At 38.4% G+C, this 52,101-nt stretch overlaps 4 protein-coding genes and 1 pseudogene across 5 annotated transcripts; 2 read left to right on the top strand and 3 right to left on the bottom strand.

The window, feature by feature from the left end:
• Positions 1–1,505: 1,505 nt before the first annotated feature.
• Positions 1,506–8,260, bottom strand: LOC103402216 (uncharacterized). Its single transcript, XM_029098710.2, has 8 exons — positions 6,292–8,260; positions 4,197–5,334; positions 3,333–3,643; positions 3,038–3,241; positions 2,481–2,635; positions 2,219–2,310; positions 2,016–2,111; positions 1,506–1,844 (listed from the first exon to the last, which is right to left on the bottom strand). The coding sequence occupies exons 2-7, from the start codon at positions 4,903–4,905 to the stop codon at positions 2,065–2,067; spliced, it is 1,518 nt and encodes a 505-aa protein (XP_028954543.2). The 5' UTR covers positions 4,906–5,334; positions 6,292–8,260; the 3' UTR covers positions 1,506–1,844; positions 2,016–2,064.
• Positions 8,261–12,219: 3,959 nt separating this feature from the next.
• LOC114823244 (putative disease resistance RPP13-like protein 1) lies at positions 12,220–18,114 on the bottom strand (annotated as a pseudogene).
• Positions 18,115–21,980: 3,866 nt separating this feature from the next.
• LOC103447156 (uncharacterized) lies at positions 21,981–30,705 on the bottom strand. 2 transcript variants are annotated; one of them, XM_029087914.2, is made up of 10 exons: positions 30,290–30,705; positions 26,912–29,556; positions 26,082–26,729; positions 24,573–25,887; positions 23,810–24,156; positions 23,515–23,718; positions 22,960–23,114; positions 22,694–22,785; positions 22,491–22,586; positions 21,981–22,319 (listed from the first exon to the last, which is right to left on the bottom strand). In XM_029087914.2, exons 1-9 carry the CDS (start codon positions 30,447–30,449, stop codon positions 22,540–22,542), a joined length of 5,613 nt encoding a protein of 1,870 aa, XP_028943747.2. In that variant the 5' UTR covers positions 30,450–30,705; the 3' UTR covers positions 21,981–22,319; positions 22,491–22,539. The 2 variants fall into 2 exon arrangements, with proteins under 2 accessions (XP_028943747.2, XP_028943751.2); XM_029087918.2 differs by having other exon boundaries at positions 23,810–24,120.
• LOC103447157 (outer envelope protein 80, chloroplastic) lies at positions 30,657–36,631 on the top strand. The gene is made up of 16 exons (XM_008386337.4): positions 30,657–31,419; positions 31,863–31,956; positions 32,112–32,194; positions 32,374–32,471; positions 32,585–32,654; positions 32,735–32,825; positions 33,395–33,476; positions 33,573–33,608; positions 34,548–34,701; positions 34,802–34,939; positions 35,113–35,183; positions 35,338–35,416; positions 35,514–35,629; positions 35,789–35,936; positions 36,131–36,200; positions 36,372–36,631. Exons 1-16 carry the CDS (start codon positions 30,817–30,819, stop codon positions 36,524–36,526), a joined length of 2,088 nt encoding a protein of 695 aa, XP_008384559.2. The 5' UTR covers positions 30,657–30,816; the 3' UTR covers positions 36,527–36,631.
• A 3,757-nt stretch (positions 36,632–40,388) lies between these two features.
• Positions 40,389–43,439, top strand: LOC103447139 (zinc finger protein WIP2-like). Its single transcript, XM_008386319.4, has 2 exons — positions 40,389–41,253; positions 42,758–43,439. The coding sequence occupies exons 1-2, from the start codon at positions 40,618–40,620 to the stop codon at positions 43,190–43,192; spliced, it is 1,071 nt and encodes a 356-aa protein (XP_008384541.2). The 5' UTR covers positions 40,389–40,617; the 3' UTR covers positions 43,193–43,439.
• Positions 43,440–52,101: the final 8,662 nt, after the last annotated feature.

Raw genomic sequence — 52,101 nt, 5'->3', positions numbered from 1 at the left:
ATAAGAAGCTACAAACAAAGTTTAAAAGAATTAGGTTTGCGATTGTGACATAAACTTTACTCATCTTGATAAAGAAAATACACAACAAAAAGGACATAAGACCAAACGCCTCTAAAACAAAACCTAAAAGATAAGAAGCTACCAAACGAAAGTTTAAAAGAATTAGGTTTGCGATTGTGTCAGTATTCCACCAACAACACATGCAAGAAAAGTTGCAATTCCGGTATCCCCACGACAATCCACGAACAAGAAAAGTTAGAAAGTTGTATTCTTTCTACAAGAATCACTTATCTAGTTCACTATTGAGTTAATATTTCAAATAAATAACAGAGAAACTTAACATCAAAGAAAAAAAAAATTAGAAAAACTTTATGTTTTGAATGATTCATTCATTTGTCTTGTCTAAAATATAACGGTCATGAAGAATTTCCATAAAACGAGTACACCATTGATGTGATATCACATTGCTCGAATAAGACAAGGGCGATTAGTCACAAACTCACAGTGGACAACTTCTGACAAATTGTGGCACTTTTGATTTCACTTTTTAAAACTGCTGTTTAATCAATTTTATATGCGAAGGTTCATGCCCTTCATATATTAATCAGAAAAAGGGGGCAAAATTGCAGGAACTACTTAACAAAACACAAAGGACAAGAAAACAAACTTGATCATTTGGCAGACCAGGAAAACGCATGGCAACTGTTATTATGTTTTGAACGACTTTCATGTGTACAGTCTAAAATGTAACCGATGCGAAGAATTTTCATAGAGCTAGTACATTGTCGTTCTGATATGACATTGGTTGAATAATACAAGGATAATTAATCACAATAGGCACATTTTGACAAATCATTACACTTGATCACACATTTTAAAAATTGCTATGTTAAGTGAATATTGTAATATGAACTTACTCAATTGACAATTTGTGAACTTTGAGCTTACCCAATTGGGAATTTGTCAACTTTTGAGCTTACCCAGTTGGTGATTTGTATCAGAAAGTTTTCAGACTATGCATCAGGGCTGTGATATGTGCTGTTTTTTTTCAGAAAGCGTCCTCTTGGACATCTTCCATCCGATACGGATACAAGGCCCTATACTAGTTGGTGTAGCAAATTTGTGGTGGGGATTGAAACTATCATTCCGCTAATGTCTCGCTCAAGTTTTGCGTTTAAACATCGCGTTACATCGAATTATTCATGAATTTTTTTGTTTTTTTGTTTTTTTTAACAAACCATAGAATAATTTATACTAAATTCAACTTGGGTGCAAAAAAGTGAGCACACCGCTCTAATCAACTTAACTCAAATCAAGTATGCGGCTTTATAGGTGCAATTTTGTATTCTAACCTCATATGGACTTCTCTATACTAGTTCGTGTAGCAAATTTATATATGCTTTCAAGAGTTGCAAAGTTTTATTTTTGGAAAACAAGTATATGATACAATGTTCAACCTTTTGGTGTATGATCGTGAATAAGCAAATTGACCAAAAGAGGAAGAATAAAGGCAATAAAGATTGCTTTATATATACATAATCTTACAACACCCCCATACCAAAACACATACATTTCTAGCATTCACTTATCATCCTTGAGGAGAATGAGGTTAAAAGTTAAACTAAAACCAGTGCATACCAAAGTGAGTGCGCCAAAGAAGCAAGAAAGCAGCAGGAGGTGATGACCAAATTACTCAATAGCTCAGGAAATTGGCCTTCTGCCAATGGAACTTGTTACTCTTCTCAACTACAATCAGTCGGGAAATTATTTGAGATAACAATTACATTTCAGCTTGGAAGGGTGTCGCCTGCTCAAGAAACTGTTCACAAATAGACTTTGAAAATCTGCAACGAGAAACGAAAACCAATTATTACAAGTATTTTGGTTTTGATAGGCAGTAACTCAAGGCATTTTACATTTTGCAGAAGGAAAATTGCTCCTTTAACAACCAAACTGCCAGCACAAATGTAGTTTAGAGCACGGAAAGGAAAATGGAGAATAAAGGTAAGCATTACCTCTTCTTGACCAAAAGCTCTTATTACTGAAGAATATACTGAGTAGAGTTTAACGCATTCTGCTGTTGTTTAATTGATGGTTTCGAGGCAAGAGGACTGCAAATGAGCATATTGGAACTTAGTCCAGCGGTATCTAAAAATTAACTAGCCAAAAATGCCAAAGCAATAGCTACTAAGACCATGGCTTTACACCATAAAAGTACCTTCAGAGATGCAGCAAAAGCTTTCTGGGGGGAAGATCGTCCCTGGGTCTGCTCTATTCTGGCAAGAAACAGCAAAAGCCAGGCAGTTTTTACTGTACAAAACGAGAACCAAACAACAGATTATTTTAGAGCCCGGCTGAGTTGACAGTTTCAAAGGGTACACAATCTATGCCTTCTAAAATACATATCACCGAGATGACTGTGATGCTCTATAATTTGAAGATCTAAACCATATTTCATATATAACAATTGAAAAACATACCTTGACCATGAAGGAATAAATTTACTATTCGGTATGATATTGTCATCATCGTCATTTTCATCATCTGATTCTTTGTATGGAGAGATGTCATAAGACTGCTCTTGACTTGTAATGCCAATTGAATTCTCCATTTCTTTGTCTAAATCGCTCGGTACCTTAAATATCACAGGAAGTATCAGCACAAGGCTTTACAGAGAAGGTAAAAGAGCACAAAAGTATGCAGCTATTCATGCATAAGAAAGCTTTCTACCAGTGGTTCAGATTTGAGTTTACAATAAGCTATTAGGAGTTTTAACATAAGAGAACTCTTGCACTTAGTCGATTGTAGCCTTCTTTCCTATATTGTGGTAACGATAGCAAAAGGAAGGCCTCAAAAGAGTTAAAACCCAACAAGTTTAAAGGTCCCATGCAAACTACATCAACAGAGGATTATAATTCATGCTACGCTCACAGTTTATCACTGTGCTCCAGACTATGCAAGTAAAAGCACTCAACATGCAAGTAGATCCTAACATATGGTGTGTATCGATTGTTAAAAAAAAGTCACCAGCATTTACCTCTGCTTTATACCCATAATTACTCCAGGCCTCATGGAACTCTTCATGGACAATACTTTCTCTTCCAGCGTTGCTTATTGAAATCCTGGAAGTACTAGGCTCAGTCTCCGAAATATTTCTGGAATTGTCAAATCCCCTTTCTGCCTCCATTTTCTTATGTGGCGTTTCATCCTTAGATTTCTTACCGCCAGGGCCTCTTCCATCCTGCACAAGAAAGCACAATGTAGAATGTGATACCTAACATTGCAAAAAGAAAAAGATATAATGAAATGAGGCAGAGCATAAAGAATCATACAATGGCCTGGCTTTTCATTTCATTCTCTACTTTTTCAGCAGGTAACTTGTATTCATGTTCTCTCTGCTGTCTACGGGCTTCAACACGCATTCTTTTTCTTTCCTTCTCCTTCCTTTCTTCCTCTTCCCTTTGTCTCTTCTTTGATGCCATATCAGCTTCTTTTTTCTTCCTCTCTTCTTCTTTCTTTTTTTTCTGCAGCTCCAACTGCTTCATATTCTCCTGCTCCATTCTTGACCGGTGAAGTTTCAAGGCTTCCTTCTTCATCTTGCGTTCATTCTCTTTCTTTTCTGCAAGACGCTTTGTAGCTTCAGCTGCAAGAGAGCACAAATAGGTCAAAATACTAATTCATTCGAGAAAAAGAAAAAACAAAGAAAAGAAAAATATCCCAGAATGCTTATAAGACATTCACAATGATACAATTAAAAAACAAATGAATCACTATCAAGATCCTTACGACAAGTTGAAGTCACCTATAATTTTTTCTTTTGAAGGATAATAAGGCAACTCAATTTTCATGGGACTTTCAAACATGCACTCTAATTTTTACTCGATGATCCCAAGATATGCATTACCAATTTAAAGCTCCAAACAAAACATTCCCTACAACAACAACATCAACAACAACAAAGCCTTTTCCCACTAAGTGGGGTCGGCTATATGAATCCTAGAACGCCATTGCGCTCGGTTTTGTGTCATGTCCTCCGAAACAAAACATTCCCTAATTCAGTAAAAACAAAACCATCATCCATACTGTAACCCAGTTTAGACATACGATTATTATCCACACTCGAAAAACAATCATATGGAAATGTACATGTAAGCAACATCCAAAGTTCAAGATTAAGATTACTAGTAAGAAATTACCTGTTATAACTGCAGCTGCTTGTTTCTGTTGAACAAGTGGAATGAAAGAAGTCATGCTGGACACGATATTGTTACGTTTCGGCTCCTGCTCTGACAAACTTGGACCACCTTTTCTCAAACTGGTTTTTCCAGATAATTTTGGTTTACTGAACATGTTATGAAGTGATCCAGTGGTCCTCTTAATATCGTTTGTCTCCTTATTGTTATATCTTCTCTTGCTGCTGTTTTGGATTCCAAGCCTCTGTTTGAAGCTCTTATGAGTGCCTGTAAAGCTGATTTCAGTGTTCACGGAATCTAGACTAAGTCTATCTGCATATGGTTCAGCTTTAGAAACTGATGCAGGAGGGTTTGGAATCTCAGGAATGTCAGCAAGGGGTACTCTTTGTATTGAGCTATTTAATGCATCTGAAACAATGCCATCTTGGAAAATATCAGCTACCTCATCTGCATTCTCATTTTCTTCACTGATGCAGGGAAGCTCCGGATTTAAGCTTCCTCGCTTCCTTGAACTGCTAGTCCTTGAACCAGTTATATCCCAAAGTTTCCCTACCGGAGACAGATAAGGTTTCTTAGTATCCCAACTAGATTGACAACTATGATTTAATAGGCAATCAGAATAGGACCTTGCATAAAACGCCTGGCCAACTTCCTCACTCGAGCAACTATGATCATCCCTTAATTGCTTGGCAGCATCATTCATGGTCCTCATATCCACACCCTCTAGAAGCCCAGTTGGAACAGACTGGTAGAGATTTGGATTATTATGCAACTTATATGAAGCAGAAGAGCATGCAGTAGCTGCTCCAGAATGCTGGCATGTTCAATTGTAGTGCTTGGAAGGTTCCACTCGTCAAAGCCAACTCCCTTTCCAGCAATGCTTGTTGGTTCATCATCTGTTTGCATAACGAACCCCTCAAGCTCAGGCTTTGTATCATCAGAACCAGTCAAATCCAAGGATTGGCCATGTGGAGATCCAAATGGTCCCTTCAAGATCAAATCATTTCCTGCATTTCTTTTCACCACACCAGATTCCCAGTTTTCCGAATCCTCTGCCTCCAAGGCCAGGAAATCATATTCAAATTCAACAAAACTATCCTGCTCACCCAACTAGATCGAGATCCCACGGGCTCCAAATACACTAGTGTTGCGAGGAACGCAAGAAAAGAAACACATGAAAATATTGGAAAAATATTTAGATTCCGATAAATATTAAAAAATTACTAAACTGACAACATGAAACTTGTGAAACATTATGAAAGAATATGAAACACATGAAAAGATTTTTCTAATTATTTTAGCCGTTGAATTTAAATTTGAACTATTAAATCTTTTAATTTTCTCCTTCTGTACATATAATCTTTTTATCTATCGAATTTAACAAAATAAAGTGAAACTAACCAATAGATATAGTAGAAGAAATGCAAAAAGGAGAAAACAAAAAGGAAGGGAATGTTTTCATTCTTTACAGTTAGATTATTAGATCTTTTCCGTTGGATTTAATGAATTTATAAATATAAAATTAAAAGAAAAATACACATATATGGTGGGCCAACCCACTAACCCGGAAGGAATTATGGGCTAAATTTGCTATAAAACTCATATTTGCCTCAAGGTTGAAACAACTTGGAATAGGTTTGGAATCTAAAATTTAAGTTTTACTCTAATAGTTAAAGTAGATCTTACATGAATAAAGATGATAATCTCTACTAATTAATGAAATCCTCTTTGTCAACCAAAAGATGATGAAAAGACAAATTAGTCTTCTATCACACAAAAAAAAAATGATGGGCAATAATGTAATTTCACAGGTCCAAATTTTACTGTTTTTTATTGAAGCCTCACCTACAGATGATGTTAAAATACCTCCAATATTAAAAAAAAGAAAAAACCAAAAAATAAACCTCTCACTCCCCTCACGTTCTCTCTCTCTGTCTCTCTCCCTCTCTCCTTCTCATTTTCTAAAAAAATGTGTTGATACACACAAAGTGTGTAGGCAAATGCTAGTAGTAATAATAATAATAATAATAATAATAATAATAATAATACTCTACTTTACATGAAAATAATAATAAAACATTTCTTCAGAAGATGATACCTGGACGTAGAGAATGGGATCAAATCGACCATTAGCTTCAAATATCTTAAAATCTATATCTGTATGGAAGGGATGTGGGATATTTTGTGCCAGTAGTGTCCTTTTCCTGGTTGGCATCTCTCTTTTAGCACTGGACACCCAGAGATCCAAAGTTGCGTAAGTGAAGGAGGCAGACCCTCATCTGGAATGGATGCTAGCTTTGGACAATTCCAGAGTCTAAGAGATTGAAGGGAGGTGAGGAATTGAAAGCCTTTGCCGCTCAATTTCTTCAGATTCGGGAAGCTATGTATTGAGAGATGAGCGAGAGATTTAGGGAGGAGCGTCTCCATGCGGACCATGTCGGGTGGAAACGACATCGTACCCGGGTCATCACCATAGATCCCCAACTTGCTAAGAAAGGTGAGTCTGTGCAACCCCCACTCCAACTCCCACAATGACTTACAACTCTTGACCTTCCAAATATGAAGTAATGTTAGGTTGGGAGGAAAAGTCAAACCTTCATGGTAGTCGATTCTCAATTCCTCAACAGAGTTGAGATTGTGCATGTCTTCGGGCAACGCCTCCAATTTCTCGCAATAGATGATACAGATATTTCTCAGGTTGGAGGGTCTTCTCCCCCCACTCAGTCTCGGGATGGAAACAAGACTTCCACATCTTTCAATATGTAGCTTTTGAAGATTGTTGAGGTGGCATAATCCATCCGGTAAGGATTTCAGATTTTGGCAATTCCAGATCTCAATATATTCAAGGCAGTGATTGGTGTTGTCGTTGAAGGACCCGTCCTCTGCGATTAGCTCCAGTTGTTTACATCTGTATGTCTGAAGGTGTTTAAGTGTCCTGAGAAGCTGGCCACTCAATGATAACGACGTCAGAGATTCACATCCATCGATAAACAAGTACTCAAGACAACTATGAGAATAAGACGACCAAGAAGAACCAACAGCCTCCTCATCTACTAGTGATTTCAAATTTTTGCACTCTCTTATCTCTATTCTTCTGAGATTTTGGGGAATCTGGAATTTTGTAAAATATATCAACGAATCGCACGATGTCATCTCGATGTCTTTAAGAGAAGGTGGCAGACCAACATTTGGGAAAGAAACTAGATGTGAACATTCATGTATGCCAAGCTTTTGAAGAGATGACAACTGATTTAACCCTTTTGGTTGCTTTGGTGTATTTAACACAATACGTTGAAATGAAGGAAAGCTTATTTATTGATATCCCCGATAAGCTACAAATATGTACATATACATGAGTCAAAATAAACACACAAGAGGGAGCCTTCACAAAGGTTGCTTAGGAGAAGTCTCAGCAGTCGGTAGAGCCCCAGAAAGAGAAGGCACCGGAGGGGGATCATTTGGAGCCTCAGTACTGGACAAAACCCTAGAAGGAGGAGGCATCAGAGGTTGATCATTTGGAGCTTCATTACGCGGTACAGCCCCAGAAGACGAAGGCAATAAATGCCTTTGGAACAAACCCACAAATCTCTGATGATCAAGTAAAACCTGACCATCAGTTTCCTTCATCTGGTCAAGCTTCCTCTTCATGTTTGTAGCATAGTCATGTGCGAGCCGGTGCAACTGTTTATTCTCATGCTTGAGCCCTCTAATCTCCTGTTTGAGACTCATTACTTCAGCCGCCAATGATTCAACTTGGCGGGTTCGAGCAAATAGGCGTTGGGCCATATTAGACACAGAACCTGCACACTGAACACTGAGAGCCAGCGAATCCTTAACAGCTAACTCATCAGACCGTTTGGAAAGTAGTCTGTTATCTTTGGGAGTGAGAAGGTTCCTGGCCACCACCGCAGCGGTCATATCATTCTTCATCACGGAATCCCCAACGGTAAGAGGACCAGTTGGGGAGACAAAGGATGGGCGCCATATGTTGTCTGGAGAAGGCGGGGCTGCCTCTTCAACAAGGTTCAAGTCAAAACGACGGTCGGAGGGGCCAGACATTTTCAAAGGTGTTGAAGAGAGAAGAGGTCGGACAAATCAAGATCTTAGAAGTGCAAGAATGAAGCTTCTACTGGTGGAGATTCAAGTGTGCTTTGGAACTTAATGCCAGCCTCTATAAAAATCTGCACTCGACGGAGCTTCAGAAATCAAAGAGGCGCCTGCTCAGAAATCGAAGAGGCGTTTGCTTTCTCAAAAGTTGGGCTGCTTAGAGATCACGAGGGTTGATCTCAGAAATCGAAGAGCCGTTTGCTTTCTCAAAAGTTGGGCTGCTCAAAGACCACGAAGGCCGATCTCAGAAATCGAAAAGGCGCTCGCTTTCTCAAAAGCTGGGCTCCCTAGAGACCACGAGGGCCGATCTCAGAAATCGAAGAGGCACCTACTTTTCCAGCCTTGTCAGCACCTGTCACACGCACACTCAGCTTTGCGGAAATTATGGGCATTCTGTCAAAGACTTCTGGGGAAGTAGAAAACACATGAATCTTACTGTTCAATCACCCACTTCCCACACGCAACAATAAGCTCATGGGTACCACAGATAACTTTGCCAAAGTTCTCTGCCAAAGTTGAGCACGTGAAGCTTGCAGCTCCCACTACATCGCTCTGACCAAGAAGGGTAAAAGAATAGCAAAGAAACAGCACTAACAAAGTTTAGACCCATAAATTTTGAAGGTCTAGCTACCATATTATTACCCACAAGGGTAAAGGAACAGTACCACTGCTGGATAATTGGAAAGTCCATGTATGTCAACCTCTGTGCTTCGTGGCAAGGTAGACTAGCAAACATGCCCAACCTTTACTCACATTCGAGAAAACACTCCCAATAAGATTGCTTGCTCCAAAATCGAAGAGGCACCGTCCTCCGAATCTAAAGAGCCAGACTCCCAACATGACTACTTTCTTAAAAATCGAAGAGAGGGTAAAGGAACAGTACCATTGCTGGATAATTGGAAAGTCCCTGTGTGTCAACCTCTGTGCTTCGTGGCAAGGTAGACTAGCAAACATGCCCAACCTTTACTCACATTCGAGAAAACACTCCCAACAAGATTGCTTGCTCCAAAATCGAAGAGGCACCGCCCTCCGAATCTCGAGAGCCACTCTCCCAACATGATTACTTTCTCAAAAATCGAAGAGACTGCTCCCCGAATCTCGAGAGCCAGACCCCCAGCATGATTGCTTTCTCAAAAATCGGTGAGGCACCATTCTCCGAATCAATCGAAGAGGCGCTCGCTTTCTCAAAAGCTGGGCTGCTCAGAGACCACGAGGGCCGATCTCAGAAATCGAAGAGGCACCTACTTTTCTAGCCTTGTCAGCACCTGTCACACGCACACTCAGCTTTGCAGAAATTATGGGCATTCTGTCGAAGACTTCTGGTGAAGTAGAAAGCACATGAATCTTACTGTTCAATCACCCACTTCCCACACGCAACAATAACTCATGGGTACCACAGATCACTTTGCCAAAGTTCTCTGCCAAAGTTGAGCACGTGAAGCTTGCAGCTCCCACTACATCGCTCTGACCAAGAAAGGTAAAAGAATAGCAAAGAAACGGCACTAACAAAGTTTAGACACATAAATTTTGAAGGTCTAGCTACCATATTATTACCCACAAGGGTAAAGGAACAGTACCACTGCTGGATAATTGGAAAGTCCCTGTGTGTCAACCTCTGTGCTTCGTGGCAAGGTAGACTAGCAAACATGCCCAACCTTTACTCACATTCGAGAAAACAGTCCCAACAAGATTGCTTGCTCCAAAATCGAAGAGGCACCGTCCTCCGAATCTCGAGAGCCAGACTCCCAACATGACTACTTTCTCAAAATCGAAGAGAGGGTAAAGGAACAGTACCATTGCTGGATAATTGGAAAGTCCCTGTGTGTCAACCTTTGTGCTTCGTGGCAAGGTAGACTAGCAAACATGTCCAACCTTTACTCACATTCGAGACAACACTCCCAACAAGATTGCTTGCTCCAAAATCGAAGAGGCACCGTCTTCCGAATCTCGAGAGCCAGACTCCCAACATGATTACTTCCTCAAAAATCGAAGAGACACTGCTCTCCGAATCTCGAGAGTCAGACCCCCAGCATAATTGCTTTCTCAAAAATCGAAGAGGCATCGTTCTCCGAATCTCGAGAGCCAGATACCACAGACCACTTTTTCAAAGTGCTCTGACAGAGTTAAAACATGTGAAACTGGCAGCTCCCACTACCGTGCTATGACCAAGCAGGGTAAAGGAATAGCATTACTACTTGTTGTTAGGGAGACGCCTATATATGTCGACCTCCATCCCCAACGGACAGGCAGACCTGCAAAAATGCTCAACCCTTCATCATATCTGAGAGGGCACTCCCAACAAAGCCTTTCGAAATATTCAGCTTTCTTTCCCCCCGATAATACCTCTGCAAACAAGCTATACTAGAGCAAGAATATCTCATATCATCAGGGTTAAAAGCAAGAGTATCCCATATCATGCTTTTTCCCTGTTTTTTCTTTTGGCCTTGTTTTTACCTGCAAGACAAGGAGAAAGAGAGCAATCAGTCAGCACTTGGAATCAAGCTTCCAGCCAGGAACTGACTGCCTGGAACCCCTTACCTGATTACTTACCTGGCATTGCTCTCGAGTACTCATCTTCATCATCTTATGTTTCCAGGGAAGATTCCGCATCTGCTTGAGGAACAGATAGGGCAAGTGCGAAGGATACAAGGAAGCATGTGGAGACAAGCGTAACAGCACACGTGCCGATACATCCATTACTCTGTCAAAAGCAAAAGTATCCCATATCAGCAGGGTGGAACGTACTCTAGATTTGATGGACTTGTTTTGACCCTCAAATTCTTCAGTCGGCCTTATACTCTGGAGGAAACCAGAAAACCCTCCAGCTCAGTTCAAGAATAAGCCTGTGGAAAGTTACTTCTTCAAAAGCAAAAGTATCTCATATCATCTCTTCTCATTTTTCTTCTCTTTATCCTTCATGCTGCTGCAAGATGGGGAGAAGGTGAACAATCAGTCGGAGCTCTGATTGCTTACCTTGTCTGTCAACGCTTTCAGCAGACCCCCTAGCTCGGCGACTTGGGGGACTCCTACTACATGGTTTGTATCGCGCTTGACCAAGCCTGAAACTACAAGTAAGCTTCAAATGAAATTGATACATTACCTTGTGCATCTCCACCAGTTAAAGATACCACCCCTGGATGGAGGAAGAGTACTTCCAGAGAAGATGCCACATCTACCTATGAGACAGATAAGGCAAGTCAAGACGACACCACACTCCGATACTTAGAAGTTTCGTGATTACGAGATCATTCTCCCACAATATTTCCTAATGTCATTTGTACTAAATCATTCACTCGTACTCACTAAAGGAGAGCTTGAACCTATGTACTTGTGTAAACCCTTCCCAATTAATGAGAACTCTTCTATTCCGTGGACGCAGCCAATCTGGGTGAACCACGTACATCTTGTGTTTGCTTTCCTATCTCTATCCATTTATATACTTATCCACACTAATGACCGGAGCAATCTAGCGAAGATCACAAAAAGCGACCGTTTTCGTTACCTAGGATCTATCTTGCAAGAGAACGGAGAATTAGATGGAGATCTCAACCATAGAATACGAGCTGGATGGAAAGAGTGCATCCGGCGTGTTGTGTGACCGTCGTAGGCCACTGAAGCTCAAGGGAAAATTTTATAGGACGGCAATAAGGCCAGCGATGTTGTATGGCAGAGAATGTTGGGTGGTGAAGCATCAACACGTACACAAAATGGGTGTAGCGGAGATGAGGATGCTTCGTGGGATGTGTGGGCACACGAGAAAGGATAAGATTGGGAATGAGGATATCCGAGGTAAAGTAGGAGTAGCCGAAATTGTAGGAAAGATGAGAGAAAATCGGCTCTGGTGATTTGGACATGTGCAAAGAAGGCCGACTGACGCTCCGGTTCGAAGATGTGACTACGGGACAGAGGTTCAGGGCCGAAGGGGTAGAGGAAGACCTAGGAAAACTTTGGAAGAGACTCTAAGAAAAGACTTAGAGTACTTGGATCTAACGGAGGGCATGACACAAAACCGAGCGCAATGGCGTTCTAGGATTCATATAGCCGACCCCACTTAGTGGGAAAAGGCTTTGTTGTTGTTGTTGTTGTTGTTTAACTCTAGACATTCAATCCTACACTCCAATATTTGCAATTCCTCTGCTTCTTTTCCCAATTCTTCAACTAGAGGAGAGTTGTCTTCGATTTCCAAACGGCCAAGAGAAGTCAACTGTTGAAATAATCTACCCTCATTCTTCAATGAAGATATCACCTCCTCACATCCATTAATCTTCAAATCTCTAACCTTGGTTAATCCCTTGTTGAACAAATCCCCTGTTTGCAGAGACATCACCTCCGAAATGTTTGAAAGGCACAAAGACTCTAATAACTCAAACTCAACCTTAGCAGCTGTATGCACCAACACTTCACAACCGTCAATGTTTAATTGACAAAGTCGTTTGTAGTTGGCAGTTGAAACCACTAATTCTTCACATTCAACAATTTCAAGCTTAGCTAAAGAATTGAGGTTCTCTGGCAGCTTACCCTCCAGTTTAGAACATTTTTTTACTAAGAGTGTTTTCAGGTAAGGGAAAACACCACTTTCATGATCCAGTTGGAAAGGAAGCCATTCTTTCCAATGCTGCATTTCCACAAACTCAAGAGTCTCTAATACCCGAAAGGGCAAGTTACGATCTCCATAAAACTCAGCACCAACACTTTCCACTGCATTCATTCCTCTAATATAAAGTTCTTTGAGTAGAGGCAATTGTCCAAGAGGTGGCAACGACAAACAATTATTACATTCCTCTAAGCGCACAAGCACCATATTGGAGAACAAATGACCTCCAACCCATGTTCAAAATTCCTTGCCGGCATAACTCTTGATGGTGAGCTCCTTGATCTTTCTATGAGGCTCTAACATGTCAAGCACAGCAGATTCCATTTCTCTTGTGTCACTTGAATGAGACCATTTTAGGACCAACGAATCAAGCCTCGCCTTGTATTTTAAGTTGGCCCCTTGAGCATCCTCAACATCAGTCACATTCTCCAATCTTGAGATGCACAATGTCCCTCGGAGATGCGATAGGGGCCCCATCTCTCGTATTCTTGATTGATCACTTCCAGCATTGACCATAAAATTAGGCAAAGATTGGAGATTCACCAATCTACCTAGTTTTAGAGGCATTCCTTCCAACGAAGATACATCTGAGTTGTTGAGATGGCGCAAATTAATTAGATTACTCATGTCTGCAGGCAATGACTTCAAACCGTAACAGCATTCCAATATCAATGTCTGCAAGTTGTAAAGAGTACTTATCGATTTAGGCAAACTACTTATAGCTGTGTAGGAAAGGTCAAGATACCGTAGATATGTCAAATCACCAATTGAGTTTGGCAGCTCAGTTATTCTATAGCCATTAAAAGAAAGCACCCGCAAGTACTGCAATTTTGGCAATAAATCAGAAGTAACCTGATGGCTTAAATAATTGTAGGCAGAACCCTTTCTGAGTGGCAAGAAGGTTCGCATACATTTCACTTCAGAAAATGCCTCAAATCTTTTAACCCCATCATAACGACCGATAATGTAAGACGAATGGCGAGCCTTCGGAAAACATCTAAGTTGTACACCATCATCATTTTGCTTATCCTCCAATCTAAAACAAATATCTCCAGCTGCCCATCGTGCTAAATCACCAATGAGGTCATGCATCACATATTTTGAAGTATTTTTGGTTGACTTTTGAAACAATGACCTAGATACGAGCTCCCGAAAATAATCAGCACCTAAATCTTCAATTTGCTTATTATCTTCTGGTTGAGGATGAATCAAACCCTCGGCCATCCACAGAAGGATCATTTGCATCTCCCCGAATTCATAGTCATTTGGAATTATTGAGCAATAGGCAAAGCATCTTTTCAAATGTGAAGGAAGATAAAAGTAACTTAGTCTCAACACAGGAAGTATGTCATGCTCATTTGAGAGACTCCACAACTTGTTGTTCAATAGTTCTTCCCATTCGTCTATTTCTCTACGAAGTAGAACACCACCAAGGGTCCTCGCGGCCAAAGGCAATCCCCTACACTTTGCAACAATTTTCTCCTTAAGTAACTCGTAATTTGATGGCTTGTGGTTAGAATTTAAGAATGCATGCTGCTCAAATACTTGTAAACAAAAATGATTTTCCATAGGCACCAAATTGTGAACCAGCGTGGCAGCTCCCATCATTTTTGAAACATCTGTATCACGTGTTGTCACAACTATCTTGCTTCCTTGTGCTCCATCATGAAAAGTGGACTGCAGCTTCTTCCATTCACCGTAGCTACACGTTTTCCAAACATCGTCTAAAACAATTAAAAACTTTTTCCCCGCTAACTTCTTATGCAAATCATTTTGAACCTTATTGTAATCTTCTGTGGTACATTGCCGAGATGTGATTGATTCAAGAATTTGCTTTGTCACTCTTTCAAGGTTGAAGTCGTCAGATACGCACACCCAAACGGCTGGTTGAAACATTTGGGTTGCAACCATATCTTTAAGTACTTGTCCAGCAAGTGTTGTCTTTCCGACTCCAGCCATACCGACAATTGCAACTACCTCGAAATTGACAGCCCGATGCTCTTGTTTCGACAGCAGCTCAACAATCTTCCCTTTGTCCTCATCCCTTCCAATCACAGGTCCATCTGGTAGACTAGTACTCGGCGATATGTGTTGGCGTGCCTTTGTAGTCAATGTCCTAGTATCAATTTTCAAACTAAGCTGGTCTTTTCTTTCAGATATCTCTTGTAATCGCTCGGAAATCTTCTGTATTTCCGAGTTCATTTTGAAGTTGAAAACACGATTAGGAATTGATTTCCATGCTTTGCTTCTTGTGCTGGAATGAGCATGTTGTATCTGACGTTTCAACATTTTAGTATGATATTTATCCAACATGTCTTCCGCATCAAAAGCCAAGTCCTTGAGATCATCGAGCCAGAGCTTCAGTGCGTTGCTCTCAGCCATCAGTTGCCTTTCCTCCGCGTCATTCAGAACCGCTCCAATTGCAGACAAGGTGGCACTCCATTTCTTCAGGTTTTGATCGACGCCCTTTACGAGTCCAAAGTACTTCAAGACCTCACGTTGCGCCAACTTGTCAACCAGCACTTGGAGGAATGCCACAAGAAAAGCCTCTCCCGGCATAGTTTCTTGAATTGGAAGTTTGATCCGTTAAGCAATACCAATCAAGACTCACAAGTAGTCACAGCTGCACAATTAAAACAAATGAAACTAATTATTGTATACAAATTTATACAATTCCATAACCGTCCAACCGGCTATACAGGGGCTCAATCGGGTATGTTAAAAATGAAACACTTTTTACATGTTAAAATACTAAAGTAGGACTCTACAAGTTACACAACTCGAAACTCACATGGATATAGGAGCAGATGTATAGCAAGAACTTACATGGAAGTCGTCAGATCACGAGGAGAGGACACTTGCTTCTGAGGATCAGGTTTCAGTTGAAGTTGAAAACGTTAGTGCAATTAACAAAGTGTTGAACATGAAACCATATATATATTTAGTTGCAATTAAGATGAAGAAAATGAAATAAATAACGAATAAACAATGGATTTCCCATATATAAAGATATAGTTGGAAGAAGAACTTACTGCATCAATTGAAGTTTTCAGATGATCATGAAGATGAAGGGACTTAGGGCTGGTTTGGTATTGCTGTGCTTTAAAAAAAAAAGCTGCTTCTGCTGTGCTGTAATTTCCCAAAAAAAAAAGATGAAAATTTATAACAATCATCCAGTTAACTAGGAAGTGGGTAACTTCCAAATCAAACAACAACAACAACAACAACAAAGCCTTTTCCCACTAAGTGGGGTCGGCTATATGAATCCTAGAACGCCATTGCGCTCGGTTTTGTGTCATGTCCTCCGTTAGATCCAAGTACTCAAGTCTTTTCTTAGGGTCTCTTCCAAAGTTTTCCTAGGTCTTCCTCTACCCCTTCGGCCCTGAACCTCTGTCCCGTAGTCACATTTTCGAACCGGAGCGTCAGTAGGCCTTCTTTGCACATGTCCAAACCACCGGAACCGATTTTCTCTCATAACTTCCAAATAAAAAATAGAAGAAAACCCAGATGCCATTGCCTATTTTTATCCAAAAGGAAAATTCACAACAATTATCAAGTCCAACTAGCAACTGGGTTATCTTCCAAATCAAAATTAAACAACACCCAGATGTTAAAAATTGCTTCTTTCTATCCAAATTAAAGAGCAAGTCAAATGCATTAGCCTCTAAGCAAAGTGGCAGATCTCAAATGGTAACATCACACCAATTGTCCTAAGAAAAATTAATCTAAACATTTCCTAAAAGGAAGAATAGAAACAGAGAGCCTGTGAGACCCTCTTCAATTCCAAATACTCGTTCAACATAATCCAAAAAAAGGTAGTGTGTTTAAGAAACAAACAAACAGAGTACATAAACAAAAATTAAAAATAAAAAAGGGCAGAAAAAAAAGAGGTGTACATAAACAAACAAAAGAAGAGGAGTACATAAACAAACAGTGTGTGTTTAAGAAACAAACCAACATCATCACTGCACCAACTCAGGAAAACATACATAAGGATTCGACGTAACTGTGGAGTGCCGGCTGTCGACTACCTGACGCCCTCCCCCTCCTCCTTTACCCGGGCTTGGGACCGGCAATGTAAGATAAACTTACATAGGCGGAGTTACTCAGGAAAACATAATCTAAATAATTAAACTACTTAGATTTATTAGAATCAGACAACACTGTTCCAATTTAACTTCTCTTTGGTTAAAGTGAGGACCTTTATGCTGGAGATCTACAATTCCATTTTCATTTATCAAATTTTGATCAAATAACGCAAACAGTTTGCATCTCAGTTAATTAAGAGTATGTATCCATTGAATCCCCTCTTCCCCACTATTGCTTGTGCCAAAGAAAAAATAGCACCAATGACGGCAGCCTCGGTTATAAAACATAAGTACAACAGCGTTGTCACACGAAACTATTGTTTGTAGTTGTAACTGGAAAACAACGACATGGTTATCGACATGTAGAAAATTTGCTTAACGTAGAAGTAAAAGATTCGATGGTTCAGATTTCGGATTTCTGGATCTTCTGACTGAAGAATATTATACATTGGTGTTACATCTAATTTTAGAGCAACATAATCCTAAATATATAATCCAAACATATATTAAGAGCAACACTATCGTTGCCAATCAAACCCAAAGAACTGAAATTGCTTCATGGATCTCATGATAATAATTAGAACCTTATTTCAATAATTAGGACCTTAATTCAAACCCCAAAACTAAAATTTAGAGAATTAATTCAAACCCCAAAACTGAAAATTAGAACATTAATTCAAACACCAAAACTGAAATTGCTTCAACGATGGGGGAGAGAGAGAGAGAGAGAGAGAGAGTTATGTTTACCTAATCGATGAGATCGAGCCTGTGTTCGCCTTCACTGGTTCGTTGGTTGCCAAATAAACCCTGTTTCAGAAAACCCCAAAAAAATCGATTCATCATCCATGTTAGCTGCTAGAACCAAACCTTGAATTAAAATTAAACTACAAAAATAGAAGCAAACTGAGAGAGCAGCCAAACCCGAACCTACCTAAATTAAATTAATTAATTACAGCAAATATATTCAAGCAAATCGAGTATGCTCGGTCTGTACCTGGTACCTGGTACCTGGAAGGCGACGACGGTGTGGCGCTGAGACTGACGGAGAGAGAGGAAAAGGAGGAGGAGGAGGAGGAAGAGGTGCAGCTGCAGAAGGGAAGACGGCGTGCAGTGTTTTGCGAGAGAGAGGAGACAAGAGGGCAAGGTTGGAGAAAAGGAGAGGAGAAATGAGGGCAAGGTTGGCAATTGAAAAATTCATTAAAACGTCACTGTAGCTCCGTGTTTTCAATTTGTAAGCTGTTTTCTGAAGCTTCTTTTTGCAGCTTCCATTTTTGACTTTTTTTCATCTGAAACTTTGAAATAAAATTATTTTAAGATGTTTATCAAACGCTAAAATCCCTACTAGCTTTTTTTTCATTCCAGTTTTTTTTTTTAATCATCTCAATCCCAAACCGGGGCTTATTTCCATCGAACTCATCTGATCGCTTATGAAAGTCAACGAATCCAGATTCCAGACCACAAAATACCTTAGAGCTCTGCAATAATTCAATTTGCTATGCTAATTCCCTTGACCATCGTTTAGTCACAAGGGCTGCAACTAATCTCCACGCTTTACTTACCATATCCTGAATAGATGTTTAAGGAATGAAAATTGAGCAGGGTTTTCATGAAGGAGTGAAATATCATAAATTGTGGGTTATCTTGGGATAAGGTTTTTCTCTTCAAACTATTGTGTTTTGGGTCTAAGTTCTTCTTCGTTTCTATAATTTAGATGAATTTTGGGTAGATTATTTTTCATTTGTCATTTTGTTCTGGTGGAACCTCGGTGGTACAAGGAAATTTTATTAAAATGAAAAAAAAAAGTTACACCTAATGAAAGAATGACATAAAATTTACTCATCTTCATAACGAAAAAACACAACAACAAAAAAATGACATATGACCAAACGCCTCTAAAACAAAACTTAGAAGATAGAAGCTACAAAACAAACAAATTTTTTAAAAGAATTAGGTTTGCAATTGTGTCGGTATTCCACCAACCCACGACAATCCACGAACAAGAAAAGTTAGAAACTAGGTGGGCACTGGGCCGGGACGAAATTTGGAGAGACTTGATTTAAAAAGGAAACAAGACAGGCCAAGTACACGGATTTTTTATTTTTTTGGGAAATTACCGTAACGAAGTAAATCACATCGGTTCATATGAAAACTGCATTTAGTTCATGAGCTGCAATGCTCTACAAAATTTTGTACGTTAACAAGCACTAAACTTTTCAATGACAACCAACTTCCCCAATAAATTAAATCCAGAGCTTACTAGTTCTCTACAAATTATAACCAAACATAGCATTATATTAACATCCTTAATATCAAATAAACTTCAAATAACCAAAAAGACAACTAATTTCATAACAAGCAAAATAAAAACAACCCAGAAAATAACAAACAATCAAAACCCAGAAACAAAACACCTAAAAAAAGAACAAAGTTTCAATTTTTCAGAGAGGAAAAAGAAAGAGAATTGAAATGGAGAGGCTCCCAATAGTTGAAGACCTCGTCGCAGTCGTGTATGATGTTTGATGTGGCGCTCATGTACCTCAGCATTCTCAGAGCCACCAGCGGAAAGAACCACCCAAACCCTTTGTAGACGGCGAATGCGAACAGGTACGGCGAGATTGGCTGCTCCATCGGGAACTCATCGACGACCCTGTCGTCGGCGCACCACAAAGCGTCGCCAGCGATCGAGGCCTGATGATGATGGCAACGGACGGAGCGAGGAAGACAGGAGCGAATCAGGAGGAGAGATCGAGGTCTGATGATGATGGTGGCGGCGAGAGAGGAAAGGAGATTCAAGGAGGAGAGATCGAGGGAGGAGAGATAGAGAGGGGAGAGTTGAGTGAATTGGGTGAGAATGGAATGGAGTCTTGGGAGTCCCGGACAAGAATAAGAGGGAGAGAGTGAAATCAACGGTTATTTTTCTTTACCCGCCCCGCCTCGTCCCGCTTTGTATTGATAAGTTTTGGACCCATTCCGAATCTTAATTACCCGTCCCGACCTGAGTTTTCTATATCCGTTTGCCCACCCTCTTGTATTCTTACCACGAGAATCACTTATCTAATTCGCCATTGAGTCAATTTTTTATATAAATAACACAATAACACGTGAAGATAAACTTAACATAAAATATATATATATATATATATTAGAAAAACTTTGTTTTGAATGATTCATTCATTTATCTTGTCGAAAGTATAAAGGTCATAAAAAATAGGGATAATAATTCTAGCCGTTAAAATCGATAACAGTGGATAACCACCCGAATAGATTGGATTTGGATGTGATCGGGTATATTTTGTATATGGGGAAAAACCGTGAGTAATATTCGGTTTTGGTTTTGGTTTTGGATACGGTTATAGAGGTCCCCAATCCATATATGTCCCCGAATCTTAATCGAATTATATATAATATAATTGTATTATAATATATATATATATATATATATATATATATTATTCACTAAATCTATTACCTTGATAATACAAAAGCTGCACTGTGTGAGTTGCATTTTGTGGGTAAGTTAAAAAGTTTTGATATTAATCAAAATCTATGAGAATCCAGACCAATAGTACTTATAGGAGATATCAAAGATTAGCCAACATTATAAATGTCTAGCTTTAATTTTTATGCTCCACAAGATCCATTCATTAAATCATTTTATACATCAAATATTTAATGACGAAATTAATATTTACTAAATTATTATGCATCAATTAAACGAATAAAATTTTTGTATTGATGAATGAGTATAACCGTTAACCGATGGGGAATCTGTTACTCGATGGGTATGGTTATGGATAATACCTGATGATTAATTGGCGATTATGGATATGATTAATTTTTGTGATTATGGGGATAAATATAGTATTTCCGTCCCAAACCGAACCATTGACATCCCTAATAAAGAATTTCCATAAAACAAGTACACCATTGATGAGGTATCACATTGCTCGAATAATACAAGGGCAATTAGTCACAAACTCATAGTGGACAACTTTTGACAAATTGTGGCACTTTTGATTTCCCTTTTTAAAACTGCTGTGTAATCAATTTTATACGCGAAGGTTCATGCCCTTCATATATTAATCAGAAATAGGAGGCAAAAATGCAGGAACTACTTAACAAAACACAAAGGACAAGAAAACAAACTTGATCATTTGGCAGACCAGGAAAACGCATGGCAACTGTTATTATGTTTTGAATGACTTTCATGTGTACCGTCTAAAATGTAACGGACGCGAAGAATTTCATAGAGCGAGTACATTGTCGTTCTGATATGACATTGCTTGAATAATATAAGAATAATTAATCACAATAACACGTTTTGACAAATCATTACACTTTTGATCACACATTTTAAAAATTGCTCTGTTAAGTGAATAGTGTAATATGAGCTTACTCAATTGACAATTTTTGAACTTTGAGCTTACCCAATTGGAAATTTGTAAACTTTGAGCTTACCCAATTGGTGATTTGTATCAGAAAGTTTTCAGACTATGCATCAGGGCTGTGATATACGCTGTTTTTTTTAAGCAAGCATCCTCTTGGACATCTTCCATCCGATACGAGGTCCTATACTAGTTGGTGTAGCAAATTTGTGGTGGGGATTGAAACTATCATTCTGCTGATGTCTCGCTCAACTTTTGTGTTTAAACACCCTGTTACATCGAATTATTCACGAATTGTGTGTGTGTGTGTGTGTTTTTTTTTTTTTTTTTTTTTTTTGTACAAACCATAGGATAATTTATACTAAATTCAACTTGGGTGCAAAAAAGTAAACACACCGCTCTAGTCAACTTAACTTAAATCAAGTATGCGGCTTTATAGGTGCAAATTTTGTATTCTAACCTAATGTGGACTTCTCTATACTAGTTCGTGTAGCATATTTATATATGCTTTCAAGAGTTGCAAACTTTTATTTTTGGAAAACAAGTATATGATTCGATGTTCAATCTTTTGGTGTATGATCGTGAATAAGCAAATTGACCAAAAGAGGAAGAATAAAGGCAATAAAGATTGCTCTATATATACATAATCTTACAACACCCCCATACCAAAATACATACATTTCTAGCATTCACTTATCATCCTTGAGGAGAATGAGGTTAAAAGTTAAACTAAAACCAGTGCATACCAAAGTGGCTGCGCCAAAGAAGCAAGAAAGCAGCAGGAGGTGATGACCAAATTACTCAATAGCTCAGGCAATTGACCTTCTGCCAATGGAAATTGTTACTCTTCTCAACTACAATCAGTCGGGAAATTATTTGAGATAACAATTACATTTCAGCTTGAAAGGGTGTCGCCTGCTCAAGAAACTGTTCACAAATAGACTTTGAAAATCTGCAACGAGAAACGAAAACCAATTATTACAAGTATTTTGGTTTTGATAGGCAGTAACTCAAGGCATTTTACATTTTGCAGAAGGAAAATTGCTCCTTTAACAACCAAACTGCCAGCACAAATGTAGTTTAGAGCACGGAAAGGAAAATGGAGAATAAAGGTAAACATTACCTCTTCTTGACCAGAAGCACTTATTACTGAAGAATATACTGAATAGAGTTTATTGCATTCTGCTGTTGTTTAATTGATGGTTTCGGGGCAAGAGGACTGCAAATGAGCATATTGGAACTTAGTCCAGCAGTATCTTAAAATTGACTAGCCGAAAATGCCAAAGCAATAGCTACTAAGACCATGGCTTTAAACCATAAAAGTACCTTCAGAGATGCAGCAAAAGCTTTCTGGGGGGAAGATTGTCGCTGGGTCTGCTCTATTCTGGCAAGAAACGGCAAAAGCCAGGCAGTTTTTACTGTACAAAACAAGAACCAACAAAAGATTATTTTGGAGCCCGGCCGAGTTGACAGTTTCAAAGGGTACACGATCTATGCCTTTTGCTAAAATACTTATCACCGAGATGAATGTGATGCTCTATAATTTGAAGATCTAAACCATATTTCATGTATAACAATTGAAATATACATACCTTGACCATGAAGGAATAAATTTCCTATTTGGTATGACATTGTCATCATCGTCATTTTCATCATCTGATTCTTTGTATGGAGAGATGTCATAAGACTGCTCTTGACCTGTAATGCCAATTGAATTCTCCATTTCTTTGTCTAAATCGCTCGGTACCTTAAATATCACAGGAAGTATCAGCACAAGGCTTTACAGAGAAGGTAAAAGTGCACAAAAGTATGCAGCTATTCATGCATAAAAAAGCTTTCTACCAGTGGTTCAGATTTGAGTTTACAATAAGCTATTAGGAGTTTTAACATAAGAGAAATCTTGCACTTAGTCGATTGTAACCTTCTTTCCTATATTGTGGTAACGATAGCAAAAGGGAAGGCCTCAAAAGAGTTAAAACCCAACAAGTTTAAGGGTCCCATGCAAACTACAACAACAGAGGATTATAATTCATGCTATGCTCACAGTTTATCACTCTGCTCCAGACTATGCAAGTAAAAGCACTTAACATGCAAGTAGATCCTAACATATGGTGGGTATCGATTGTTAAAAAGTCACCACCATTTACCTCTGCTTTATACCCATAATTACTCAAGGCCTCATGGAACTCTTCGTGGACAATACTTTCTCTTCCGGCATTGCTTATTGAAATCCTGGAAGTACTAGGCTCAGTCTCCGAAATATTTCTGGAATTGTCAAATCCCCTTTCTGCCTCCATTTTCTTATGTGGTATTTCATCCTTAGATTTCTTACCGCCAGGGCCTCTTCCATCCTGCACAAGAAAGCACAATCTAGAATGTGATACCTAACATTGCAAAAAGAAAAAGATATAATGAAATGAGGCAGAGCATAAAGAATCATACAATGGCCTGGCTTTTCATTTCATTCTCTACTTTTTCAGCAGGTAACTTGTATTCATGTTCTCTCTGCTGTCTACGGGCTTCAACACGCATTCTTTTTCTTTCCTTCTCCTTCCTTTCTTCCTCTTCCCTTTGTCTCTTCTTTGATGCCATATCAGCTTCTTTTTTCTTCCTCTCTTCTTCTTTCTTTTTTTTCTGCAGCTCCAACTGCTTCATATTCTCCTGCTCCATTCTTGACCGGTGAAGTTTCAAGGCTTCCTTCTTCATCTTGCGTTCATTCTCTTTCTTTTCTGCAAGACGCTTTGTAGCTTCAGCTGCCTCCAGGGCCTTCACTTTGATGTCCCTCTTTCCTGCAAGAGAGCACAAATAGGTCAAAATACTGAATCAATTCATTCGAGAAAAAGAAGAAACAAAGAAAAGAAAAATATCCCAGAATGCTCATAAGACATTCACAATGGTACAATTAAAAAACAAATGAATCACTATCAAGATCCTTACGAAAAGTGGAAGTCACCTATAAATGTTTTTTTTTTGAAGGATAATAAGGCAACTCAATTTTCATGGGACTTTCAAACATGCACTTTATTTTTTACTCGATGATCCCAGATATGCATTACCAATTTACAGCTCCAAACAAAACCATCATCCATACTGTAACCCAGTTTAGACATACGATTATTATGCATACTCGAAAAATAATCATATGGAATATGTACATGTAAGCAACATCCAAAGTTCAAGATTAAGATTACTAGTAAGAAATTACCTGTTATAACTGCAGCTGCTTGTTTCTGTTGAACAAGTGGAATGAAAGAAGTCATGCTAGACACGATATTGTTACGTTTCGGCTCCTGCTCTGACAAACTTGGACCACCTTTTCTCAAACTGGTTTTTCCAGATAATTTTGGTTTACTGAACCTGTTATGAAGTGATCCAGTGGTCCTCTTAATATCGTTTGTCTCCTTATTGTTATATCTTCTCTTGCTGCTGTTTTGGATTCGAAGCCTCTGTTTGAAGCTCTTATGAGTGCCTGTAAAGCTGATTTCAGTGTTCACGGAATCTAGACTAAGTCTATCTGCATATGGTTCAGCTTTAGAAACTGATGCAGGAGGGTTTGGAATCTCAGTAATGTCAGCAAGGGGTACTCTTTGTATTGAGCTATTTAATGCATCTGAAACAATGCCATCTTGGAAAATATCAGCTACCTCATCTGCATTCTCATTTTCTTCACTGATGCAGGGAAGCTCCGGATTTAAGCTTCCTCGCTTCCTTGAACTGCTAGTCCTTGAACCAGTTATATCCCAAAGTTTCCCAACTGGAGACAGATAAGGTTTCTTAGTATCCCAACTAGATTGACCACTATGATTTAATAGGCAATCAGAATAGGACCTTGCATAAAACGCCTGGCCAACTTCCTCACTCGAGCAACTATGACCATCCCTTAATTGCTTGACAGCATCATTCATGGTCCTCATATCCACACCCTCTAGAAGCCCAGTTGGAACAGACTGGTAGAGATTTGGAATATTATGCAACTTATATGAAGCAGAAGAGCATGCAACTGGAGTTTGCATGCAAGCAGATTGGCACAGCTGCTCCAGAATGCTGGCATGTTCAATTGTAGTGCTTGGAAGGTTCCACTCGTCAAAGCCAACTCCCTTTCCAGCAATGCTTGTTGGTTCATCATCTGTTTGCATAACGAACCCCTCAAGCTCAGGCTTTGTATCATCGGAACCAATCAAATCCAAGGATTGACTACGTGGAGATCCAAAATTACTGGTCCCTTCAAGATCAAATCTCATTTCCTGCATTTCTCTTCGAGCACAAGTCATATGTTCAGCATGTCCTATTGTAAGATGATTCTCAAGAGTTAATGAAACAGTGTTCTTTTCTATGCATTGACTTCGTGAATCAACGATAATGCTTGGCGGATGTGCTACTCCTGTTTCCTCCATCAAAGAATTTTGAGACCGGCCACCAGTCTGCTTCATCAAACTTAAGATTGATTCTTCAAATTCTTTATCCATGAAAGTGAAAGGTGCATTCCCACTTGTATTCCCGCATCCCAAGCTGATTCTACCCTGTCAGACACAACCTTATGCATTAGAAAAGATCAAATAAAAATAGAAGAACAACCCGTCTGATATAAGAGAACAAGTATACAGAAAATCTCAAATAAAACAAAACTACTAAATAGAATAACATAGATGTAAGTGCCACAGCTTAGCCGAGAGAGAGAGAGAGAGAGAGAGATCACTACACAATAGAAGGGTACCTCTGTCATCTGTGCCTTAGGTGAAGATTCAGACCAATCTATCATGTGGTGATCCTCATTTTGATGTGTTTCTTCGACTGAGATTCTGCTGACATTTGATTTCACAACATCCTCCTGGGAAACTGAAAGTCCTTGAGATTCTAGCATGGCCTTTGGACGATGTTCTACACTTCCCAAGTTCCCACACGCAGAATCTCTACTGACAGTGTAAAAGCCATGTTCTCTCAAGTCCAAGGAAGCAGACAAGCAATCAACTGTTTTATGCCCAATCTTTCTTCGTTTATGCTGAGGGCATGAACCCTCCAAAAGAAAGTGATCTCTTGCCTTTGCTTCCTTCTTTTGGCAACTTTCATTAGTGATATGAGAAAAATTAACCGATTCCAAGGGTTGATTTGCATGGTTAGACAGCCGAGGTGATATGCCAATAGAACCTGCAAGTGTACCGCCAGTTTTTCTGGCATTACTGGCTGAATCACTGACATTCAAAGAGCTCTCCTGTTGGCCAGAGCTTCTAGATCTTGCAGTTCTACTAGAGGAGATAGCAGTGCCTCTTTCCTTGCTTTGAAAATCACCTATTTTTGCCTCTTCCACTTCGCAAGCACTTGTATCAGGAGGTTTGACTACGTTCAGTTCATCACTAGTTTCACCCTGTCAAACACAACCTTTTGCATTATAAACGATCAAATAAAAGTAGGCAAGAAAATTACGAGCACAATTAAACAGAAAATCTCAAATAGAAGAAGACTACTAAACAGAATATGGGCCACCACTTAGCCGAGAGAGAGCAAGAGAGAGCAAGAGAGATCACTGCATAACAGAAAAGTAAGTACCTCTTTAATCTGTGCCTTGGGTGAAGATTCAGAGCTCTCTATCATGTCTTGGTCCTCATGTCGAGGCTTTTCTTCAACTGGACTTCTACTAAGAATTGATTTTGCAACATCCTCCCGAGAAAGTGGGCCTTGAGATTCTAGTGAGGCCTTTGGACTGTGCTCTACGCTTCCTGTGCTTCCACACAGAGACTCTCTATTGCCACTTTCTAGCAGAGTACTAGTACCTCCATCATTATGATCATAGGATGCCTCTTTTACTGATATGACAGCATTTCCATTAGAGATACTTTTAGAATCCTCTGCAGGGGATTCAGATAAAGCACTCTGGAGGTCCTTTCCTTTGACTGAAACTTCTGGATCCCCGAGAAAATTCATCGGCAAGGATGAGTTACAGTTTTCTTGGTAATCAACAGTCATTCCTTCGTCCCGTATATCTTCAGTGTGCATCACGGAAAGAGAACTTTTCTCTGATGACCTTCGCTGCATCCCCTCTTTAAGAGGAGTATAACATCCATTCCTACAGGACTCTTCCACATCATCAAAATTAAGTTGCTTGGGATTCACAAACACATTACAATCAGCTGGCTGCCTTGAGGCTAAAACTTCCACTCCAACTTTAAGCCCAGTACCATCCAATTTTGATCCAGAAACTTCAACCAATACATCAGGATCAATTTCAGTTTCTCCACCAGTTGCAGCTTTAACAAATTCACTGGTTTGCGTACAAGGTACCTCTTTTACCATAGTACTTGACACATCCTGGTGCCTGATTCCTGCAGACCCACGAGTCATTTTCTCTGACAAATGCTTGCTGTTGTTGTTGTTACCTGTCTTTCTACCAGCATAGTGATCTGCATCATTTTCCTTGTCTGAAGAATCTGTTGAATTCTCTGCCCACAGATCTAGATCACATTGAATTGGAACAGACCTTCCAGCAGATATTTGAGTTCTCTGTGAATCATGAGACTTTTTAGATGCAGCATATGTTGACTGATTAATTCTTTGACTGGATGTATTGGCGATGGCACCTTTCACTATTTTTTCAGTCCTACACACAGCTTGTGACCCAGTACTTCTGAAGACATACTCCCCAGAAGAATCCTCCTTACTTGAATGCTTTTCCCCATTTACTGCACAAAACTCAAGATTACTTTGAGCAGGTAGAGACCTTAAAATGGACACTTGAGACCCATGTGCACCATGGAAATCAGGATCTCCTGTAGTCCAACTTAAAGGCTGAGGTGGCTGTGTTGACGTACCGCTGGAATGATGGATTATACTGCCATCACCCTTCACAGAAACACAGGAAGTATCTATCTTCGGAGAATTGTTAACATCATTTGGGTTTCGGGAAGAACTTCTGGATCTTGTTATTCTGCCACTGTAATCACTGGTTCCCTTGCCCCAGCACTCCCCCACTTTTGTTTTCGCTTCACAGCTTCCATCAATAACATCACAAGATTTCACCACTTCCACCATTTCATCAACATGTTTCGGTTGTTGCAATGAATTTCTGACACCATCTTCACTTATGCTGTTAGATAAATGCTCCAACTTGGACATTTCATCAAGACGATTAGGTTCTTGACTAGCACTTCTAGATCTTGTTGTTCTCCCAGAGTACATGCTGCTTCCCTTTTTCTTGATAAAATAATCACCTACTTTTGCTTCATTCTCTGGGCGACAATCATTAGTGATATGAGAGAAATTAACCAATTCCAACTGTTTATTTACATGGTTGGACTGCTGAGGTAATATGCCAATAGAATCTGCAAGTGCACCGCCACTTTTTTGGTCAATACAAACCGAGCCACTGACATTCAAAGACCTCTCCTGTTGACCAGAGCTTCTAGATCTTGTAATTCTACCAGAGGAGATGGTAGTACCTCTTTCCTTGCTTTGAAACTCGCCTATTTTTGCTTCTTCCACTTCACAAGCATAATCACTTGTCTCAGGAGGTTTGAATAAGTTCAGTTCATCAACATGGTCAGACTGTAGGGAAGATATCGCACACCCAATTGTTCCACTAGCATACCCAATACCATTGTTCTTGTCCAGTGAAAAGCATTTTTTGGCACTGTTGCGAATTTCCAAAGCTTTTTGTCTGGATTTGGATCTCTGAACTCTAGCCAGTGATAGAGCTGGGTCATGGTAAATGTCAGAGGTTCTTGCATCCCTGTGATCTTCAGGAGATGTATTACTCAGATCCTCTTTTCTCGGATCTTGAGGAACACCGTTGGAGGAACATGCGGCATTACTAACAGGGCATTGTGGCAAGATTGATACCCCATCTCCTGCACCTCTAGCTGCTGATAGAGCTGGATCATGGTAAATGTCTAAGATTCTTGCATCCCTCACATCTTCTGGAGATGTAACACTAGGATCCTCTTCCCTCACATCTTGAGGAACGCTTTTGGAAACACGCCAAGCATTACCTACGCAGCACCGTGGCAAAACTGACACCTCATCTCCAGCACCAAAACCTTTGTCCAAACCATGAAGTTCAGTGCACAAACCATTTGGTAGCTCCCCACTGTGAGTTGTGGGAGCTGGCTTGTCAAACACAGAACAGTGACTACTAAAAGGGATCACAGGCAGCGCGCCACGGAGTGGAACTCCGGAATTCAGCTCTTGTTTTTTCAACACTGTGAAGAACAAATCAAAAGATACTTAATTAAGCATGCACATAAGCACAAGGACATTGTACGTGCATACATACATTACACATACAGCATAAATGTGTGCTCGCGCGCAGTATTCCTTGCCATATTCCATTAATGAATCGTTTGAATTGCAAACATATCCCAAATATAAAAATTATAAGCAGGCAAACAGAGGATTAAGAAAGCCATAACGGTCCAAATTACACCAATAAAAAATGCAATGCAGACAACCAAAGTTTCATTTCTTCGTCATCTAAAAACGTAATTCCCACTAAAACCGAAGCAAAAAAGTTAACAATATTATTCAAACCATGCCCTCAAAAAGTACACAAACACACAATGCAATGTGCAAAGCCTAGGTTTCATTTCTTCATTATCCAATAACGCAATTCCCCCCAAAACCTAAACAAAATAGCAAATTTGAAATCGAAAGCAGCAGAGTTCAATATTTTTGTCCAAACAATGTGGAAAACCTAGGTTTCGTTTCTTCATCATCTAAGAATGCAATTCCCCCTAAAACCAAAACAAAATAGAAAAATTCGCAGTCGAAAGCAGCAACATTCAACATTTTTATCCAAACAATGTGGAAAACCTAGGGCTTCACAGAAATGATAAAAAAAGGAAAATACACTCTCAGGGACTGTTTGGTTGAAATTAATACAAAAAAACACATGGCGGGGTTGAACTGACGGAGATTAAGGTCGGAAAGTAGTACCATTGTTGGGGTCGGTGGAGGAGCAAAGCCAGGGAGGAGGGGCGATTCCGTCTATTAGGCATTTGGAGGCGAGGTGTTGCTCGAAGAGTAAAGTCTGCTGCTTTGCTTGGTTAACAATCCATTTCTTCCGCTCGAAGATCTGCACCAACAGCTTCTCCATCGTCGCCGATTTCAAACTTCGACCATGGATTCAGATTCACCGAGTTGCAGAAAGAGCTACAGAGAGAGGAGAGAGAGAGAGAGAGAGAGAGAGAGAGGGAGATGGGTGTTTTTAGCGCGGCTTGGTTTTCAAATTTTCTAAAACAAGTGAAGTGGTCCACCAAGCCCAATAACAAGTACCCAAAACCCAAGCCCACGACCCGCCTCCGAACCCACTCCCGGATGCTCCGTCTTCTTCCCCAAACCCCAACTCTCTCTCTCTGTTCGACTGTCAACCAAAACCCTAAAGCCCTCCTATTCCCGGACAAGGCTTCTCTATCTCTGCAACCAAACACCACTCTCCGGTCTCATTTCTCTGTCCACATCCAATGCAGCCGAACGACGGCGTTCGGTTCACTTCGTCTCCCTCCGCCAAAGTCCCACGCCCTCCCGAACATCGACACGTGGACCTTCCGTTTCTGTTGGCCAGAACCAGAAACTCGTTTGCCCAACTCATCGACTCGCTCAGGACTCGTTCACCTTTCCCGAAGCTCCGTCCTTTGCCTATTCTCTGCTCGGCGTCGCTGTCGCTGAGTCGGTCCCCCAAATCGGCGGAGTCCGAGTCGCGGAACCGGAATGCGGACCGGAGCCAGTTCGTCGGGAAGTCGCCGCTTTTATGCTCGGTGTCGCTGTCTCTGGCTCGACCGGACGACACGACTCAGTCGCAGCAGAAGGGACACTCTTCGAGTCGGCACGATGAGGAGAGGGTTCTGATAAGCGAGGTGCTGGTGAGGAACAAGGACGGGGAGGAGCTGGAGAGGAAGGACCTTGAAATGGAGGCGTTGGCTGCTCTCAAGGCGTGCCGAGCGAACTCGGCGCTTACTGTGCGGGAGGTCCAGGAGGACGTGCATAGGATCATCGATAGCGGCTATTTCTGCTCCTGCATGCCTGTCGCTGTCGATACAAGGGACGGCATCAGATTGATCTTTCAGGTATCCACATTGTATCTGCATTGTTGTGGAATTGAATTTAGTTATCTGTTTTTCGTTTTTTATTCTAGTGAAGAACTTTGACAAGCATTAGTCTTTATTAATCGCATTCGTTTTGCATTCACTTTTTTCGTCAAATTTATGTTCTTTTAGCTGTGTTTATGATCTTATGCTAATTATCAAGCCGACCGTGCATTGTTGTATTATGGTTTGGGGTTGAATCTGAATGTCCCGTGATCATTTCAAATTTTTCTTAGAATCCGCGTCTTTAAACTAAACGAGTGATTTGGCTCCAAGAAAGAAAATTGAAAATAGAGAGTTAGCATTCATTGATTTGTGTAATTGTTTCGTAGGTGATAAAAACTCGGGTCATAATAATGTATCGAAACATGTTTCCTATGGGACGTAAGTATGACTGATAGTATATATTCTTTGACTGGAGCTAGGTAAAACCAAACCAGGAATTCCAAGGGCTAGTATGTGAAGGAGCAAATGTTCTTCCAGCAAAGTTTCTGAAGGATGCCTTCTGTGATGGATATGGTTGGTTTTTCTTCATTGCTCTTACATGGTTACGGGTGTGTGTGTGTTTGTGCATGCATATGTTACTGAAAGATCATTTGCACCTCTCTGGTGGTGCCACTTTCATGACATGGGAGGCCTATATTGATTTTCGATTTTGGTGTCAAGTTGTGCAGGAAAAGTTATTAATCTTAAGCGTTTGAATGAAGTAATAACTTCCATCAATGATTGGTACATGGATCGGGGACTTTTTGCTATGGTTGGTTACTCTATCAGTTTTCCAATTATTTTCTTTATAATTTCAAAATGTATAAAGTTGGAATTATTTTTTCTAGTGCTTTAGAGTGTAGATTTGGTTAAGTTAGGATTCTACTTTCCCTTGTTTGCGGTCAAGATTTTTCTTAATAGTATACAATTGTTTTCTTGATTACATTATAGGTTTCAGCAGTTGAGGTTCTCTCAGGTGGTATTCTTAAGTTACAAGTATCAGAAACTGAGGTCAATAATATCTCCATACGATTCCTTGACAGGAAAACGTAAGCTCCTGCCTTAACTAAGTTTTCATTTACACATAAACTTGAAACTAGAGTTTTCATGGAAAGGTGGCAACTACTGCATTTCTTCACTAATTCTTCTTTTCTCTTCTTAGGGGTGAACCAACCATAGGGAAGACAAAGCCCGAAACAATACTTCGCCAACTTACTACCAAGAAGGGCCAGGTACTGTTGCATACACAAAGCAATAATTTTTAGTTGATATTCGGGAACAGTGTGCTTACATGTCAGGATTTCCTATGTAGGTCTACAGTATGCTACAGGGGAAAAGAGATGTGGAGACCGTATTGACTATGGGACTTATGGAAGATGTTAGCATCATACCCCAACCAGCAGGTGGAAAAGAAAATTTCAGTTTTATTATTTTAGGCAAATAATTTTGTTTGAAATTATATTTCAGAATGTTAGGTTATGTTCAATTTTCATAATAGTCAGTCCCTAAGAATGTTGCTTATGCAGAAACTTATGGAATCAAATATTAACAAATAGAAACATTATCTGGTGCATAATATTATAAAATTTTCTGGTGTTGCAAATTCTGTGAAGCAGACTTGTATACACTGTGATGGAGTACTCTATAGTCTTAGATAGGGGTTAATGTTCAACAAACCTATTAGTTGAACAAGTGGAACTTTTCTGTTAGTGAGGGGTAACAGCCTACTGTGATTGTCCTCATTTCGGTAGGATTCTGGTAGCCCTGAATCCTAATAGTCACATCAATATGGTCATCCGTGGTAGACTGCTGTCTCTGATTTGTTCAACCCTTTGTAGGACTAATGATGTCCGACATTGGCATTTATACTTATGGCCCCATCTGTATCTGTAGAAATGATGCTAATTATTTATACATGTTTGTGTGATGATATTGATTGTAATTGAATGCTTTAAATAATGAAAATTTGTAGATGCTGGTAAGGTTGATATCACAATGAATGTTGTTGAGCGACCAAGTGGAGGGTTTTCTGCTGGTGGTGGTATATCAAGTGGGTAAGTCAAGTTAGTGGAAAATACAAATTGAAATCTTTGAGTTTATGTTTCAGATATTGTGGTACAAAAATCTTAACTTCTATTCTTTAATTTCAGAATTACAAGCGGCCCTCTATCAGGACTCATTGGAAGGTAATCTTACTGCACATGTAGTTTTCCAGTTTTAGATGCTTCCCTCTATTCCTTTCTCCAGTTTACATGCTTCATTCTTTTTCTGTTCCCCAGTTTGCATGCTTTCTTCTTTTTCAGTTCCCCAGTTTACATGCTTAATATTGTCGACATAGTCGGATGAGTTATTCATGATGTTATGTGTGTGCATTAAGTATATTCATGTAATGGAACTTGTCTACATCTAAGGCGCAAATTATGTGTTTGGCAAATTAAATGTGGGTGGATTAGGTTCTGATTTGACTTTAATCAGAAATTGATAATTATCTAGTTTTGTGCCTTTATGGATTGGAACGAAGCATGTGAAGCTTTCGGACCATTTGCATCAGTATGAAATCTTTTGTTGACAGACTTAACATAGGGAAGAGCCTGGCTTTCTGAAACTTAAAATGGTAAAGATGTAGGTGAACAAAAATTTTAGACTGATACTCGAAGGGAGTACCTGTACAAGATTATGTAGCATCAGAGCTTACTAAAACTGGTTACGGTAATTAACCCTTGCGAGTTGATGGTAATACAGCTGTGTGAGTATTTAACAATTTGCATTGTAACATTTAAATACTTAGATTGTCAGGGTACTAACAATCCTAACTGTTTAACGATGGTGGTGCTGCTTTTTTAACGTATAGGTCTCCTTATATGCATTTATATTCTTTGCTTTTGCAAAAATATTTATTTAATTATCTGATATCTAATTATTTTAGTTCTTTTGAAAAAGGAAATGGTAATCTATTACTATCAATGTTATGATTGTCATATATTTCTGCATGGACCTAAAGACATACATGTGTCACTGCACAAGTAGTGTTTGCTTTGCCCAAGTCAGCTAGTGTTCCACTCGATTTTTGAAATTTTAAGACTTCATCATTACAGTTTCCCTTAAGTTTTTTGTTTGTCTTGCAGCTTTGCATATTCTCATAGGAATCTCTTCGGAAGAAACCAAAAGCTAAATGTTTCTTTAGAGAGGGGCCAGATAGACTCAATTTTTCGCATAAACTACTCAGATCCATGGATTGCGGGAGATGATAAGCGGACATCCAGGACCATAATGCTTCAGGTAGTTTAATGTTATATTGTACCAAGTATTATCATATGGTCCTTCTAACTACTTCAAAATTCTCGATGCTTAGACCCTTGACTGATTCTTCTTCTGCTAGAATTCCAGAACCCCTGGAACACTCATCCATAACCAACTAGATGGTAGTAAGTTGACCATTGCTCGCATCACGGCGGGTATTGAGTACAGCCGACCAATAAGACCAAAGTTGAGTGGAACAGCTGGGCTTATCTTTCAGGTACTTGTGGTTTTATCATCGCCCCTGTGGTTAGGCTTTCTGTGTTTGCTTGGATACCTTTTAAATTTTTAATACTCTGTGGTTGTCACTTGTAGGGTTCCTTATAAGATTATGTTGACGTGCTTGTGTTTTATTTATACTTACAACTGCCATATTCTGGACTATTGTTCCAGCATGCTGGTGCTCATGATGAGAAAGGAAATCCTATTATCAAGGATTTCTACGGCAGTCCTCTAACTGCAAGGTACGTGAGTCTCAAATCAGATAATACCAAACCAATTCAGTTCGGTTTCTTTTCTCGGTACAAATTTAGTTTGGTTGCCATATCTTAGTATAAATTTTTCTGTGATCCGTACTTCTAATCTTCTAGCTCTTTGTTTACCATTTCTCTGTTGTAGTGGCAATACCCATGATGATATGCTACTTGCTAAACTTGAGAGTGTCTACACGGGTTCTGGTGACCATGGGTCGTCAATGGTTAGTCAACCTGAGTGTGTTCACAATTGTAACCCGCACCATTCCTTTTTCTGATCATCCACTGTATTTTGATACTCATTTTTGGGTCCTCTTGCAGTGTGTATTCAACACGGAACAAGGACTTCCTGTTTTGCCTGAATGGTTGTATTTCAACAGAATAAATGCTCGTGCGAGGAAAGACGTTGAACTTGGCCCTACTCGTGTTCTTGCAAGGTATGACCAATCTGTATTTGTAGACAGTCGGAGCAATCTACTCACAAAACATATCTTTCCCCCAATCCTCCCCCACCTCGCTATTGTAATTGTAGCTTTGAAGTCAAGCTAATGATACTCTCATTTGGTTTTTGACTTTGATATGCTTTGCTCTGCTAGTTTGTCTGGTGGCCATGTGGTTGGTAACTTCCCACCGCATGAAGCATTTGCGATCGGTGGAACAAATAGTGTAAGAGGTTACGAAGAAGGTGCTGTGGGCTCTGGTAGATCTTATGCAGTTGGCTCTGGAGAAATTTCTTTTCCAATGGTATGTAGTGTAAACAGCCTTGGTAAATGAAGTTCCCCGTTATCTCTAGCATGCACTCACAACATCTAATACTGTATGCAACTGCCTCCCCCCCCCCCCCCCCCCCCAAAACAAAATTATTCATGTAAATTTGTACACTTTGAAGAGAGAATTGATTCCTTGATCCATCATCATGTCCCGGCCTGTTTTCACAGATAGGGCCGGTTGGAGGAGTCATTTTTGCTGACTATGGCACCGATCTTGGGTCAGGCCCCACCGTGCCTGGTATGTCGCTCTTTAGTTTAAGTTACTGTTCACAATTGGATCCTTGGAACAATCACTTATGCATACATGTTCAGACTCTTGTCCGCATCTGAATCACCTTTGATTATCAGCTTTGCCATCTGCTCCTCACAGGCAATGTTCTTAGAGGTTGTTATATTCTGTTTTGACCAGGTGATCCCGCGGGTGCTCGGCTTAAGCCTGGAAGTGGGTACGGATATGGAATTGGCATCAGACTGGACTCACCGTTGGGGCCTCTTCGCCTTGAATACGCATTCAACGATAAGCATAGAAAGAGATTTCACTTTGGCATCGGACATCGGAATTAGACCTGTAAATGGGTCGGTTTTATTGGGTTTGGGTCGGGTTGAACCCGACCCGTTAACACCTATTAACAATTTTTTTTTTTTTTACATAAAGTTTATTTTTTGTCATTAAGATTTTACTAAAATTACTAAAATATCCTCAACTAACAGGTCTAACGGGTTGACCCAAAATGATCTGTTATTTAACAGGTTCACCCGTTAGCGACTCAACCCGTTAAGCATCCACCCAAATACAAATATTAACGGGTTGGGTCGGATCGGGTTAACGGATTGGGTCCAAAATGCCAGGCCTAATCGGAACTAGGGCATCTTGTTATCTTTTACGTGCTGCTTTTCTTCGCCTGGTGTTTCTGGGGTTGTACTTGTACATGCTTCGCCTGGTGTTTCTGGGGTTGTACTTGTACATGCTGCTTTTCTTCGCCTGGTGTTTCAGTTTTCATCTTATTATTTTCGTGTTTGCCTAACACTTTACCTCACCAAGCAACTAAGCCAGGCCACCAAACGGGCCTATTGGGATTTAGATACTTGGGTTGACCCCAGCCCAATTCGAAATAAGAAAGCTCAAAACTAGATTTCCCCATCTCAATTTGCATTTTTCATGGTGTGTTTACCTTGCTAAACCGTAGTTAATATCGAAACAAAGAGTTTGATTTTGATTACGGAGTGTTTATGTATTTTCATAGGAAATAAGGAATTCGACACCTATTTTGGAGGAATTACTGTTTGGGAGATGATATCTTGATTAACAACAAAATTTTATCCTACTAAGTGAGGTCGGCTATATGAATCTTAGAATGTTGTTGTGCTCAGTTTCGTGTGAAGTCTTCCGTTAGCTCTAGTACTCCATGTCTTTTCTTAGAGTTTCTTTCCAAGTCTTCCTAGGTCATCTTTTCTACCTCTTTTTGTCTTGAGTCTTTGTCTCATAATTGCATCTTATAACTAGATTATTTGTAGGTCTTCAGTTCACATATCCAACAATCTTAATTGATTTTTTCCTCATCTAATCTTCAATTGTGGCTACTCCTTTTACCTCTGATAACCTCATTCTTAATTATGTCCACGAAGCATTCTTAGGGAGATGATATCTTGATTCTCATAAATACAAAATAAACGATACTTAGTGATAAAGAAAAATGAATTACTGGGATTGAAAATAAAAATTTTATCAATTGTGAGAATTGAATTTAATGGCTAAAACACATATCACTGAGTGTTACTTAACATTGAAGCCACACCCACAATTTGGAAAGAAAGGAATGGGACTTTGGAGCTAGAAAATAAGATATAATGGCATGAAAACAATCATCCATACTGTCCCCTACTAACCCTTGTTATTGCTCGCAGATGACAGATATCAATTATTTGCTTGTAAGTAGTGATGCTAATGATAGTCACTTTCGTGAACGTGGGTGGCTATCAATCTAAATGCAAGTGAATCTGGCAATGAATTAATTATGCACAAGAGTGACTATCAGTTACTAACACAAGTGAATTTGATAATGCATATGCGCATGTTCTTATTAGGTAGCCCACCTTATACATGTCCTTCCTTCTATATTATTGAAGGTCCCACCATCGAGATGTGACTTTGAATGACATTCATTCATCCACCCTCTCCACTTGTACTCGAAATGCATATGGGAACTAGTAAGTATCTAGGTACCAAATTGGAGTATGATGTGGGTGGCCATACTGCTCTGAAATTGCAGCAAATTTGTTTCCCTCTATTTATGTTCCTTCTTCTAACAGTTGCCATACAAAACGTGACATAGAGATCATCTATAAGCATAAGAAAAACATTGAACACCTTAATGAACAATCTACCCATGTAACTCATGAAATGTGGGTCGAGGGAATCACCTCGCCTAATAGGTTCAGTCGAACAAAATCTTACTTACAATCAGCACATGATAAGTGGTATAGATACAAGATGATATATTATTGGTGACACAACAATTCTTTCTAGTCGAATTGAAGCTAATTATCAAATCATTCCATTTCATGTTTACTACATCGATAAAACGTAAATAAAGGTAACACTTGCATAATCTATTATATATCCGCGATGAAATCCAAAATTTCTGCAAATTAACAAGTTTGCTTCAATCTAATATCGATCATAAGCCATCTCCATCTTTAATTGGATGGCCACAAGTCTTGTTCTTCTGTTTTTGCCATCAATTAGCTTGTCACGACTAGTACTATTTATGATATATTTTTTTAGGAGAAAAAAAAAGGGACTAACTATTTTTCTAGTTGATACGAGAATTTAGTATGCTTTGATGTATTATATACCGAGATCTTAGTGATTAAATTCTTGGTTAAGAATTCAATCACTAAAATATAATGACTAGAGTTTGCGCCAATCTAATATCTATCATAAGCCATCTCCATGTTTAATCTGGATGGCCACAAGTCTTGTTCTTCTGTTTTTGCAACAGTACTCTGTATAGTATTTGTTTGGGGAAGCAAAAGGAGCTAACTATTCTTCTGGTTCAATTTTTAAATTTAAGGACTAAAACTTCTCGATGTAAAATACACTAGAGCATGCTAGAATTTTTGCTTTCTTGTTATACTAATTAATTAATCAATTGACTCACGAGAAGATATTTTGACAAATGCCAATACCAGTGTCGGCTCAATACGTAGACAATGTTTAATTTACCCATACTATGTATAAATGAATGAGAGAGAGAGAGAGAGAGAGAGAGAGAGAGAGAGAGAGGGGGGGGGGGAACAGTAACGTTGTTGTAGTGTTGTTATGCATGTAAAAGCATGAAACAAGCAAACAGAGATGAGATGAGGACAATCTCTCTATCTCTCTCTGCTCGTTGGAAGTCAAGTTAGCCGACCATGGCCCGCCCATCAAAGCAAATGCTGGGTTTGGATCCAAACCATTTGTTTCCCAAAACCACAGAAAATTATAACCAAAATAATATCATTGTATATATTCTTATAAATTATTAAAAATGATATAGTAGCTTCTGTGCATGCAAATTGCAATGGATGGTTGTACAATGTACAATCTCTCTCTCTCTCTCTCTCTCTCACATGAATGAGGAGCAGGAGGAATGGGATTATGGGGGACAACCTCCACAACCCTAATTACCAACTTTGTCTTTTGCCTTATTTTTCCTTTCTTTTCTTATCCTTCATCACAGTGAGTATCTTGGGTTGTTGAGATGTAATTTTCTTCTTTTTGCACATATAGCTGGTAGTATTTACACATAATTGTATGAAAAATGCTAAGGAGATAATTTTTTTAGATCATATTTTATAAACTACATAATATTTGATGATTAGACTCAACACAAAAATCCCATAATAGACTTTTTTTTAATGATTTAAAGAAGAAATACAACCATCAATGACCACATCATGTGGTCTAGAAATATAGTCTAAATAGATAATCTCTCTAGCATTACCCCGTTTGTATACTGTTCAATAAATGACTTGTCCTTTCAAGTCCCAAGATTATCTCTCTCTCTTCTTTAGCATATTTTGTCACTGTTTAGTCACACCTCACAAGTGATTTCTTGTCTCTCCTTTTTACTCAGTTGGGTTGCTTTATCAACCTTGATTTTTGACATTTCTTTTAACCCTACGTACTCGAGAGCAAACTTAGCACTCAAATTTTCCGGTCAATTATAAAAGTTTGATTCGTTTACTATTGGTGTCATATTCAATTTTTAGCCTCATTAACATTGCGGTTTTCTGTGTTAATAATACTAATCCATATAGATAATAATTTACATATATTTACACAAAATACTACAATATCAATAACATAAAAGTTTTTCTCCTCCACCCTCACACTCACAAAATACTACAATATCAATAACATAAAAGTTTTTCTCCTCCACCCTCACACTGCACTTCTCCTTTTTGAGTTGGTGATTTTGTTCAATAGGTCTCCACTCTCCACCTTATCATTACCTTTTGGTCCTCTCTCTCTCTCTCTCTCTCTCTCTCTCTCTCTCTCTCTCTCTCTCTCTCTCTCTTCTGTGCGTATACTGTATACTATATTAACCCAATCCCAGCAAAACCAATCCATTCTCTCTAAAGCTAGCTCCCCCCAAACCTCTCACCATATCATGACAGATCCCTACCCTAATTACTTCAATAATGGTTGGTTTAGTATCAACCCTCACCACCACTTCTCTTCCACCTCCACACCTTCCTCTATTAATCCATATAATTATCACCCTCCTAATTATGGAGATTACTACAATTTCTGCTCATCAAACAACTTGATCAACAATATTAACAATACCCTTTTCACTAATCACCACCACCAATGTTCATCACCTCCCTCTCCTCCTCTACGAGAAGCCCTTCCCCTCCTCAGCCAAAGCCCTTCAAGAAGTCAGCACCATGAAGAAATGCAAGAATCAGCTGCTGATGATGATCATCAGAACTTCTTGATCTCTTCTAGGTCTGATGATATTGTTGATCATGAAGAAGAAGATGATGAAAATGTTACTGTGGCTTTACATTTAGGGCTTCCAAGCAGAGCCCTATCTTCAGCTGATTTAATCTCCAGGCTTCCTTCCCCAGAAATCTCATCAGATAAAGAAGCAGATGTTACTGTTGCTTCAGCCGGGTATGCACCAAACAGGCTCAACAAAGGACAGTACTGGATCCCTACTCCTGCTCAAATTTTAATTGGTCCAACCCAGTTCTCATGCCCTCTTTGCTTCAAGACCTTCAACAGATACAACAACATGCAGGTACAACAATCTCTCCAGATCTCTCTCTCTTTCTCTCTCTCTCTCTCTCTCTATATATATATATATATATATGTATATAATTAGCCTTCATATATGTCTGAATTGTATGTGGTTTGTTCCATGATTTCTCAAGCTAGAGGGAAAGAAAAAAGTAGTTTGAAAATTTAAATAAAATAAAATTAATAAGAAAGTGTTTACTTTTTGTTTTCCTTCCTCCTCTATCTCTCCCATCACTTTCTGCATCTGATCATTTTTCTTTTGATTTTTTCTGAGAAAGAAGAAACCCATTCCTATCTATCTTTGATTTTTGTACACTTCTTTTTTAGCTTGATTTTAGTCTTTAACTTTTATTATATGGGTCCTAGGGTTTCCCTTTTTTTCTCTTCTTGTAACTTTAAATCATTTTACTTTGTTTTGTTTTGTGTGTCCAGTTTTGCACTTTGTATAAACAGCAATCTTTTTGCATGATTTGTGGGTTTCTGGGATTTAAAAGAAATAAGAATAAATTAATCTACCTGGTCCAAAAACTGAGTCTGAGGATATTATTATGATCAGCTATCTGCAACCGCCCTTTATGTGATTGAACTACACAGCAGCAATTGTGCTTTTTGCACCTTGAAGTTTGTGTCTCACACATTGGCAGGTGTGTCAAACCGAAGATATCCCTTGTTCTTCCTGCTTTCAGACGATCTTCCTCAGTGCCCGAGGAACAAACAACATCTTAGTATCACAAAACTCTGTATTTTTTTTTTGTTCAATTACTATTAAATTCTTTGTTTATGAATACACAAAGATTTGTGCTTTTTGTGTCTTTGACCTACCTATTTGAATCTCCATATGGCCTGTTTTTTTCTTCTGTTTTAGATCATATATATATATATATATATATGCAATTATACATGCAAGCAAGCACATAACATGAGCTAGAATACTAGATCAATTTGGAAAAAAAATAAACCCAAAAATGAAAAATAAATTCAAACTCCAATTTCTATGACATTATATTTGCTTTATCTTTTCATTTTCAAACACCATGACCCATGAATGATGTATGTTTGTCTTATAAAAGCATAAATTACAAGTGATATTCAAAGAAGTCTTAAAAGAATCAACATTTTAAAGACACCCGAATCTTATGCAAAACAAATCCAACTTTTATGCAACCAAAGCTACTTCCTTCAAATTTTCTTCCTGGTCAGGTGGAAGTGGCCTTTTTTAAGTTGTCCCTCAAGGCAAAAGTTGTATGATATGAATTAACTTTATACATAGATGTTAAAGTTCTCTTCTAAGTGTGTGACAACCAATAATAATGAGAAATGCTCGATCTAATCAACCAGTATTATTTGTTCGAAGTGAATGAAATACCACGATTGCTTTGGAAAAAAAAAATGAATTAGTTGGCTTCTTAAGTAATCTCTCAATCACTTTGAACCGTAATAGCAGTAGATTAGAAGTATTTTTCGACAGTACTATTGCTATAAAGCTGATTAAATTGTTTATGTAGATGCATATGTGGGGGCATGGATCTCAATACAGAAAAGGGCCAGAATCTCTAAGGGGAACACAACCAACAGCCATGCTTAGACTGCCTTGCTATTGCTGTGCCCCAGGCTGCAGAAACAATATTGACCATCCAAGGGCAAAGCCTCTCAAAGACTTCAGAACCCTACAAACCCACTACAAGAGAAAACATGGGATCAAACCCTTCATGTGTAGAAAATGTGGCAAGGCTTTTGCAGTGAGAGGTGATTGGAGAACTCATGAAAAAAATTGTGGGAAGCTTTGGTATTGCACTTGTGGGTCTGATTTCAAGCACAAGAGGTCCCTCAAAGATCATATCAAGGCATTTGGACAAGGTCATGCAGCTTATGGAATTGACTGTTTTGAAGAGGAAGATGATGCAGCTTCTGAAATTGAGGAAAACGACTCCTTCCATTAGTGAGTTTTTTTCTTTGGAAAACCTTGACAGTACAAGGGGGAGTTTGTGTGCTTGGTTTAAACGTTTTTTTTTTTTTTTTTTTGGTGAATTACAAGTCGTAAAACTCTAAAAATTGCATCTGGAAGCTAAGCTATGTATTTTTTTCCTTTTCTTAGTACTATTTCTTTGAGTTTCTTCTTCCTTTTTTTAAGACTTCCTTAATTAGCAATGGTTCCTAAAACATCAATGATAAACCAAATTCCTGTAATTTCACTCTCCCTTTTCATGCACAATTTCATTTTTATCTATATAGTGCACTATATATATGTGCATATATATATATATATATATATATACATATATATATATATATATATGAATATCCCACCTTTATTTTATCTGAGAAAATGTAGTTATAACTCTTTAGTGGATAGGACTAGCTAGGAATTGGTAAAACCATTTGAGAAAAGAAAGTGCATAAAAGGTTTAGCAGGCTGAAGTCATAGATATGAAACTCAGAAGATTCCATGTGTATTCCTCAAAGTTTCTCATGGATGTACATTAGTCAATACACTGCATCGGTAGACAGTGAAACAACTATATGCTCTATTTATTGATTACCCAAAAAAAAAACTCTACAATTTATTATTAACTGGGAAAAGTAATCAAAATGAGAACGAGTCTTAGCGCAACGAAAAAATTGCTCATTTGTGATCAAAGAATCATGAGTTTGAGTAGTGGAAACAACTCATTTGCAAAGCAAGGATAAGATTGCGTACGATAGACGTTTCTCTTATAACTCCTGCAAAGTGGGGAACCTTGTTGGCTTGGGGTCGACCTAATTAAAAAGTAATCAAAATAAGCTAATAGATATGAATTAAAAAGTTAATCATACATTCTTCCTTTGGTCGATCTCCTTATAGAAATTTTAGTGGGTGTAATACAAAATAGATTTAAGTATTCTTTAGCTAACTAAACCATTAATACATGATGTAACCCTAAAAAACTATGGATACCTTAATACTAACCCTAAAATGATGAATTCCTAAAGTTCCAGCAATTGAAAGGAGGAGGGATTTGTTATATTTGTTTCTTATCTTACATTCAGATTTTTCTTATTAAAAAATATGTATGTGAAAAAAGTTGGAGAGACGTTACAAACATCAATAACATTCAGAAGATCGAGAAGATCGAAAAGAAGTAAGTTTCTATATATCCATAGGACGATAGATTATTCATGCATCGCGATCATAGTGTGTGCTTAACTCTATGTCCTCTAACTCCTCAATTGCTCCTTCTGTAAAAGTCTTAATTATTTCTTCCAAACTTAATAATTTAAATTATGTCTAACATAAAATGCAACTGTGGAGAGGAGCTGTATTAACTATTGACCTACAAAGACATCACAGTGTAGACTAGAACTAAATTCAGATCAAATTATTAGGCTCATACGGGAGGGAAAGAGAGGAGCAAGAGAGACAGAGAAAGGTAGATGTGCTATTAATTATAAACAGTGTAGTACTAGCTAGCTTCTTATCTTCTGTAGCATTTTTTATCATAATTATATATACCACAGACTACAGAGGTTGGAAGGGATATAATGGATCTTGTTGGCAGCTTTATGAATTGAGAGAGAGAGAGAGAGAGATGTGTCTGCAGTCAAAGAGCTTGTAGAAAGAGGCTCCTGAAATGTCATTTCACGCTGCAAATATAATCAGAGCATGTACTGTTTGGTGGGTTCAGAGTGTGCCCCAATTTGGTGAGAAGAAATTTCTTGACATGTCCGTACAAATGAAAACACGATACAATATTATTTTAATATTTTCTGCGTTGTAACCAAAAACAAATAACTTTTTTCACCTAATAATATATCATTCACACGCTAGATCACAAAATAACAAAACAATATACTCGGATCACAAAAATTGTTCTCTCAACTCAGCTTCACATTTTTATTTTTTTTTTCCATCCTCCCTCTTCCAGCTGACCTATCTAGCTACCTCTACACCTGTCTTTCACTTTATGATGATGAGGTAAGTTTGCCAGTCTTTGACAGTTACTATGATTTCGTTGTACCTCTGCAGTGGATTTAACAGAACGTAAATACGTACACTAATTAATAGTAATTAGTTATTTAATTGTCGATCTGTCTGTGTGATTCTTTTCTTGTTCTTTTTGTTATAAATACAGTGTTCCGTCACGGCGTCACCCACTGACTCACAATACAAATCACCATTTTGCATGCATCCGTAAAACCGTGAGACATCATGTTCTTCATTCCATATTCCCATGTCTTGTTTTATACAACAACTTCTTTTCATATTTACTATTGTTTTCGTTTTCTTCGAAAATACAATCCAACTCCTCAAAAGAAACAGAGACTTGCATCCACTGTGGTACTGCATGTTTTCTCTATCTCTCTTCTCACGCTAATTAGAGAGTTTAATGAGTATGATTTCGACTATTTTATATATATCAAACTATAATTTGTTTAAAGTAATTGTATAACACCAAATTATGCTTATTTGTTTTTTGTTGTTGAAAATAAACTTAGTCCCCACCAAACTTTCATTAAAATACGTACAAAAATGAATATAACTATATATAAGGTAAATGCTAGTCCCACAATGCACCTAACGTATGATTATGTTAGTTCTCTCTATACATACATACGGTAACATATGAATAAACTTATTTTCCTTGATTCTTTTTTCCCTTCTCCTTTTTCAATTAGAATTCTCTCCCATCCAAATCTCCTCCCCTCTCCTCCCCTCCTCTCTCCTCCTTTCTCACTTTTCTCTTTTTCTTTCTCTCTTTATAAAAAAAGTCAATACAAAATGTTGACATAGCTTAATCGTGACCGTTCAAATTAAAGATGACTAAAGGGGAGGAAAATTTAGAGGAGATAAAATCATACTCTCTCATTTTTTGGTTTTAAAGCCCCACTATTTGAACTCAACTGCAGTTAAATCGCATGGTTGCTTAGAGCTTATATAGTCAATTTCCAAAAAGGCCATTGTATAACCAATAGCTGCAACGAATAAAATATTCACAATTTGTAAAACGATGTTCGAGTCTCTTAAGAGCTCACAGATAGAACTTGTCTCTAAAAATCAGTTTATAAGAAATATTGTGTTCAAAAACTCTTAAACCATTTTAAGATATGTTATTTTTTCGACGGGAGACAAGTCAAAAGAATGAGAGAGAAAAAGATAGGTTAAGATATTCGAGTTTCACTAAAAAATGAGAGAGAAAAAATAGCAGCTCAAGTCAAAAGAATCAATTCTATTAGCATGCATGGCCAGCACAAAGGGGACAACTTTGTCTCCCTATTAGCTCTGCTATGGTTTTAGGTCTCAAAATATATACAAGCAACCAAAATTCTTGTCTCGGAAACGAGATAGATTGATTGGCTAGGATTCAAACCTTATGAATTAATAGTAATTTACTTTACAAGATGCGAGGTTTATTTTGGGGATGGATAAACTACTAGATACAACTTTGTCTTGGACCCTTGGTATATATGTATGTAGTTGATTGTGATTAGTGAATCGTGTAAGCAAGATTGAACTCAGTTTATGTGGTAAAGGATCCCCATGCATGAGGAAGGATAAAGATGGGGGCGAAAACTAATCGTCTTTTTACATGTTTATCAGCCAAGTCTTTAAGGAAGAAAAAGGGGGATTGTTGTCCACACACTTCTTTTTTATCTTTCGCATAACCGTCTCAATCTTCAGAAGTCGTATCGAATGAATTGAAGAAGATTAGGAACATAAATTAAAAAAAGTGTGTAACAGGTGTGTAAAAATAAATGTGTGAATAACCTCACCCAAGAAAAATTGAAGAATCAACCTAGTTAAAGTAAAGAAATAGAAGTACTTTCACCTACAAAGATTCTTCATAGATATTGCAAACTTAGGTTTCATTTGTTGCCAATATTATATAGATCATTCTTACAAAAATAATAAAATTTTGGTCCATCTTTGAGTTTTATTTTTTTTTTAATATTTAGTAAATGAATAGTTCCTCTCTAAATTTAAAGAGTGACGATTTATTTTCCTATAATATAAACTCTTTCACAACATCTTTTGGAGATGAATTTTGTAGTTTGACTATTTGAAATAGAGTTTTGTTGGTTGTTTTATAGCATCTTTTGGAAATGCTCTAAAACCGTTCATTTTTTTACGTTTTTATTCATATTGATCATTCTTCCAAAACTTCGGTCAAATTGGCTAAACCAATTCATGTTTGACGATTGTTAATTTAGCCTATAGAAGCCAAAATTAGAAGAAAATATGACAAACTGCTACTAAATTAAAAGAAACGTTGTTGGTACAGACAGAACATGCATGGAAAACACAAAAGAAAAGTCGGAGTAATTAAAAATAGCAGTGGCAGCAGCAGCAAAGTTGCTGCACCTGCACACTTGCTCACTAGAATGTTTTTAACTTTTAATGCTTTTTTTGCTACCCACAAAACAGATGCATTGTGTAGGATTTGGATTTAGCACCAGAACTTAGCATAGGTGACTATTGGCTATAGCTATGGCAGCAGCACTATTTCTAGGGTCATTGAACAGAAACCTTACCATTCATGATTCATCAAGAATATCTAAAGGACTCACAAGCATTAGTACTATTGCTTCTTTGTCATGATCATAAACATTATATTCCCACATGTTTTAGCCTAAAGTTTCTATGTAGGCTATAGTCCATGTACATCAACACATATGTTAAGAAAAGTAACACCTTAAATACAATGTTTAAAGTTTAAAATAATATAATTAATCGTTCATGTACATTTAAGTAACTGTAAAATATTAATGTTTAAATAAGAGAGACATCACCCAAATTGTATGCATAAGAGATTCTCTCTTCTAACAAATGACAAACATGTTCATTTGTCTTTGAGACATTTTTAAGCACTTGGCTTTGGTTAGTTCTAGGATGTTCATTACCAATAAACCTTTAGTTAAAAACTTGATTTTGGTTCCTTCCCCACTCTCTCCTTTGGACAAGGATTGTCTGCCCTTCACTTTCGGTGCCCTCCCTGTGCCCTCCTATTTTGTGTGGTCACGGTTAAGCCACGTCAATATTTTATATTGTTTTTTTTATAGATATAATAAGATAAAAATAAATAGTAATATAAAATGTTGACGTGTCTTAACCGTGACCACACAAATAGAAGGACATGGGCAATGCACTAGAAGTGGAGGCAGACAATCCTTGTGGCTCTCCTTTACCCAATTAAACCTTTTAGTCTTTTCTTCTCTTTTGCTTTGATTGGAGTTTCTCACTAATTTCCCCCCGTTTTCTCTTCAACTTCACAAATCAAATAAAAAAAAGCTTACTTTTTGCAATAGATCAGTTACAGATAGGGCTTTTAATCCCATGTTGTGCAGACGAACTGTGTATATATATTTTTTTTGTTCCAAAAATTGCATTTCCAAAAAAATACAATGATTTCCTTAATGTTAATTAAGTGATGATGAGATTGAAGTCTCTTCATTTCAATTGAGTACTCAACAAAATTCAAAACTATAAGGATGTATTTGTTGTATTGGATTATTTCATATTGAACTAGCATCAGAGATTAAGTTAGACTGACTTAGAATAAACTAAGTTTGACTAATTTAATGAAACGTTTGGTGCATTATCGGACAAAAAAGCAGGACTCTAATATTCTATTATTAAATATATATATATACAATACTTTATCATTAATTTAATCTAATCTACCAATTTATTATTATTATTTTATCATTTTCCCTTTTGCTAGAATCATCTTCTTCCATCATTTTTATCTTCACCCGTTGCCTCCCTCCCCTCTCCATTTTTTCTGCCTTCTTCTCCCTCCTTTTCTCAGTACCACCGTCTCCCTCCCCTCTATCTTTTTTGTCCCATTTCACCCCCAGTCACTACTCTACTTTCCTCCCTCTGTTACACACGCGATTGCAATTATCATCACAAGAGACTTGCCTCCCAAATTCTCGATTCCCCCAAAAAACCCCAACTCATCCCTCTCAAGCTTAGGATCGCCAATTCGAGTAACGGCCATGGCGATTTTCCTGTTCAGCTCCTTCTCTCTCTTCCCTTTGTTTTTCAATCCAAATCCCTCCCTCTCCTCCCTCCACCTCTTTTCCTGTCCAATCACTGGGAGGTAATTGGGAACCGAGTTCTAAGAGTTTAAGTCACGAGGGTTGTAGTCAGTGAAGAAGGCTGCTTGCGAAGGATATGAGAAGACAAGAGAGCGGTGAGATATAGTCCTGGCTAATACCATACTTTCGGTCGGGATTAGTTAGCGCCAGTTAGCGGCCCGGAGTCGAGACGAGTCCGAGCTAGCGTCATCAAACCTAAGCCTTTGCTGCGCCAAACACTGAACTACACTAGCTATTAATCTAGTCCAATCCAGTGAGAGCTAAGGATGTCAAACAACCACACCCTAAGAGCAAGTCCACCCTAAGGACTTTGTGCCAGCACCCAGCGCATTTATCCACTCAAGTGAACAGTAATAGACTGGAGTGAATAGTAATAGGCCAAGGCATCTCTACCCCTAAAAAAATGCGCTGGCACCCAGCGCATTTATTTGGTGTGTTTTTTTTTTTTAAGTTTATTTCGAATAAGAATTTTTAACCAATTTCAGATAAAATTTCAAATAAACTTAAATAAAAACACACTAAAATAAAATTACATAAACTCATCACATAAACTATAAAAAAACACACTAAAATGAAATTACATAAACTCATCAAATACACTTTATTCTTCAACGACAAGCTTTTTGGTATTTTTTTCACACAAAAAGTATATGAAAGCTTTGGTAGAAAGTGTAGAAAATATTGAAATGTGGTGTAAGGTGGAAGATGAGGGTTAGGTATTCATAAATAAAAAAATAATTTTTTTTTTAAATTTTATGTATTTTTTAATAATTTTTCTGTATTTTTTAATAAATATTAATTTAGTTAATTAACGTGGACCGTTGATCTGTGATCGGACGGTCCAGTTTAAAAGTCAAATTTAAATTTTTTTTACCATTAGAAATCCAACGGTCTAGAAAAACTAGCCGTTGGAAATCCAATGGCATATAGCGTGACACGTCGCCTCTCCTTTGAGAACTGAGTGGGCCTGCGCCGCGGACCCCACCTGTCGGCTAGATGGACCGGGCCACGCCTCAGTCAATTTTGGACTGGGCTAGAGACCGGCTTGGGCTGGGAGCTAGGCAATTGGGTCGGCTGGAGGGGATTCCCTGTGTGCTGGCCTATTTATTCGGCTGGGTGGTGGGCAAAAAGCCCTCCGGTGGAATTGCTCTAATGGGTTTACGGAATCTCCTAAAAGTCTTTAGGTTGGTTTCGATTTGAGATTTTTCTAGTACAAATTTGAGATTATTTCGTACTAGAAAAAGTCAAAAATATATATTTTAGAATTTGAGGTTATTTCCGAATCTTTCATGTTCGGAGTTCAAAGATTAAGTAATTCGGGTTGTTGAAGAGAAAGATATCTGGACCCTTAATTAACTTGAGGTAGACCTATAAAATAGGCTAATGAGGATTGTAAAATTTAAAATGAGTGATCCAGATCATTTAATCCGTCGACTCCAAACACATAAATCTGAAGAGAATCCAGGCTCCACTTAATTCATGTTATTGGCCAGTCTATTCTAGAATTTTCGTAAAACTTGAAGTGTTGTGCTTTGCAGTTTGCACGTCACAGCATGTTGCATACAAAAGCTATCAATTATGCTAACTTTCATTTGTTGTCTTTTCTCTCTCTCCTTTCCTTTTTTCATGCCTTTTTTTTAATTACATGTCATTTTCTTTGTTTGCAACATGTTATGATCGATGCCAAGCCTAAAGCATCAAAATAATAATGCTTGATCAAATCCATAGCACAGGTCATGGAATCTGTTGTTGGAGTAAATGTATGTACCTCATCTTTAAGGGTCGGGATTATCTCCGGATCCTCAATTCTCTGCATTTTTCGATGGGTGTTGGCACGATTGCCGACCCACCATGCCCACACCGTCGTCTTCCGACCTCTGGTTGTCCAAAACTAGAACCAAGTTCTCCCACAGAGAGAGAGAGAGAGAGAGAGAGAGAGAGAGATGAATAAGAAAAAGGAAAAAAGAAAGTTAATTAATTCCTAGTCGTTCGATTTTCGGTTGAACAGACATATTTGAATCGGATCCAGAGAGGATCTTATTCCCATACTTAAGGCATGCTTGGATGGGAATTTGATCCATAGTCTCTTTTAAGATTTCAGGAGAAGAACTTGTGCATGGGCGGCTGCATGCAGCATTCATCTAACAAGGTGTGACTGAGATAGGTCACACAGACACATGATCCAGCTACTAAACACAAGATTTTTTCGCAATTCAGAGAACTTTGTTCTCTAACTTCCAATTTAGGCTTCAAAACGGTTTGCAATTTTGCAACCACAATAAGCAATCTTGCTCAAATTTGGTTATTAGGAAACACTAATCCTACTTACAAATGATATAGAGGCAATTGACCAATTTAACTCACACCTAATCTCAGTAAAAATCACGTGATGTGTGCTATACACACAATGTTGTATACAGTGGCGGATGCATTGAGGGGCAACGGGGATCAGCTGATCCCCCGAACTTCAGTGAACGTCCATGGATACCTTGGGTGCTGACCCTCCGAATTTCGGTGAATGACCATGGATATCTTGGGTGCTGCTCTTTTGAAGATTAGAGTTGACTTCATACATACCCTCTAACTGTTTGATAAAATATCTAAAAGAAGAGTGAATGAAATGTTGATCTCAGTGAATAACAAAGCATCATCATTCTTGGACAAACATATTAATGGATGCAATGATATCAAACATTGTTAGTGTGTTTCTTTGTTAAGCATTCATATAGGAGCAACCTTGGAACGTGTTAATTACCCTCGTAAATGAAGCATT

The sequence above is a fragment of the Malus domestica genome, chromosome 11, assembly GCF_042453785.1.
Source record: "Malus domestica chromosome 11, GDT2T_hap1".
Lineage (NCBI taxonomy): Eukaryota > Viridiplantae > Streptophyta > Magnoliopsida > Rosales > Rosaceae > Malus > Malus domestica.
Note: the sequence above shows the minus strand (reverse complement) of the source record. Positions and strands in the feature narration are given on the sequence as shown.

Excerpts from the sequence above, each read along its gene's own strand:
- LOC103402216 (XM_029098710.2), bottom strand. The coding sequence starts at position 4,905 with ATGAGGACCATGAATGATGCTGCCAAGCAATTAAGGGATGATCATAGT. Across the intron at positions 2,311-2,480 it reads TTTATTCCTTCATGGTCAAG|TAAAAACTGCCTGGCTTTTG; the intron begins GTATGTTTTTCA and ends CGTTTTGTACAG. Across the intron at positions 2,112-2,218 it reads CTTTTGCTGCATCTCTGAAG|TCCTCTTGCCTCGAAACCAT; the intron begins GTACTTTTATGG and ends GCTCATTTGCAG.
- LOC103447139 (XM_008386319.4), top strand. The coding sequence starts at position 40,618 with ATGACAGATCCCTACCCTAATTACTTCAATAATGGTTGGTTTAGTATC. Across the intron at positions 41,254-42,757 it reads ACAGATACAACAACATGCAG|ATGCATATGTGGGGGCATGG; the intron begins GTACAACAATCT and ends TTGTTTATGTAG.
- LOC103447156 (XM_029087914.2), bottom strand. The coding sequence starts at position 30,449 with ATGGAGAAGCTGTTGGTGCAGATCTTCGAGCGGAAGAAATGGATTGTT. Across the intron at positions 24,157-24,572 it reads AGCAGCTGCAGTTATAACAG|GAAAGAGGGACATCAAAGTG; the intron begins GTAATTTCTTAC and ends GCTCTCTTGCAG. Across the intron at positions 22,786-22,959 it reads TTTATTCCTTCATGGTCAAG|TAAAAACTGCCTGGCTTTTG; the intron begins GTATGTATATTT and ends TGTTTTGTACAG.
- LOC103447157 (XM_008386337.4), top strand. The coding sequence starts at position 30,817 with ATGCAGCCGAACGACGGCGTTCGGTTCACTTCGTCTCCCTCCGCCAAA. Across the intron at positions 33,477-33,572 it reads GGTGGTGGTATATCAAGTGG|AATTACAAGCGGCCCTCTAT; the intron begins GTAAGTCAAGTT and ends CTTTAATTTCAG. Across the intron at positions 35,937-36,130 it reads GAGAAATTTCTTTTCCAATG|ATAGGGCCGGTTGGAGGAGT; the intron begins GTATGTAGTGTA and ends CTGTTTTCACAG.